The sequence below is a fragment of the Macrobrachium nipponense genome, chromosome 16 (genome assembly GCF_015104395.2).
Source record: "Macrobrachium nipponense isolate FS-2020 chromosome 16, ASM1510439v2, whole genome shotgun sequence".
Taxonomy (NCBI): domain Eukaryota; kingdom Metazoa; phylum Arthropoda; class Malacostraca; order Decapoda; family Palaemonidae; genus Macrobrachium; species Macrobrachium nipponense.
Genome location: NC_087209.1, coordinates 80,221,580 through 80,293,668, shown reverse-complemented (window position 1 = coordinate 80,293,668; position 72,089 = coordinate 80,221,580). Strand labels below are relative to the sequence as shown.

General features: G+C 38.7%; 1 long non-coding RNA gene across 1 annotated transcript; it reads left to right on the top strand.

The window, feature by feature from the left end:
- The first annotated feature begins 28,445 nt into the window (after window positions 1–28,445).
- LOC135195480 (uncharacterized) lies at window positions 28,446–68,246 on the top strand. The gene is made up of 3 exons (XR_010310151.1): window positions 28,446–29,198; window positions 58,474–58,524; window positions 68,135–68,246. It is a non-coding gene; the product is annotated as an uncharacterized LOC135195480 (long non-coding RNA).
- The last annotated feature ends 3,843 nt before the right edge of the window (window positions 68,247–72,089 follow it).

Genomic DNA, 72,089 nt, shown 5'->3' with positions numbered 1-72,089 from the left:
ATCAATTTTTACGTATGCCTCCGGCTTACGTTGCGCCCCCTTTCAATTACAATAAGTGTTTGGAGACTTTTAGGGGATAACCTACATGCCTATATGGATGATCTTGTAATCTTTTCTAATACCTTAGAAGTACATTCACATAAAGTAGAGCTAGTGCTACAGAGACAAAGACAAATAATCTCAGAGTAAAATATCTAAATGTGAGTTTTTATAAAACCGAACATGTTTATCTAGGTTTTATGTGTCTGGTCAAGGTCTTAAAAGTAGTCCATGGTAAGGTGTCGGCTATTCATAACTTTCCGGTACTTATTAACGTAAAAGGGGGACACAGCACTTTTGCGCTGTAGTGGGTATTACAATCGTATGTAAATATGTAACTCTTCAATCATGACAGCTCCTTTAACAGATCTTACGAAGAAGAGCGTAGATTTATTATGGTCTGAAAAGCATCAACAGGCGTTCGATATCTTAAAAGCGGAAAATGCAGCTTACCTAACTTAAAAATCCCTGATTTAAATAAGGAATTTTTTTTTTAAGTTTTCGCAACAGACGCCTCAGCCAAGGGGTAAGAGGGTATTACTTCAGTAATATGATAAACAGTTCTTCCCTATAGCTTTTTATTCACGTAAACTAAAGCCCTTTGAAAGTATATGGCAGTAATAAGGCAAGGAAGGGCTAGGTATCTTTAACACTAGTACATTTTAAGTTCATAATCTATGGCTATCCTGATAAAGTCTTTACTGAACATGAGTCCTTTACCGAGTTTTTCAAAGGCTTTAATCACAGTCCAAAAGGAACTCGGTGACAAATGATCATTCAGGTCTTTGGAGCCAAGTTAAGATATCTACCTGGGAAAGCAATTAATCATAGCTGACGCATTATCCCGCAAATCCCGCACCATTACAGCAAAGAACCATTATTGGACTAAAAGATATGAAACATCCGTGCCTATTGTTAAAACCGTATTCTAAACAAGAAAATTCCTTAACCCAAGAGATCGCGAGCATTGAATATCTGGGTCGGAGCGCAGAACTGTTACAAACTGAACAAAGCAAGTGTCAACAGCGATAAGCAAAACAATAAACACCAAACAATAAACACTTCGAAACGGAAACAGGGTCAGTGGCTAGGCAAAAACAATAAACACTTCGAGCGGAAACCCTAAAGCAAAAGTATATTTAAAGTATGTGTATCAGAATAATGTAATCAAATGTAATATTATATGTAGGTCTGTGACGAGGAAAACCCGAAGAACACAGCAGATGACTAACGACCAGGTATTAGTAATAATCTCTTTCATACCAATCGTCATAAACTGGTTTGCATTCCGTCATCCAGGTTTCCTACTATGTCACAGAAAGCCAAATCACTATTTTACTGGCCTACAATGCTTACAGATATAAAAAGCACATAACTAATTGTAACACGTGTCATGACAACCAAGGGATACACTAAGACACCTGTCAGTTTAAGGGCCTATCCTGTGCCAAATCAATCCTTGAAAGAATATACTTAGAATTATTACAGAATTACGAGTCTGACAGAGGGAATAAACACTTCTTAGTGTTAATAGTTCCTTGACACGTTATATAGAATTAATAGCACTAAAAACAAACACCGCAATTGAGTGCGTTAGGAATATTTATGAGTGCTAAATCAGTAAACATGGAATTCAACACATGATAATCTGACTCGGGTGGTGTAAATCAATAATAATCTCCATAACACGTGGTGTGAATTCCTTTCCTTTAAGAAAACCAATAATATATTTTATCACCCAGAGTCAATCGGTTTGGTAGAATAACGGATAATTAAATAGGAAGTGTCAATGTCTTACGAGTTACAACTCGTGATATTGGATCCGACCGGATTATAGCGGTTCTCGCGTTTTACGTTTTAAAATACCTTTTATCATTTATATCTTGTATCTATAGAATTGATGCCGCAAGTAGCCTTATACGGTACGCCGCTAGAACACTTTTCCACATATTCAAGCCAACCATTAATTTATCAAATATATATAAAAAAATATATAAATAAATAAATATAAAAAAATAAAATAAATATGGATACAAGTGGAGTCAATATAATACACTCCGTAAGAAGTCGGAAGGGTTACAAATTATATAAAAAAAAGGAATCACGATAAATCAATAAGCAAACGTAACCATAGATAATTAAATATCCAAATATATATGCGTAAAGATTTGAACTCTAACTTAACGCTTTAGTAATGACAAATAAGCTAAAAGTTCAAACACATATCCACAAAATCTACTGACATATTGTCTGTCCCGGTGATTTATATTCGTAGTCAATGAAAAAAAAAATTTAAATAAAATAATAATAAATAAAATAAATAAAATAAAATAAAAGAGATTTTAAAGTCAGGAAGTCTAGAAGTGGAAAATGTTTTATCTATGAAATAAATCCTATATGAATCTTATACAGGGCTAATAATTATATATATAATTTTGTATGGAAACCTTTTTCATATAGTTTGAATAAGGAATATTTAATTTAACATAATTACAATTATGCAGTTTTCCAACATGAAACTAATATATTGTTCAATTTTGGTACTGTTTTTTTTCAGACATTCTTCTCATGTGGGTCGAGTATTAAAAAACAAAAAATTTTTTTTTTTTATCCTAAAGTCGTATCTCTTACAGCCAAGTAACGTAACTCTTAGCTGGCTGAGAGCATCTCCTGCCAAGTGACGACGTCATCATTGCCGTATCAGCATTTGTTCCTTTTAACCTCAATAATCTGCTTACACAGGCTTCATCTGTGTGTCGTCTCTGCTTGCAACAGCAGATTGACTGGAGAAAGGAATGCTTAGTTCATGAACTTCACATGTGGTTCATAGGTCACATGACAGGCCACATAACATATTCTTATCCGTGTGTGTAATGCAATTAGTTAAGGACTTGTAATCATTTTAAAATTAATGAACAATATAAGCAAATAGAATTTCTATAACAACAAAATGAATTAATTTTTTTTTTTCTGAACCTCATAGACATTTAAAAGTATCAAGATATGTATATATGAAATATTTACTTGCAACATTAGCCTATTACAATTCAAGTAAAACATTCATGGGAAAATGTCACATTTTCTTGAAAAACCCAAAGTTTATATAGAAATTAGTTACATAGTGGGTTTTTCGTTGCATCTCCTACCTATTAATAATGTTTTAAAAGTTAACCTCAGAGGATGCGCACGAGAAAATTGAATATGAAACTTTTGTTAGGGCACATAGAATCATGATTAATATTCTCTTTGACTCTTATGTTGCCTGGCAATCTTACAAATACGCTCCGTTTTCCACTTCTTTGTCTAGTAATTTACTACCAGTAATATCGAATTTTCTTTGGGATTTGTATTGATATCTGTTTATTTGTTATATTATCTGGATATTTTTACAGTCATCATAGACCTGGATAGGTTCACTCATTGTTAATTGCCATGGATAAAAAAGTTGTTGTACAGCGGACTCTTTTGAATTCCAAAATATCAGTGAATTCATGTGGGTTAAGTCTGGTCTAATGGCTCTCTTCCCTCCCCTGTATTTGGATGTCGTCTGAATTTACTTTGCCCTTGTGACAAGTATAATTTCACTTGCAGGCTGATTAATGGAACCTGGTTACAGTATCCTGCAGTACGAGAGTTTCACATCGCAACTTCAAAAAATCGTTCGTCGCAGCGGACGACTACAGTCAAGTAACAACCGCCTACAATGTGAAAGGATTTTTTTCATGGACTTCTTCGACCGACACCGTATCTCGTCGTTAATCTCGTTTTAATGCGGAACGCTCCGGCGGCTGTCGGAATCGACTACAATAAGGGACATACTTCCGACAATTACGACCCGAAGGATAGTCAACTCTACTTGCTGGCGAAGGACTCGTGCTGGGGATGTTTTTTTTATTCATCGCGAACGTAATCGTGTAGCTTAGGATGCAGAGAATAAGTATGAGCGCAAAAATAGAACGTTGGACCCGCCCAGGCAATTTTCCCCTTGTTTAAACCATTGAAAAAAGGCCGTTTCATTTGGCTAAAGGTGGTTGTCTGGAACTGTGTAATGGACGAAAAGTTGTTCGAAAGCTAGTTAAAAGTGTAGTAGTATAACCTCGGTCATGTATCCTATATATATAAACGTATCATGTATCCTATATATAAATTGATCATAAATAACGGAGTCGAAATATATCTTTGCGTGTACGCAATAGGAATCTCTTATATATAATTGATCATAAATAACAGAGTCGAAATATATCTTTGCGTGTACGCAATAGGAATCTCTTATATAGATGATCATAAATAACAGAATCTAAATATATCTTTGCGTGTACGCAATAGGATCTATTTAAAGTGCACATATATTAATCATAATTATATGAATCCATATATGTATAAACAAATCAGGTAGCCTCTAATCAATATGTTACTTTTATCTTACCAATATCTGCAGTTTATTATTTATGAGTTAGTATATGAATTACTAATCAGATATATAACATTTAGCATAAAAATCAACGAATCAATCAGCATAACCATTAATAATTTTATCAATTCATATATGAAATTTTTTATCAGTTAAAATATGATTTTTATCATGTTAATCTTCATTCTATGCAATTATCAGAGTACATTAGTATTTTCTGTAGCATATGTTATCTTAATGAGATGAAGTGAAAAACTGTATCATTATATATCCGTGATCACTATTATTTACCATATCATTGTTTTATATTTTATTACTTGAATCAATTCATGTACACAATGAATTTTTATTACTATATATATATATATATTCACATAGTGTCTGTATCACACTCCTATAAGTCAAATGCAAGTCAAGTTTGAATAATATTCAGTGGTTGGTTTTGGTAGCTGACCGAGCTAATGTAAGTGTTTACATAATAAAAGAAAATATGGGAATGTTTAGTCCCTTATATTGATAAAAGTCTAAAACAAACTAAAGAGGTCAAAGCAAAGATTGCTTGGCAGGAATGTGATCAGACTAGAGACGCTAAAGATGGACGTATACCATAAGTATGTAGGCTAAGATAACATGCCGTCACCTGTAGTCATTCAATTGTTTATAAACATTAGTCCAAGCTCCCTGCTTGAGACAACTACCGCCTACGTGATCTGTAGCGTGTCTCATTCGATTGTGTGTTCGTATGAAACTATGTCATTTGTAAGTATGTTCATATGTTCGAACTACTGTCTGTTCCTTCATAACTTGTAACAGAGATGGTAGACAGCAGAAGAGAGTTAGCTATCGTCATTAGAAGACCTGTACCTCTTTACCTAAGCTTTATCATGTAGAGGAATAGGATTAGCCATCATCATTGGCAGCGATCAAGCTATCGTTATTAGAAGACTTGTACAATCTACCTGATCTTCAACCCTGTAAAACTTCAGAAGAATATATAATTTTTTATACTTAGTGTTTTCTACAAGAACCTCACCGAACCATGAGTTTAACACATCGTCGTAAAGATAATACCGACTTCGTAGTGATCTACAAAACCCAGACACTCCATTGAAGATGGAAGTGCAATACCAACCGACTTAGCGTATAGATTATCGCTAGTCTAACATTACCTCATAGGGCGCCTTATCATACAAGGCACAAGCCCTAATATATGCACATCAAATTTTTGCATGTTCATTGTAATTTTGGGGGTTTCTAATATAGTGTGCCTTGACGAAAAATATGGTGTGATTCATTTGATATTAGTTTTAATGGTGAAATTAGCCATGTTTAGACTTATTTGAGTGAAATAAAGATCAGCCTTTCAAATTTTTTGTCATGAAGTGACGTGACGAAAATCAAGCATGGCGTGGGAAAAACCTAAGGGGAAAGACCGTCAGGCCAAATTTTTGAAGTGCCAGTGAAACTTAAAATTGGAATAACAAGTTGAAAAGTGATAGCACATGTTGAAACAGTGAATGATAAACAAGTAAATTGTGTGTTTTGGAAGGGTAAAGTTCTGGGTTATTTTTATCAGTGATTTTATGTGCTACCAGTATTAATATGACATCTAAATGTGCAACAACCAACATAAGAAGTTTGTATGGTGTTTGAAATTGATTCGCTGGCCTGCATCTCAAAACTTTTTTACAAAGGTCAAGAGGTTTCCAACTGATTTAAGACCCTTTTTGCATGCTGAATTCAAAATACAGTTTAATTTCCTGGGTCGGGTCTTGATTTTAAGATATAGTCTATTTCTATTCCAGCATATTTTTCCAAAATATCACAATTATCCAAGCACTGAATTTTGTTTTTGCAAAACTGGGTCGTGGGTAACCTTTAATAATTATTTTTATTTCTTTTCAGGTCTAGATATGTATAAAAATGGATCAGAAGTGTAAAACCCTCCTAATAGGTTCTGTAACTTCCGCGGATGTGGTTTTCTTCCAGACCGTCAAGCAAAAATCACAGATTTTTGAAGAAGGTATATCAAGCTAACTTTTGAGTCAAACTCTTCCCATGTCTGCTTCAAAACATGTGTAGAGAACTTACAAGATTGGAGAAACAAGGAAAGGAAGAGTATGTCATTTGGTGTCCCAATGGTGTGGAGGGAAGGGAAGATCACGTTACCACTTCTACTTTTCGCATGACAAAAAAAAAGGGCTGTCTCTTGGTATGCATAAAAAATAGCTAGATATACAAATTTAGAATTAAGGCATCAAGTTTTGCATCCAAATCTCACAGTTTTTTTCCGAATGCACTGTTTGCATCCATGCCTACCAAAATATTCTATCATTGCCTATTCAAGCGATTTATTGTTGATCCGCGTAGTAGGCTGTGGCAAATATTGTTTAAATGGTCATTAGAGGTTGGATTTTTGCCAGTTTGCCATCCTTGTTTAGTGCCTGATTATCAGTGAAATGCAGAAAACGTAGTATTTCTTCAAACCTGTCATGTGATATTGCCTTAGCAACGAGTTCGACTCCAACATCAACATCCAAATATACCAGTGTAATTGGTGACTTACTTGTTACGCTGGGCCATTCTAGTAATAGGGAACTGAAACAACTAAGATATTATCTGCAAAGTAATTCATCAGTTACTAACTATTCATCCAAGGACCACAAAATAGCAAACAGGCACTTCGTTCCAGCAAAGAAACTACAAAGTTGCTCTTAGGAGATACATTCTATAAGATTTTTCCTGTCCGTTACATATTTTGCCTCCATATCTGCCTGACCTACTGTATATAGTAGGTAATGAAATAGAGCCTGTAATACTTATGCTGCCATGCGAGGTTGGGCTACGAAATTTTATAATCTTGAAAAGAAGGTCGATTTAATCATGAAAAACATCGCTACTCTTCAACCTAAGACAAATTTAAACAAAAATATCTGTTGCTCATTTAGTCAAAACAATCGTCACAGAAGAGCAGTGACAGGAGAGATGACGTTGTAAATGCATTGAATGATATCCCTATCATTGATTCGAGGTAAACGAAACATGGTCATGTTATTTTAAATTTTTCAGATGAACATATTCGAGACTTGGCAGTAAACAAGATTAACGAGGTTGTTCAGGGAACAGACATCAAGAAGATTGGAAAATACAAACCTAAGATTATGATTTGCAATACATTTGAAGCAGAACATGACGTGGTATCATTCATGATGGAGAGAAATGGCTATTTAAAAGCAATTCCTGTTATTGATACGAAGATATCAATTGCGTTTGAAAAGCCAGCGTCTAAGGAACGTTTCATTGGATATTGAAGTGTGAGCCTGATGTTGGGGAGGCCGTTCATGAAAATGGTGACAAAGTGAAACTGACGTCAGTGGGACATCTATGCAGTAAGAGACAGGTATCATGTCGTCACTTGCTACCACTGTCAAAGATCTGGTCATTTGGAAAAAAAATATATGGGTTTAAAGATACACCTGGAGAGTTAATAGTGGCGTACACAGGAAATCACAAGACAAGAGACTGCGAAGAGGTTGAAATGAGATGTATGAATTATGAGACAAATATTGTAAATGTGATCATGCTGTGGACTCGGAGAATGCAAAGCTGTAGACTATGAGATGAAGTCTTTTGCTGCTGACACCGATCATGGCCATACTCACTCATGGAAACTTAAAATGTGGTTATGCGAATATCCAGTCTGTTGGAAATAAAACATGGCGGATTAGACTCGCAATGGTTCTCAATTTTTTTTTCTGCCATTTCCCCCTGCAGCCAGTTCAACCATTCAGATTTCCCCCTTCATGTGTATGAGGGAAAGAGTAGTTAAAACACACACTGTGACTATTTACTAATTTATTTTTCAAATGTACAAATATACTGATAAACATTTATTTACGTGAACCGAACCTAGTAGATATGGCGCCGCCCATCTGTAACAGGCATTCTCTCTCTCTCTCTCTCTCTCTCTCTCTCTCTCTCTCTCTCTCTCTCTCTGACATGAGAAAACTCCATCTGGGAGTTTTTTTTAGTTAGTAGGTAGTTAATTTATTTCCACCCTGGTAACTTCCAATTTCCTCCCAGGGGGGAATTTTTCCCAGTTTGGGAACCACTAGATTAGACTCTTAATAACTGGAAATTCAATTGACATTTTTTTGCCACTACTGAGACATGGCTGAAAGACGATGAAACTGCCAAGATTGCTAAAATGACCCAACCTGAGCATGATGCCCTTCACGTTCCGAGGGAAGGTGGGGGGGGGGGGGGGGGGGGGGGGGGGGGTGATGGGGTCGGTGTTCTCATTCACAGGGGGTGTACTGATAAAAAAAAAAAAACTTAGTTTATCGATGCTATTATGATATGGAATCAAACAGTGACTGTGGAATTTACAATGTGACCCAGTACATCTGATGAATATGCTTTTTTTTTAATGCAGGTCCTAGGAGCGCTTTGAAGTGGTACGGGACCTGGATAAGCACTCTAGCAAGTTACAAGACTGCGAAAGCAATTATTGTTATTGTTGAAGGACATTCAAAGGCCCTACTCCGCTCCCATATGGACGCTCTGCATGGATCCCCAGAACGCTATGCCATACTAGAGTTAATGATTTTTACTAATATTATCATCCGTAGTATAGCAGACGTTTAAACAAGTATTAGTAAGTCTTTCAGTTTCCTCTTGACTGAAGCAACGTTAGGGGACCCATACACGCTCACTCCACACGTCAGTTAGACTGTCAAACTAGAGGATTGCAAGCCAGTTTGAGAGTGTATGGGGGTAGTTTGTACTGAAAGACTGCACTAGCTGTGGTGAGAAATGACGTACTGGCGTGATTACCGGAAAACTAGCCTTCAGTACTGACAACCTTTTTCATCGTGTGTTTGGCCTAACACTTCGAGAGTGCGGTTGTGTCTGTGCATATATATATATATATATATATATATATATATATATATATATATATATATACATATATATATTATATACATATATATATTAATGGATGTATACACATGATTATGTGAAGCTTAATGATACAAATTTTTGGTCAGCTATTATTATAATGTGTTTTATATGTAGATCTTGGGGCATTTGTTTGAAATAAATATTTGTTTTTGGTTTGAAACTTGTTTACCTTAAAATATTCCTTCCGCGGTGAAGTCCATATTGCTTTGGACATTTCAGGTATAATTTTCCCCAGTGATAGGACAGAAATGATGGTGGTGAACCTTAAACCCTCGTAACTTCGTCCAGTTGCGACGAATCTCAGTATGGCTATCTACCCTTCATGGACTGATATGGATTTTCTCGTACAGGTATCTTGTGTGTGTGTGTTTTTTTTTATGAAGGGTTTTATTATGGAGAGCAATTCCAAAAAAGTCTCATGGTCTATTCTAAGATAATTAATAATTCTGACAAAATGTCCATGCGAGATAGTTTTTGTCTTTTCAGCAACCAGTCTTTTGTCCATTTTTCTCGTTTGCGTTTCTTTTTAGTTAACATCATTACAACACGCCAGGTGCGCTCAGACACAGTGTCTCCATATCTTCAGGCGTAAGAGGAGTGGCCATGGCTGTCCTCTCACCACACAAACGCAAGAAGAACCGAGACTATACCTGCAAGCCGAAGTGAATAGTTTGTGGATAGGACTACAGTTCTTTAGTCTTTCAGTTCACTCCAGCTGACAGTTTGGAGTGAGCGTGTATGGGAGCCCTTAGCCAACGATCTTTAGGGAGCCTGTTGAACAATCTAGGCGCAGCAGTCTCAAAGGCTCTAAGGGCCCCCATTCACGCTCAGTTGCAGCCTCCGGGTGAGAACGTTGTGGGCGTGGTTTAACTGTATCGTTGCGTGTATGGCGGGATTTTATTCCTAAGGTTTGAACCATGGCGTGTTTGAACTCACAGGCGACCGGACAGCTCGAGACCTGTTCGAGCAGGCCTGAATGTATATGAGATGTCTTCGACGCGGCCTGCAGGCTTATCCTCTGGCTATGTATATGGAATATTAAGAGTAAAGACTATTCAAACAGGAATATGAAAAATGAAGCGTATGAGACATTGGTGAAGAAACTTCGAGAGAAGGATGGGAGTGCTACCCGTGACACGGTAACCAAGAAGATAAACAACATGCGCAGTTCTTTCAGGAAAGAAATGAAAAAGGTTGAAAATTCAAAGAAGTCTGGGCAACTACAGATGAGGTCTATCGTCCAAGTCTGTGGTACTACGACCAGCTTTTATTCCTTCGTGACCAAGAAACACCAAGAACATCATCATCAAATATCGAAGAGGTATGTAAACACCTTTAAATATCATATTAAAACGTTTCACGCTCGTGAGGCATTTTTGCAGCCTTTTCTTGGAATCCTCAAACTATTCTATAGAGCTCTAGAAGAATAAAAAAAAACTTGAAAGTGTAAAGACTTGCGCGATTTTCCCTTCGTCATCCATATACTCTTCCTAATCTGTATAAAATAGTCCAATAATAACCTGAAAAATGAATTGTGTCACCTGAGCGTGAAAGGAATAATACTCAGTAAATATAGGTAATAATTCATTATACTGAATATAAATGCACACCTTTATTTCATAATTGCCTGTAATACATATAAATGTATTTTCTTACAGAACCCTCACACATTCCAATGGTACAAAAAATCTCCTACTGTTGGGATATAGATTGACACAAGCAGTAATAAACAGTAAGTGATAAGAGTTGACTACGTATGTGGATATTTAGCCAGCATAATGACTGCCATGAGAACCATGCTGTGAAATCCTTTGTAATTGTAAAAGAAAGATCCTGAATTAGGGGGAGGAACAATTGCTTCATGTTTCCCGTCTACAGCGCCCAGGCAATTAGGGAACTGCCACATTTCTTCGAAGTCTTGACCAATCTGGCACCATTCCTCCTTCGAATGTGGGAACTGTGGAGATAAATGCATAATAATATTTATTAATACTGCTTTATTCAATAATACTAATATCCATGTTATTTTTGTCCCAATTTAAGGATGTGCCAGTCTACATCCCAGCCTGGAGCTTCAAGACCCCTTCCATTACCACCTGCAAAACGGAGGCGCCAACCGGGACCGTCAGTGAGCAACAAGGCTGACGAGGTTCTGGGCATCATAGGGGACAAATTACTAGGAGCACGTGAAGAAGATGAATATGATTTGTTTGGTAAATTAATAGCAAGTAAATTGCGTAAAGTTGACGATGAACAATGAATATTTGCCCAAAAATTAATAAATGGTGTTTTATATGACGCAGAATTTGGACATCTTAGGTATGATATTAGCAGCTATATATATATATATATATATATATATATATATATATATATATATATATATAATATATATATGAATGTCCAAGAATAATCAAGCAAACATTTATTGTTTGGAGATTCATTGTCCATTGACAAAAACAAACAAGAGTGTTACAATGAATGGATGCTACTATTATAGGGCTGTTGTTTTGTCTTGAGTTATTAGAACATTCCATTTAATACTTCTTACTTTGCCATAGCAAAGAGTATATTGCAATTCTTATGGTTGAACATTATATTAATGCTTAATACAAATGTTGGCATCATTTAATAAAAATGAAAATAGGAAGCATATAATACTAAGCTTCTGCACCCTATTTTCTCGTGGGGTGCTTTGGGTAACCCACAAACGTAATGTATGTGAGGATACAAAGCTAATAATGATAAAAATTAATATAGTATAATTATAGGGTGTATAATTATGCGCAGTATTTTGTAATATTGTGATCAGCTTTATATGCGACCTTTATGTATATAAACAATAAATATCATACACTTGCCTTCATATATTCTTTCCCTAATACCTTCCATATAACTTCGCAAGTTTCTGGAATTATGCGTCCCAAAGCATGTGGTGATACTGCTACGCTGAATTTCAGGTCTTCGTAAGACCTTCCTGTTGCTAAATACCGGAGAGTTGCAGCAAGTCTATCCCTTGGTGATATAGCAGATCTCATGCAAGTGTCTTTCCTCTGTATATGTGGTAGACAAGGTCTCGAAGCTTGCGAAATGTAGTCATCCATTCGTAGATAGTTAAAGAAATCATGAGGCTCCCATACTAAATGTGACAACAGGTTTGTGTGTGATAGTATTTCTCTTTTTGCTAGCCATTCCTTCATCCAAACCCTTTTCTTCCTTCTCGGCTGCTTACGTTTCTCGTAAGCTACAATACAAAGAGCTAGAATCTGCAGCTCTCTCTCTGATAACACCTTCCACATTGCTGGCCGAGAGTAGACTAACCTGATTTCTCTCAGGCGGCCTGCGTAATGTATGGGTACAATTTCGGTCGGCCGGCCACTGAAGCTCCGCCCCAAACCAGAGACCTGCAGGTAGTACCGGTGCGTGAATGGGCCCCCTAAAACTCATCTGCAAATTACATCTTACTTCCTCCAATCCTCGATGTCCAATATTTTGTCTCAAAGTTATAACTGAAATAGTTTGACAGTTATGCAATAATCGATTAATATATACAGGCGTTTTATACTGCAGTGCTTGAACCACCAACACAATTTAACCTCAATCCTCGCTTTAATGGGCAGGCAATGAAGGTCGGTGCTGACAACTCACCAATTTTAGCAGTCAAAATCCCGCAACCATGTCTCCGCCAGCGCAAGTATATCTAATTCCTTTTCCGGTAATGAGCTCACGAATCTCCAAGGTCTTATTTCCCAATGGTTGCATATTAATAAAACCACTATTTTCCCAAGATCATCCCAAACAGCCATGATCAGTCCTCAGTTTTAATGTCTCCATTTCTTCTTGTAAGACTTGACATCGTTCATTAACAATATGATCAGTTTCGGCCGTCCTAAATCTTAAACAATTGATACATTTCTCTCAAGTAAAACATCTAACATTTCATCCTCAGATTCTTCGAGTGATACATTACAGATCATAATCTTCGGAGATATCTTCCTAACATTCATCACAGTTACATCGCTAATATTCCCAACTTAATCGCCGTATCATCACGTACAGATGGCATATAAAATTCATTACAATCTTCTTGTCATTAATCCTACTATCAATAACCTGAATACCATCGTACTATTCAGTCAGATTATTAACGTAATTGCGGTTTCTTCTTCGCAGTGCATTGATGTGAATATTACACGCACCCCACTCTATTATCCGGAGATAAGACCTGCATGTATTTCGGGCCCAACTGAAACTCTTGGATCTTTCTTAGCGACCCGGTATGTACTACTCACCTTTGCGGTGTGTTTAATGCAAGCCCGTTGGGAATAACCGCAAAAGCAAACAAACAAATGACTGTAAATATCAAGATAATGACCCCTAAGAAATATTATTCTCAGCTAACGACCCGCTGCTGCTGACATCGGATCCTCAAGATCTGTTGCAAACGTGTAGTCACTGATTTTAAGGTTGAGGTTGATGTTCACGGATATTTGTCCAGAAACCGCAAATTGTATTATGTGACAACAACAGCCGCCACCCAACTGATGTTATTGACCTTAGTTGAGTTGAGTTGAATATAGAATTTAACCCAAAGGCCAAGCACTGGTACCTATGAGGTCATTCAGCGCTGAAATGGAAATTGACGATAAAAGGTTTGAAAGGTGTAACAGGAGGAAACCTTGCAGCTGCACTATGAATCAAAAAGTTAGAAGAGGGTGAGAGAGAGAGAGAGAGAGAGAGAGAGAGAGAGAGAGAGAGAGAGATAGACAAAAACTTCATCAATTCAAAATCATCGTATATCTCCTTAGAAACTCTTTCACTCCTGGGAACAATATGTCGCTGTTATTAGATCAATTTAACCTTAAACCGGCAAGAAAGTTTGCTTTCCAGAGAAAAACATAAGCGATTTATTTACGAATCATTAGCTTTATAGCATCAGCCCAGTCAGGGGTTCTAAATTTAGCCAAAATTAGCAAGAACCATGTTTCGATTTGGAAGACCATGACGCAAGAGCCTTATGCCTGAAGATACCAAAACACCGAAGAAAGTTGTAAGCTGATTTATTCATCACATCGCGGCACATATCATAAACGTTGTGACATCAGATATCACAGTTTAAATTTTACAGATCAAGGCAAAAACTTGACTTTTTTTCAGCCATTGTGTAGCTTGAGCACGCTTCACGCATGCGCTCTTTTAGAAGCTTGCATAAGCCACATGGTGGCCATACAGGAAAGCCTGCACTAACAATTGCTTTTGAAGGAGAAACACTGTTGCGACTTTTACCACAACGAAAGAAAGCACCGTCGTCGCAAGGGACTGCACTGAGTTCATCACGGTCAAACTCCTGACTCCTCATTCGTCAACAAACTAGGAAAATATTTGCACTTCCCTGTTTTTATTCGATCGGTAGGTCTAGTGGCACTGTTGTCATTCCTCACTTTATTTCACTCGTTAATGACTGGTTTAATCTCATGAACTCGTATGGAAAATACGGAGATGTCGAGTCATGTAATGCATATCGAGTTAAAATTGGCGCACAAACTGGAATACTTGATAGGATGAGTGAAATGATGAAAACAATGAAAGTGAAAAGTGAAAATACAAGAAGTCTTTTCCCATTCTAAAAAGGGATAATAACATGTTATCCTGTGAAGCATTAAAAGGGCTGTTTGAGATGTTGCAAAGACTGTTCAGGATAGAATACATAACAAAACGGTTCAGTCAGGATTGTACTGCACATTTGTTTTGAGTTTTTTTGTTTTTTTTGCTGCATCAGACAAATTGCAGGGAGTCATGATCACCCAAACCCCGTCCAGTTTAAGTATAGACTCAGGAAATATCTGCTTGCCAAGAATGTATCCCTGATGAGTGAAAAAGAGTAATTCTAGTAGGATTGTACAGAATACTGAATGTGATTTAAGTGGTAGTATTTCAGGTACGCCTAATCCATGCAGATCATGTGATTGTTTCCCCTCACAATTCGTTCATTACATCCAGCGCAACAGGACTATCAAATGACTCCAATCTTACACACGAACTATGTTTAAGATCTATCATATTCAGTGATACTGAATTTCATGATGATGCAACAGCTTTATGTGATATGTGCCCTAACTTTGATAACCCAATGTCAGATGTACGTAGGTGATAAGACTGAAGAGGAATCTTTAAGATACATTAGGGGATATATGGCAAGAAATTTCATTAACAAATAACCATATCTAGGGACAAAAGATGACAACTACTGAAAGCTACACATGGCCTAGGGAATTTGTACTGTCCTTTTGAACACGTCTATTCCCAAATACTTATTATGAGAAAATTACTCTTATGTTTACATGGTGTTTTTACGTTGCATGGAACCAGTGATTACTCAGCAACGGGACCAAAGGCTTTACGTGACTTCCGAACCACACCGAGAGTGAACTTCTATCACCAGAAGTATAGATCTCTCACTCCTCAATGGAATGTCCGAGAAGCGATCTCGCGGCCACCGTGAGGCACGCCAACACCATACCGACCACGCCTCTGAGAAAATTATGCGAAAACATAAATGGCGAGACATTACAGGATGACAAAGACTGTCAAGTGAGTTTGGTTTCGCAGCTAAAGAAATTGGATAAACTATCCTTGTCTAATGAAGTTGTGCATCATTTGCTAAAATTAGTATTTTCTTTAAAATTCGTCATTTAAATAAAAAAAAAAAACTTGCCATAGAAAAAAAGTGAGCAGCACTAAGCAGATGTTAATTGAGAAGATTAAAAACAATCTCATGAAAGAATTTTATTCTCTATATCACACAAAAATGATTCAAATGAAGACTATCCTGAATTGTTTATTATTTGCTGGATCATTTTATTCTCTAAAGAAATATATATTATATATATATATATATATATAGATATATATATATATATATATATATATATATATCATATATATCTATATATATATTTTTTTTTTTTTTTTTTTTTTTTTTTTTTCTTTTTTTTTCTTAGGAAGTCAAATAAATCCGATACCTTTTTGTACATTTTTCCAAAAATATAACCGTTTGATGCATGTATAATTATTACCTTTAAGGATACACCATTTCGATCAAATAATTAGTTTGAAAGATATTTGAGAAAAACGATGACTCGTGGTCCCTGAAAGGCATAGTAGGTCTTATCGCCTTGCTATCCAGTCTGCGTCACCTATTCTAGGGATTAACCATATCACCATGACACAATGGACTTCAACTGTAATTATGTTGACTTATGCTTATTGCTTACTTAAATCGGTCAGTATCACAAAAAAAATAACATTTGTTGATATAAATAATTCAAATTTTACAGATCACTTATTATTTTCAGTCGTATTAATATTAATAATTTTAGGTCTATCTTAATTGTATTATCACGTAAACAGAAATCACTAGATTGAATAATGTGTAATACTAAGTTTACTTTAACATAATGCAACACATGTCATAGATGACAAGGTATTGTCATGGAAAATTAACAGACTGCACTCCCAATATGGCGAGGTGGGCATTGTGATACAGGCTGGCTTATCACTAAATTACAGAATTTGTAGACAATTTCATGCTAAATGTACAAAAACTGAACTCGTAACACTGAATATTACTGCCCTAAAGAGAACAAGTTTATTGTATTTCTGGTGAATGCTTCTACCCTGCAGTGCCTACCTGTGGAGCGTAAATCAAAGTAAATGGCCACAATCAGGCGAATCACATCAAATTAGTGATTATCTACACCAAAGGATGGCGCCATAAGGCTCTCTCCACCCTTTACAATGGCTGCATGCTGCGCACGGCCATTTCACTCATGTTTATAGTTCCATGATTGCAACATTAAACAAACGGGCTGAGTGAGGTAAGAAAGCATGTATGGAATTGATGTATCTAATTCGTTATCATAAGACTGACTTTACTAAAATTCAAGAACACATAAAGTAAAAGATGTTAATGCCCTAGATCTGTTATAGGAACAAAAGGACATCATTCTTGACCCTCCGTTAACAGGTAGAGGAGGTACTCTAATAGGTATGAACTAGAGAAAAGGATTACGCAGATTCTGTCATCTGGAGTGGATGATACAAGTCGAATCATAGGAGAATGAGGCCAATTTAATAATAAATACAATCCCATTTGTAAATATATATGGACCTACGGGTTCTAATTAATGGCGATTTAAACTGACTGGCGCGTCGCGACTCGCGCTGCGAGTGTTGGGAAGGATTGAGGCAAAGTTTCAACATGTACATTGCCTGTATGAGTGAGTACTTCGACTCGATCGCCCTATTTTCTCGTGGGAGTCGGGTCAGTACTGCTGTTGCGATAGGATGTCGCAATCAGTCAAGTATTTATCTCACGATTTCATTCGTGATTTTTTGGACCTTTACAGAGAGCACTTTTGTGCTTGTGGAAAATACGAAGTCCGGATTATTCCAATTAAGTAAAAAGACAAGCAGCTTGTGAGCGATTACTGAATAATTATTTAAAAAAAAAATAGATAAAGTGCAAATAGCTTTTTGTGAAAGCCAAATTGCCATTCTTTCATGGTATCTTTTGACTAATATAAATTAGTTTTCAATTAATTTGTAATCATTTTAAAGGGTAAACTATGTAATCGATGAAAACATTAACATTCTTAAACGACTGTGAATTTCACTAGTAAAACATTTGAGAGGAAATATGTCCATAGTGATCCATTTCACACCTTTTATCGATATTCAAATTCATTCATCTCCAGAGTCAACATAGATTCCTGTTATACGAAGTAAAGTACGTTTAAGAATGATACATTCCTCATCACCTTGAGAGAGAGAGAGAGAGAGAGAGAGAGAGAGAGAGAGAGAGAGAGAGAGAGAGAGAGAGAGATTCTGCAATGCAGGTAAACCTTTGGGTAGGTTAAATAAAATGAAAAGATGGAAAGCATTTTGTATATTCAGAGGTCCTCCTAAACTATATGAATGGATTCCGTTACCCGATTACTGTACCTGAAGCAGCAATCAGAATTAGGAACGCCCCAGTCACCATCAGTCATTCTTAAACAATTTCTATAATCTCCCGGGTTATTTTCCTTTCATTCTTCCATTTAAGTCATATGGTAAAACCTCTCTTTATTAGCCATGGTTTCACCCATACTTTACGATTTTTCTTACATATTTCATGCTCGTATTCGTCTTGCAGGAGTGCTATTATCCTTATTGCACTTATCTTCCTTTTACTTAGTGCCATGATTTAAAAACACTCACTATATCAGGACTGAAAGGAACACGGCCACTGCATATTAACTTTGCCCTCTCAAAATATGTGTAGGGCAAGTCCTTCCGCGTGTATGGGCAATACCCAAGCGGATGTGGAGCGCGCGCTAATCCCGGCAGGACAAACCCCATGGCAGTCGCTTACGTGTATGGCCGGCCGCCTCCAAAAAATCTTAGGGATCGTCAAACTGGTAGCGAAAAGGGAGGACTTGACAAACATTGAAAATTGGAGGCCCATTTCCAAGCTGAATATTGACTCCAAAATTTGTGCAAAATCAATGGAAAATAGATTTCATGGACCGGTAGATAAGTCCATTTAAAAATCATTGTGAAGCGAACAATGTCCAGTCTGATCATCCGATGGCGAAACAGCAGCAATTCGCTCACACAAAGCGTCCTTTGCAGTGAGACAAAAAAAATGGATCTAAATTGTGGGGAAAATGGGAATATAGGCGTTTGTTCCTTAAATGATTTAATCTCTGCAAGCAAAGTGACATCTGCAGAACCTGTCATTACTATTTATGGCACGATTATAGTTATTACCGGTATTTTCCTTTTTTCATTATTACTGTGATTCATCAGTATAGTTTTGCTACATTCAGTTTTCGTATTTAACCCTCTGGACCTGACTACTGTAACCACCTAAGGTCCCTAGCTGGAATTTAATTTTATGCAATCTGCTTTGTTACAATCTTTAATGTTTTTATAACTATTCTCAATATAATTACTGTTATTACCATTATTTTTATTAGCATCTTGTATACTAATTCTGCAAGTGTGGATATTGCTGATTAATCTTTTTTTATCATGTTATCTTATGTATTTAGATTGTGTATGTTATTGTCTACTCTTCGTATATTCCATGTATATGGTATTGAGCTGAAAATATAAATTTATTATTATTATTATTATTATTATTATTATTATTATTATTATTATCTCCCCTGAGCAGTTATGCATAGGCCGTGGGAAATCCATCACGCAGTGAGGCAATCTAATATGAAATGTATCTTATTTTGTAAATAATCATAAAATCGAAGGTTCGATCGGGTGAACATGGAATTTGTATTTTTAATCTTCAGTAAATGTGGGATACCAAATGAGTTTGTGGAAATTGTAAAAGCTTTACATAACGGCTGTAAGAGTATGGTAATTATAGGAGGCAAACTTGATGTTCTCAGATCAATCAGACAAGGTTGTCCCCTGTCGATGTTAATGTCCTGTAGTATCTTTCAGGAACCTTTCTATAGGCCGATATTAAAGGGTTAACAATACCAAGCAATAAGGAATTAAAATTGCAAGGGTTTACCGACGACTCGAGTATATAACATCAGAAGTTTCTTTACTTTATTTTTACAAGGAATTCAAGCTTTTGAGGAAGCAATTGGTTCGAAATTAAACAAAAATGGATATTACAAGGGAACCACTCTACACTGAGCCACAAAGGCTTATCAAATTAATCAGGCAGCCTTTAGCCTTAACTATAATTTTTTGGCCGTTTTGGTCGTTTCGGTAAATAGTGATACCGCATGGATCGTGTGCATGCAAAAACACAAGGGTAACTTCTAAACCATATATCGCATGCATACAAATACTCAAGGGTAACTTCGAGAACTATGTATCATAAGCATACAAAAAACAAAAAAAGAACAGCTTCGAGAACATGCGTCATGCATATAAAAACAAAAGGACTTCGAGAACCCAGTATCACATGTGTACATAAAGAAACATAAGCGTAACTTGGAGAGCAATGTTATCACACGTTCCCTGTACCACAAGGACGACTTCAGTACCCATGTATCACATGGTATAATCATGCAATATAGGGTATTTCAATACCCATGGCACATATATCTTCACTATATCACTAGAGACATTTTGGGAGCCATGTGTCATATCGACGCTAAGTCAAGTCCTGAATTCATAGACCCGCTTATCACATCCTTACTACTGTACACACGCCAGTTTTAGTGACTATATACCAATCAATCCTTTATAGGTTACATAGCAAGGGAAACTTCGTGTTCAAATGTCATACCACAATAAGGTCGAGTCGGGAATTTATAGGCCCATGTAATGTCACTCACTACATTACACTGCTAACTTCAGAAGCTCATTATTGTCCAAGTGAAATTTTGAAGACCCGTGTATCAACTGACGATTCTCCATTAGGGAAATTTCAAGCCTCGTGCATCGCATCACTGCAACATAACTGATACTTCAAGAGGGTTTATTGCATTCACACTATACATAATGCTGGGGATATTTCAAGATCCAAAATAAATACCGTCACGACGCCGTAACGTCATAATGGGAATGTCATAATTGACGAAGAATCACTTTCAAGTTAGATTTGATTGATTGTATCTATTAAAACTGGCGTCACAACATCTAGTTTATTGACATCGTAATAAATTTAAATACTAAACTGAAAATGATTTAATGAATCATATAAAATTGTCTAAATATTTATATGTATATAGTAATCGTATTTGATCAAATATATTAATTACATTAAATTTATATGCATAATCTGAATTTTGTTGAGGCCAACCTCCCACATAGATATATAACTGCTCTATATTACAATCCTCTCCGAGAATTGTAGCAAGAAAAAAATTACCTTCTCTGCCACTCCCCCCGGGAAAGGAACCGTCTCAAATTTCCAAGTCTGGGACATTCGACCAGCAAATGTCTCAGTCAAGGGCAGAGTACAGTCATCTCAAAACGGGCGATTTTCACGGGACATCAAGAACCCATGAGTGAGTCTTTTATGTCCAATCCTCAATTTTCACAACATCGTTTCCTGTCTCCTTAGTATAGAGGGATATGACCGAGGAGACACTGATGACGTTACTGCACATTTTTTGATTCGTTGAAATATCTTCCCATTGGGACTGCCAACACTTTAGAATTCTCTGACCTACTTGAGGATATAAATCCAGGTATGGCAGTTTCAAGTTGCAAGGACAATTTCAAGAACATTGCATCACATCCTCCCCTCATAATCATACAAGCAAATCTTGCGGGGCATTGCGCCACAGAATGTCCGCAACGTTAGGAACATTTTCCCCGTAGGAGGGTATTGCCGTCAGTGCACCTCATGCGGTGCACTGTAAGCATTACTTAAGGTTCTTTGCAGCGTGCCTTCAGCCCCTAGCTGCAACCCCTTTCATTCCTTTTACTCTACCTCCTTCCATATTTTTTCTTCCATCTTACTTTCCACCCTCTCCTAATTGCTGATTCATAGTGCAACTGCTTTGAGGTTTTCCTCCTGTTTCACCTTCCAATCCTTTTACTGTCAATTTCTGTTTCAGCGCTGAATGACCTCGCAGGTCCCAGTGATTTGGCCTCTAACCAACACTTTATATTCAGTCAGTCACTCAGTTAGGAACATTCTGCAGCTCATAATTATATACCCGAAAATGTTATGGAACTTTTCAACTTGCATCACCATATCAACTGTAATTGAAGGGTCAAAGTGGCATCACAAGGAAAATCTTGCGAATCGTCAGAGTACAAATCTTGAAATAGGCGTCAGGATACGCATCCAAATGTACATGTTACTGATCATTTATCAATTTCTATGTATCGGCTAGATAATTAAAAAGATAATGTGCCTCTGCTTATCAGCAGTGCAAGGACCATTGTTAAGTAGCATTTACTAAAATTTCCAAATAATGTAATAGAGACTTTGATTAAAAAACACAACCCTTCATTAACGCCAGGAAAATTTGAGGTCATGTATCACAGCTTCTAAAATAAGTATCCCGTATAGAAGGTTACGTGAGATTCACTGCATGAACTCCTACAGATCATGTATCTCTACTATAATACAATGAAAATAGTTTTGCATCATATTTTTGTCTTTGGCAGAGGCCCAATCAACGTGCAACCTAAACGCCTATGTAAAATAAAGTAGTGGATCATTGCAACCTTTGTTCATAGACAGATTTTATTAAATTTGTTCGACATACTCTCTAAACCAGCAACAATAATTTGACGCCAGAATCGGAAAAAATCAATCTCATCAACGGAAACCTCGAAAACCTTTTGAATATGAGTACAACAATCAAACCATGATTCCCTTCACCTCCAGAAACCCGTAATTCATTAACTGAGCCCGCTTGATACTGGCCCTTCTCGGCCGCGCGCGCGCACACACACACACTTACACACACACACACACACTACTAGAATATTTCATTGGCACCTTCATTCAAGTAATATTATACTAATACTGACGTTAATTCCACACTCTATGAAGTCGAATATAACCTGTATCTAAACATATTGTTAGACTATAAAATAAAAAGACATGGATATAATCGAATTTGCTGTTACATTATCCAGCTTCCTAAACAAAGTTATTTTTAAAAGAATAAACTAATCAACGGATAGGAAAATGCTCACGATTAAAATCCACAAAAGTCGGGGTCCATGGAACGCCTTTAATCAAGTTCTTTTGAAACATGGAAAATCACAATATAAAATCACTAATAACTAATTAATACAAGCACAACACGGTACGCGAACTCAATACCAAAGATTGGTGGAGCTGACGACTGTAACGAGTGACGACGACAGCCAACGTTGGCTCTCGTATAATTACCTACTACCACTCAAACCCATCGAAACTTCCAACCCAACTACTTTCTGCATAAGAAGGCAGTTGGTTGTTAAGAACAACTGATACGAATAGGTCTCATTTATTTGAAGATAACTAAAACACTACTTGAAAATGACAGAATTTGTCAAACTGTTGCTGTAGTATAAATAAAAATAACTAAAACATGACATTAAATTTTAAAAAGTGCTTTATTAGATAAAATTCTCATTATGTATTATGAATTGCAGTATACACGTATGATACTTCATATGCAATGATTAAGCAAAAAAAATAAATTCCAGTGCCCATTCTCTCAAAAAAATCTTAGGCTTAGCCCTGCTTTTCATTAAAAAACGAATTCGAGGTAGTATGTACTATAGGATGAAAATGAGGGGATCGCGCAAGCGTTCTTACTTTTACTCCATAACTGAGGTTTTAATTTTGGTCTTAAAGTAGGATTTGTATGAAAACTGGCTGAAGCTGAGGTACGGCAATTACAAGTTCTGAAGTACCAAATCTGCCAATAAAGCATATAAATTCAAGCATGATTCCATGCGTAGCTGCTTCCAGGTGCTGATGCGCGTACATGGCTGTATGGAGTCAAATAAACGACACAAAACAAATCGGGTGCTACTTTGGCTTGTTATCTGCGCGTCACCTACTTGCTCCGAGGTGTTAGTACTATAAATAAACATCGTACGGTAAATGCAAGACCCACTCGTGCAGGTCAGCCAGACATTTTCTTTCTTTCTTTCATCCCGACGCCACCTGAGCCCAGATGCATCGCTCTTCTGCTATGCTTTCTTTGTTGGCTTTCATTTTTTCAATCGTGCTACTCCTCCTTCCAAATCTTGTATTTCACTTCATCCAAAAAGTTCTTTTAGTTACCTAGGGCATCTAGCATGCATGTTAAATAAAAAATACATTATTCCATTTTTGTTTGTATTTCACCTTAATCTGGATATAACATCATACAAGAAATAATAGTTTATGCACTCCTTCTGGCATTTCCCTTATTTGTTCCACCTTCCCTCTTTCGTTTTGTTACTTGAATTTGATTGCTAAGATGTCTAATCCTAAAGTAGACTGATATTTTTACAAAACATTTTATTATCCCATCAGGGATGTTAATCTGAGAACGTTTTAGTCCAGTAACAAGATCGAATCTTTATGCATTCATTTCTTTCCTTCCTGCCGAAAGAGATCTACCGTGCATTGCGGTGGTGGTTTCACGTGAAGTGGTTAACTCAACTGTGACAAAAATAAATATAGACGGAATAATAACAGAAGTATCCAAAATGAACCCTTCTCGCCTCCACCCCCAAAAAAACACGCATATTCCCTTCGAAAAGGTATCCAAAATGTGCCCAGTATTTTAATTCATAAAAATTACGACATTTCTGCTACTAACGGTATGTTTGTACTACATTTGCATATATTATCTTGAGGCCTGTGTATCATTCGTCTGGCACTGGAGACCATTTCTTCTCACTCCCGCAGTTCTGTTGCGCACTTAGAACGCAACTTTTCTGTGCAACATTTTATTTAATGGTTCCTCTCGGCTACTGAGTAGTGAAAAGTTTCTTTATAATCTACCACAAAAACTATAATAATGAACGTCAACACAGAACTGAAATAGTCTAATAAACTGCAGGTTGAATAGTTTTCCTTACCTTTAGTGTATCAAATGAAAGTATTTGAACACTTCCAATACGTTATCATAAATGGAACTGACGTGATAAAAACTGCAATTTAAAATGGCAAAATGAAAAGATGTTTTTACATTATGCAGTAAATTTGATTATTACCCGATTTCCAAAGTTTGCGTTGTTTCGACAAAAACGAAAAACAGCGAGTAAGTGGTTTGCCACACTGAAATGATAAAATATCTTGAAAGAAGCTTCAGCCGAGTGAATCACAGAATCATGAGGAACTACACTTTTGGCAGTACTTGCTCTTGTTGTTACGGGGTCACAAGCATTCATTCAATAAAAGTCAAATATTTATTATTCCTTTCAGCATTCTGCATTGCGCAACTCTTTTAACGCCAAAAGAAAAAAAATCTAGACGATCACAGCGCAAAATTGATTTACCGAAATGGAGTGTAATGCACCGATGGATCGCCTCCTTTCCAATATGCTAATTCCATCAAAATATAGGTATAATAAGTAAAGTATACATAAAAAAGCAAACTATCAACATGTCTATAACTCGACCTTTCTATAGTCAGTTAGTAGCGACATTAAGTATCTGCATAAAAGCTATTACAATTACTGACATGTCAATTTCCAAACTAAATAACCCATAAACAAGAGCGTATAGGTATCGGAGCGATTGCCCACCTGGTGAGTGAATCGTACCTTGGGCCACACCTCCAAGGGCCACAGAGAATTAAAAGGCCGGATGGGTCCCTTTAAATCCAAGTGTTATAAGATTAGTAGGGCGGTCACCGGGGTATTTTCCTACCTGGAATCCCAGGTGGGCAAAACAAATCAGTTTCTTCCAGGAACTTGACGTGTGAGGTTACGCCGATAATCTACAATTTTTTTTGTGCAAATATTAAAGAAATTTCAGTGTTAACTGCAGGTTTTAAACATCTGTGACAATGCCATACAAGTGTTGTGTTCCAAATTGCCAAGGAAATTATACAGCATCAGAAAAAGTGACTTTTCAAATTTCTCGAGACAATAGAAAGGCGAGAGCAGTGGCTACGTGCAATCAAAGGGAAAGATTTCACTCCAACCAAGAATACACGGGCAAGTTCAAAACAAAACAAAAAAATTATATGTATTTATATTTGTGTGTGTTTGTAGAATAGAACCTACATCTGAATTCAGTTACACCTCACGTTAACATCATAACACTAAATGCATGTAGTACATTCCTAGATCTTTCGCCTGTCATGAGTGAATGTTCGTAAGCTACAGGTTTGTGAAACACACTTCATTCCATCCTGTTGACAATATGCAGGAAATGTTCGTTACTAATGGAAATTCTGAGGAAAAACTACTGTGCAAATGCAGCTGCGACATTTAAGGGAAAATGTTGTTCCTTATTTCCTTCCTAACTGCCCTAATTACATATCTCCTTCGATTGTGATCCGAAGGGAATCGCCCGAATCTAAAAGGCAGCGAACAGAGGAGAATTCAGTGAAGAACAGGAGGAAAACGTTAGATTTAATGATCTGCAAGAACTCTCAAGCAAACTTAAACTTCATAAGTAGTAAGTACTGGAAAAGTATTCACGAAGAGCACTGCCTATCAATAACCCTTATTTCGTAATCGCCTTATCTTAAAATGGTCATTTCGGTCAGAGTGAATAATGACAAATCCATTCAAGCATATAATGAATTGAATTGAATTATTGAATATAGAACTTGCCCAAAGGCCAAGCTCTGGGACCTGTGAGGTAATTCATTCATTGCTGAAACAGAAATTGACAGTAAAAGGTTTGAAAGGTGTAACAGGAGGAAAACCTCCCAGTTGCGCTTTGAATCAATTGTTAGGAGAGGATGGAAAGTAAGATAGAAGAAAGAGAATATGAAAGGAGTTACAGTAAAAGGAACGAAAGGGGTCGCAGTTAGGACCGAAGGCACTTTGCAAAGAGCCTTGAGTAATGCCTACAGTTCACCGCATGATGTTCCCTGACGGCATTAACCCCCTATATACGGCAGTATGTTGATGGCGTCCCTGTGCCAAAGCTAGGTGATTATGTTGATTGTGTGCAGGACACAAATACTCAGGAAATAATTCTGAGTGAAATACACAAATTCAACTCTCAAAATAACACTACTGTGGGCTCAGTTAAAATAGCTTTTGTTTTGCCATCGTTGTCGCTTATAAAAGACCAGACATTCGAGTATTTACTGACCTGAATTTTTTTCCTGACCAGTTGCACTTATGACCCTCAATAACATTAGGTATTATTTCCTTTTGGATTCTTTTCATTTCTTCATAGTTATACCTGCATCCAGTGATTAACAGCATATTTCACTAAATGAACTTACGCGATTTTGCATTTGAGTACACAATTCAATATAAAAGTCAAAACATTTTCTCTTCAAGTATTTAAATTCTTCTACAGTAATTTTCTTATTCTCTCTCACTATAAAATTAAAATAAAAATACCACTGACTTTATCTAAATCTACTTAGAAATTTTTCATACAAGACATAAATCCGAAAGCTTTCATATTGAAACTCTTAAATTAATTTTGGAAACAATGGGAAGGATATAGCTTACAAAACTAATATACAACTTGTATATGGAAAGATGACTAATTCAAATGGACATTACTAAATATTGACAGACTCAAAGAGATGGACTACGAGGCCTGATTTTTTTATAATTCACTAACAATTTCCTACAAAACCCCAGAAAAGTGGCATAAATTCAGATAGATTAACTTTGAAAAATAAATATTCAGAGAAAATAATTTATAAATTTTCATTTTACGAAATATAAGAATGCATTTAGAGGAGACATAGTGTAACTAATGTACCAAGATGTACCTACAAATATTTCTTAAATATACCAAATATCTGAAAGTCGTAGATGTACACCTATAAAAAAGGCAAATTGTAGCAAAATGGTACGATTAATGTAGTACCATCCCTAGCAATCCTGGCTGGCCACGACCATACGCGTACCTATAAATGTTGAATCCTTTGCTGGTGGTCAGCCGAAGGAATTTATAAGCAGCAAACATCAGCCCTTCGCTTGAAAAAAGAAGGTCCATCTCTTCTGCTTCCATTTTACTTTCGTTAAGCGATCTTGGGTATTATTTATGTAAAGAAAAAAAAATCAGTACATCCTGGCCAATACGATAATAAAGTATTTAAAGTTAAATATATGAAATACGCAAGAAATAGAAAAGGTATCCATTTTCAGGAAAAATTGAGGCAATAGTATGTCTAATTTTTGTCCATTTCTAGCATTTCGTATCATTTTGGTCACCGCCATGAAAACGTATGCCTCACTTCAGAAAGTTTCCAAATGATACTTTTGTTTCCATTTCGGGAACAGTTTTTGGCTTGTTCCATAGTCATGACTTGCATTATTGCCATTTCATTTTAAAGGAGAAAGTAAAGACTAAAGAGTTGTTTTCGTAACTACCCTTATCCATGAGAACAAACACTGCGGAGGGCTCGGGGGTCCCAGCCTGCTGAGTGACTGGGGGACCCATTTCCTCCGGGTGACGGGTAGACAGGGAACATAGTAGAACGCTCGTCAAAAAGTGAATTTGGCTTAATGTTAAAATGTTTTGAATATTTTTTAGTTGTTTTATCGATTGAATCGTGACTGCTGCTGTAGGGGGACGGGACCCATATGGTGCGTTTTGTGTTATTTTTGGGTAGGCTTTTCTCCATATTCTGGCTCGGAAACCTAAACTTGGGCAATTTCGATGGCTCTTTGTTCTATGTAATAAATATCCCTATGAAATAAGATTAAAGAAAATTAAAACATTTATGAAATATTTGGTAACAGCGTGATGATTATAAAAATGAGTGTTATTTAGCAACTCTGCTTAGTGTTTGAAAACTTTGAGCTCGTCAGTCGTCACTCATCTGTAACGCGTGAACTAAAGGACCTGAACCGCCCTTTGTGCACTCCCTGCCGCTACCCTCCCTCATTTGATTTACGGATTGTGCTTACGATTTATAAAGATCCCTGACCCGGATTAACTGAAGTAAAATTTGACGAACGTCATGACATTTTTGACACCGGATTATTAAGATTCCCCCTGTTTGTGACTCTTTTATAAGTATCAGGGCTTTGTTGTGAGAAGTTGTGCCGGTCAACTTTTATTTAGGTAGTCTTCATAAGAATCCCGGATGTTTTGTGCGGCTTACGGATACACCCAAAGATTTAACAAGACTACAAATTCGTTTGTTACCTTTCATTGGTGAGTACTATTGACCTGGAAATATGACTGCTATAGTCTTTTAAAACATTTAATTGCCATAGGCTATCTATGAAATAGCTATCAACACTTGTTTGCTGCATTCAAGAACAAAAATGGCAGCAGGTGGAAGGGAAACCTGGTTTGCAAATTATTCATTTTCCGCATTGAAAAGTAAAGCAGATGCCGCTCTCGAAAACCATAAATCTGTGTTTTGTTTCCTGAATCATAATGGACGAAATTGCCATCAAATAGCTGGTAGAGCGGTAGGTATGGTAAAAAGTTGATGGTTGGAAGTAGCCTGTGGGACATTTTCTTATTTCAGAGCTTGGTGCTCAAGAGCTGGCTAATTTGCTCAGCAGTGTTTCCATATGCTACACTGTGGGAATAACTGATGTTTCTGTGACTTGACAGATGAGCAACGAATATGTTAATGGTAAAAGCAAGGGCGGATTTAGGGTGGGTCCCCCACCCTCTCATTTAGGGGAAACAACCGAGTGGACTAGCTGATCCAGTCTTGCCCGCTTGTTGATCCACCCTCCGAAAAAGTACTTTAACACGTCCTGACACCGGAGATGGGCACTAGTCATGAGTCAATGGAGGTGGGAGCAACACCTCCGAGACCTCTGCTCTACTTTTGAAGTAAGCAAAAGGGTAGATCTAATATAACTAATCCACGGCAAGCTAGACTATGGCAGTTGACGTTGTCCTATGTTATTTTACTTGCTTTACAAGAGTTCAAGGGAATATTTTTATCGTTCCACTGTAACTAAACTGTAATTTACCTTTGAACTCTGTACATAGCTAGGTACATCGCACCCGTTGGTACCGTTGTGTAGTCTTCAAAGGTAAATTACTGTTTAGTTATAGTTGGCTGAATAAATATTACTTTCAAATATTGTACAGCAAGTAAAATAACATAGGATAGTGTCAATTGCCATAGTCTAGCTCGCCGCAGAATGCTTATATAGAAATACCACCAATGGGCAAGCAACATGGGACATACATCAGGGGGGAAGATTTATTTTCTAATTGGGTACCAGGAGATTTTTTCTTTCTTTTACTGAGGGGAGCCCCTAGGCCATGGCCTGCTTGGCCCCACTCCCCCTAAATCTGCCATGGGGTAAAAGGTAGGCTGCTATTTACATTATAATTATATGCAAAATACTGTTCCTCTCTCTGTCTCTCTCTCTCTCTCTCTCTCTCTCTCTCCTGAAGTGTATATAGCACTTCCGGGATGTGCGCATAATCAAACAAGACTAGGGGAAACAACAGAGTGGACTACCGACTACCTGGGCCAGTCTTGGGTAGATCTAAGCCCTTATACCGCGGCGCACTATACTATGCCAGTTGACGTTTTTTTTATACAGTTTTAGCTCCTGAAAAAGAATTTAAAGTAATATTTTTCTGGCCGGCTGTAATTAACCTGTAATTTACCTTTGAACTCTATTATGCGGTAAGGGCGACCGATGGGAATGCGGGGTTCTGGGTGGGGTAAAACACTTGGGAGAATTATGCTGTTCAACTCTATCCTACGGTAAGGGGGACCGATGGGAATACACGGTTTTGGGTGGGGTGAAACACTTGAGGGAAGGGTTTGCTGTTATTTCCTCTTATTTATTTATGACATTTGAAACACGAAATTCGAGCTGAAATAAATCGATAAATAAACTGATAATGGATATGTTATATAGCCGAAATCCTTTTATTACTACTGCTGTTACGACGCCGAACCCTACCACGCATGCCCCAATCTTACTGCGCATGCGCCGTGATATAAGGCAGCTTTTGTTTCAGACACAAACTTCCTTAGGAAATAAATGTGGGTTTTGTTGGGGGTTACATGTATTTAACCAATCATGTTACATTATTAACCCTACATTGTGATAGGAGGTTTTGGGAGGATTCATGCATTTTTACATATATATATTCCTTTTCCTCATTTGTTTTGTAATTGTGTATATTATTTCAAGCTTTTATTTCAGTTCCGTTTATCATAGTATTCTTTAATATGTGCAGTGACTTGTTCTCACTTCATAATGTTGCCCTTCATATCTTACAATATTACGTTACAATTGAGGGCACGCCCCTGAAAGTCTCCTGAGGGGTGGGACTAGAAGGAGGTTTTAGGACTTTTTGAGGCCTTTTTGTCAACGACGTGAAAATTGATGGTACTACATTTTTACATTTTAGGCATTCCAAATTACACATGCATTTTTTTTCTTTCTTTTTTTCTTTCACTTTTACATGCCTTTCTGATCCGTAACAATTTCTTGGATAACATTTTACTTATTATATTTACTTTTATATTATATCATCTTTCTCAAGGGGGTTAAGGACGGCCCCCAACCCCCGATTTTGTTAATACATTCTACTAGGTTAGGTATGAATCCTAACCTATATGTTACACTTTTAAGACTGTTTTTATGTAAGGGTGGGGTCTGCCCCCCAGTCATGTAATATGTTCTACTAGGTTAGGTTAGGTTGGGTTGGTTAGGTTATATCCTAACCTTATGTTTTACACTTCTAAGATTGCCTTCCTTAAGGGGGTGGTACGGGGTGGCGGAGGCAACCCAGTCAGGCAACATGTTTCTACTTAGGTTAGGTGGTCTTTAGTTTAGTATCCTAACCTATATGTTACACTTCTAAGACTGTTTTTATGTAAGGGGGGGTACGGGGGTGCTGCCCCCCCCCCCCCCCGTCAGGTAACATATTCTACTAGGTTAGGTTAGTATCCTAACCTAAGGGGGGTTATGGCCCGGTCATGCAACAAGTTCTGTTAGGTTAGGTTAGTATCCTAACCAATGTGTTACACTTCTAAGATTGCCTTCCCTAAGGGGTTTACCCCCCCCCCCCCCTCCTCGGTCAGGTAACACGTTCTACTAGGTTAGGTTGGTTAGGTTAGTATCCTAACCTATAAGTTACTCTTGCTTTAACTTTCTTTAAGGGAGGGTATGGTGGTATAGCTCCACCAGTCAGGCTATGCAATTTTTACAATTGTTCTCAACATTTCTTGTTAGGTTCAATTACCCCCTGAACTGGCCATTCTGATCCTTGAAAATATATAATATTCCATTAATTATTCACTAAAATGGCCTCTTGACTTGTACTCGGTAATTTATACTAAAGTACCAGATGTGTAAAACCGTGTATATATGTAATGTATACATGCGTTCGTGTTTTTTTTTTTTTTCACAAACTAAAACATTTACCCCCCCCATTCTCCCTACCCTGTTTCATGCTAAACCCAACCCCCCCCCCCCCCCCACACAACTTCCTCCTGAAAATACTTGCCAGCCAGTGTATTTTATTTCAGTTATCAACTGACCACGATGGCCAAATCATTCCCTGGCACCTCCTGCTCCTCCAGGCCCATTACCAACTCGACTCGACTCTACCCAGTACTTGTGTTAACGGTTTCCTTAGTTATAAGGACTTTTCAGTCCATTACTCGGGGCAGTTTAAAAGGTTGGTAATGTATGTTAGCAAGATGTTTTCCTTGTATTTTCCTCTTTGGCATGATGAAAATTCTTGCCAAACAAAGATAAACAAACCTAAATGCAAGAGAATGTCAGAGGCAAAACTCGAAGGTTTACACTCTTTTTACAAAGACAATGTCAATAAATCATGATTATTATGAATTTCATATTTCTTTATTGGGTATTAATAAACCAAATATATGTTATTTATCATAAATGAAGATCCCTTTGCTCAAAGATCGTAGCCTGGGGGACAGTGTGGCGTGTGCATCAGGCAAGACGGGGGCGTTACGACTACGCAACCCTCCCTCTCTCTCTTCACTAACTACGCTAATATCGGGTACATTATTATATTCTGTAATCATATTAGTGAATTTTCTTTGTATGTCAGCTAGATGTTTTGCTTGTCATTTCCTCATTGACATGATGAAATTCTTGCTAAAACAAAGATAAACGACGTAAAAGCAAGCGAATGTCGGAGGTGGAACTCGAACGTGTAGACTACTTGGGGTTTGTGCTCGCACTGAATCGTGGTTGAATTGGCAGCTGACTGACTTCCCTTCTGCGACTCATGGAATCCCTACAGATGCCATTGCTCACAATTTCTTTGACAATAATTATCAAAATTTATGATAACAGAAGAAATATTGCATTTTCTTGTACGGATCAATGCTTTTGGCTTATTGAGTTACGTTTACTAATTAACCTGTAACACAGAAAGTAAGAGGAATTTTGACGAAATACTTCGTTTATATATTCTCAATTGCTATATGAAGCTCCATGATTTTTTTCATCCGCATTTTTTGCTCTACCCCCATATATAAGGGTTCCAGCCGGCCTCCTTAAGGCCCCCCCCTACACTGAACAATTGTCGTTACTGACCCACATACACACTATTCAGACAGTATGAATGATCTCTGCACCGATTTCAGTCTGAACTTAGATTTTGCCTCTAGAAGTCATGGCATCATCTCTAGAAGAGACAAGCACGATGGCATTATATCGGCAGACAAACCCATACATTGAACGATCTGTTTGACAGACTTAAGTCGCAAGCCAGCAACCTGGTTGTCATAGATTCCTGCTGAGATCGAGACATGAAGCTTCGCCCACTTTTGCATTCAGACAAACTCATACACAGTGTTTTTGCGGTTGATATTGATAGCCGTTCAGTGTATGGGGGCCTTCAAATGATGATGACGTTTGCCCTTGAGTCCAAGGAAACTCGCGATTTTTTGGGAGGAAAGGAGTGCGCTAGATAATTAAAAAAAAAAAAAAGTTAATCAGTGTAAGGTTATGAATTACATAAATTTATTATGTATTCATGAAAATATTTGTTGTTGGAAGAGTAACTAGATTCCTGACTCAAATATCAATGGTTTTGCTGTGAACAGCAGCTATGGTGTTGTTCGCACTCCTATTTTTCAGTGTTGCCAATTAGTGTTTACCTTCCAAACTGGGTATAAGACTTACACAAAACCGTGGAAATAAGTAAAATTACCGTATCTATTTTTAGCATTTATACATATCAGAGCTATTTCATCATTATTGCATTAGTTTGTAAATGTATCGACGTATGTGTGAAGCTCCACTAAATTGGCAACGATGAAATTTTGCCATTCCTAGCATTCAAGCATTAAAAGTTACATTTATTTCAGTCATAAGTACAATTATTAAAAATAAATAAAATAAAAAAGTAATGTGGACTTTAATCAATGAAAATTGCTATTAAAAATATAAAAAAAATTTGTCAAGTCACTAATCTGTTGTCTGCTTGCCGGTGCTTTTGGCAGCCATATGTACGTACAGGGTGTCCATAAAGTCCCAATACCATTACAATTTTTTATTGCTCAGAAACCATATAACATAGAGGAATGCAGTTTTTGTAGAATGTTGTACATTAAAGTTTACATTCAGAGCTCTTCATTCTACAAAAAACTGCATTACTCTGTTACGTGGTTTCTAAGTAATAAATACTTGTATTGGTATACTGAGCCTTTTTGGACACCCTGTACATTAAGACAAAAATTGTTCCCGCCATGGCTTAGTTGTCAACACACTCGATGTATTTCAAGTGTAATTTGGAGTGAATTAAGAACAATGTGTATTAATTACAATCAATTAAGCCCTGTGGAGCTTCATTTGTGATGGCAGCCAGTAAGATAAAACCATCAAATACGAGGTAAAAATGAATTTCAGTTCAAACCATGATTCGGGAATAAGACCTCTCATACTTTCACTAATATAGGCAACAAAATGTTGTTTTAGTGTGCTGATTACAACTGCTATCATGAGTAATATCAATAAGTGTTGCAGGTAATTTTTCAGAAGACTCCAGCCAGCCGTTTTTGCATGGAAAACCATTTTTTCTGGTAGTTTTCTTGTTTTGTTGTGTTCTGATGTTATCTTCCGCTATTGTATAGTTTTCCTGTTACCCCTGCCTTAAAATCCCAACAAAGGGGCTCCCTCCCAGTGTGGGAACCATGGTTGTGAGCGGGGAAAACAGTGAACAGGCAATGCACGGGAGGAAATAACAGAAAAAGAGTGATTTGCGGAAGATAATAACAGGCAGAACCCAACTAAACAAGGAAACCAGAAAAAATGGTTTTCCATGCACAAATGGTAATGATACAGTACTATTACAACATAAAAATACCAAAATAACGTGATCTATGGGTGTTTAATGGTTATAATTTTGCTGTATTAGCTATGGACGTGGGTGGGGTGGCGGTATTTGTTCTAAGCAGTAACTACAGACTGTAAGTTATTAGAGATGCATATTTATGAGGGATTGGCTAAGGAGGTCTATTATAAAAGGAACCAAACTAACAACATACCATAACTTAACCTAGCTGGTCTTGTTACCTGTTGGGGGGCTTTGCCCCTGTACCCCCATAGTTGGCCATGTTACTTGAGGGGGGCTTTGCCCCTGTACCCCCATAGTTGGCCATGTTACTTGAGGGGGCTTTGCCCCCGCACCTGACTGGGGCTTCGCCCGTGCCACCATAGTTGGCCATGCTCCCTGACCGGCTGGTTTTCCTCCATACCCACGGTGTGTGTGCGTGTGTTTTTTTTTTTTTTAATCTGTTTCTGGATGCAAGGTAGCAACAGCACCTGGGTGAACGTCGGTTGAGGAGGTGGACGCCCCACCAGGGCCGGGCTGGGAGGTATGATCCAAGGGAGCATCGATGGAGTTTACCAGCAGCGACGAAGGTGTGAAGGAACTGTTGATGATCCACTACTGACATAAGTTAATTTATCTTAGTTTAACCAGACAGACCACTGAGCCGATTAACGGCTCTCCTAGGGCTGGCCCGAAGTATTAGATATTTTTGTACATGAACTTTCCTGTCAGATATATACTTAGCTTTACGTCTCTGACGTCACGACAGAATTCAAAACTCGCGGCACACGCGACAGGTAGGTCAGGTGATCTACCTTACCCGCCGCTGGGTGGCGGCTGTAAGAACCAATCTCCCTTTCCAGCCAGAATTTTTCTGTCGCCGGTGACGACTACACCTGTGGTTGTTACCTCCTGACAGCTTTATTCGATTCTCGTTGCCTTGGATTTATTTGGACTGACTTTCGGTGAAGTACCTGATCTTGTTGCCTTGGCATACGCACTTGTGGATTGTTTTTTGATATTGGTTTGGATTTTTCTTTGATTTCAAGATGTATGATGTAGAGGTTAAGAAATCTTCTATGTTTAGGGTGTGTTCTATGGATGAATGCAAGGTGAGGCTACCGAAAGCTACGGTAGATCCTCACAGTATGCTTGAAATGTAGAGGAAAAGAATGTTCTTTTGTTAACCCGTGTAATGAGTGTGAGAAGTTGGATGAGGGTGAATGGAAGGCTCTTTCTTCCTACTTGAGGAAGTTGGAGAAAGACAGGGTGAGAAAAGCTTCGTCTAGAAGTTCTAGTAAGTCTCGTATTAGCGAGGTAGAAGTAGACAATCCTGTTGTAGCATTAGATCCTTCTCCAGTTTCAGCTCCTGCGCCCTGCATCGAACCTAAAGATACGACTTCGGAAGTGGCAACCATGAGAGCCACGATCCTTAGCATGGAGAAGAAGATTCGTTCGTTGCAAGGTAAGAGTGATAGTGAAGGTGAATTGTGCAGTGACCCCAGTGCAGTGGAGGGTGCGTCTGATCGGCTCCTTAATGCTTCCAGGCCTAGACCTCTTCCAGACTCCCAGTCCCAGTGGAGGAGGAAAGTCAACAGCGGCAGGAAGGTTAGGGAGAACTCCCACCGATCAGGCGTCCCCTCGGTAGATCCTGATGTTCGTTACCCAGGCTGCCCTTGTTCGCGCGAAGGAAAGGAGGTATTGCGCCAATGCTTCTCTTCTTCTTCCTCACCTTCGCCTAGAAGAGGATGGAGCGCCTCGGATTCATCGCGACCGCTGAAGAGAGCCTGGAAGGCTCCTTGCGCCTTTCCTTCCAGCCCGGAATGTTTTCCAGAAGAGCCGGAAGTGGATATCAAGAAAAGGAGTTCTCGCCTCAGAGTAGGCTTCGATCCTCTTCACCTGTGGAGGATTTTGCAAGATCTCCAGCTCGGATTCTTGCGGGGCTGCAAGCTCAGATTTCGGCGCTGGCGGGCTCCTTGGCTGGAGGTAAGCGTCGTAAGAAGGACGTCTCGCTCCCCGTCAAGAAGTCTAGGATACCTTCGCCTGCGTTACCTTCTCAGTCGGAGGCGGCTCTCTCTCCTGTAACAGCGGATGGAAGGAGGCACTCTTCCCTCGACAGACGCTTGTCGTCTTCCAGGCGACAATCGCCCAAGAAGCTTTCTCCTGGCGACTTCATGTCTCCAGTAGAAAGGGATCTAGCGCCTAGTAGGCGCTCGTCTAAAGATAAGCGTACAGCTTCGTCTTCTCGCTCCTTTCCGAAGATCCTTCAATCTCCGGATAAGAGAGCCTCCTCTTTCATGGATTCTTCAAGAGACAGGATCTCTCCTTATGTTAGGCGCCTAGAGCCTGGTAGGCGCTACTCCCCAAGTAGACGCTCTCCCGCTTCCAAGCGCGGTGCGGAAGATAGGCGCTTTTCTCCTGATAGGCGTGGCTCTCCTATTAGCCGCTCTGTTCAGGACAGGCGTAAAGAGCCTGAAAGATATGTCTCGGCTGAGAGACTATCTTTTGCAGAGACCCACGCGTCTCGATCTAAGGTTGTGGAGCATGGTAGACGCCGGTCTCCGAGTAGGCGATCTTCTCCAGGGATTCGCTCTCCTGTAGGTAGGCGCCAAGAGCCTAGTAGGCGTTCTCCTCATTGTAGGCGCAGTTCGCCACAGGCAAGCCGCCTCTCCTTTGGCAACAGGCGCATGGATCCTGTTAGGCGCCTTGAGCATAGTAGGCTCTCCTCTCCTAGCAGGCGCTCCCCTTTGGACTCCCGGGAATCTAGGAGTAGACTTAAGGATCAAAGAGGACGCACTCATCAGAGTAGGAAGGACGCATTCGAGAGGAGCTCTCCCGAAGCTTTGGCTTCCCCTGAAAGGCGCCAGACGGCTGCCAGACACTCCCTTGATAGACGCACTTCTTTAGAGAAGTCCAACTGCTCTCGTAAGGAAGCCGAGGGTTCTTCGGTGGATGAAGTGGAACCTTCAGAAGAGGATTTAGTTAAGGATTCTTCGGTATCGTCCTATAAGATCCTTACAGATCTCCTTCTTCAAGAGTTTGGAGACGCTCTTACTCCCGTCGCTCCTCCGTCTCCTCTCTCGTTATTCTCGACTTCTAAGCAAGGACGAAGGTTTCCTCTTGGTGTGAGGCTGAAGCCAATCATCTCAATGAAAAAGGCTTTGGGTTTTTGGTTTTGGTGATTGGCTGCTTTCTAAGGAGGAGAAAGGGAAGACTGTGTTTTCTTTCCCTCCTTCCAAGCTTACGGGCAGACTAGGTTTTTGGTATGAGTCTGGAGAACCCCTAGGCCTGGGTCTTCCGTCATCTGCAGACGCGGACTTCTCTTCACTGGTGGATGCAGCACGACGCTCGGCTCTCTTGTCTGCTAAGACTACCTGGGCTATGAACGAGCTCGACCACCTGTTGAAGGGAATGTTCAGAGTCTTGGAAGTCTTCAACTTCCTTGACTGGTCTTTGGGGTCTTGGCTAAAAAAGACTCAGAACCCGGATTCCATTTCGCCAGAGGATCTCAACAGTGTTCTGACGTGCATAGATAAGGCAGTTAGAGATGGATCGAGCGAAGTAGCCTCCCTGTTTGGAGCAGGGGTTCTTAGGAAGAGATCAGTCTTCTGCTCTTTTCTTACTAAGTCCGTCTCGCATGCTCAAAGAGCCTCGCTTCTATATTCGCAGCTCTCGCCTCTTCTCTTCCCGAAGAAGATAATCCAGGACATCTCAGGATCTATCTCTGCGAAGGCGACTCAAGACATGCTCGCTCAGTCGGCACGGAAACCATAGGACCTCCTTCCAGACGAAGACTAAGAAGGAGACTCCAGCTAGACAGGAGCCCTTTCGAGGGGCCCTCCTTCTAGAGCCTCTACCTCTAGAGGTAATAGACCCTTCAAGAGAGGTAGATCCTTCTCACGCTCTTCCAGAGCTAAGAAGTAGGGAAGTAGTCCTCCAGACATCAGTAGGTGCCAGGCTTCTAAGATTCTCGGAAGCCTGGGCAAAGAGAGGAGCGGACAACTGGTCCCTCTCGATTATCCGGAAAGGATACCTGATTCCCTTTACGGAAAGACCACCTTTGACGACGACTCCGAGGGAGTTGGTGGCCAGGTACAGGGATCCCATCATGAGCCTCGCTCTAACACAGGCAGTGGAACAAATGTTAGAGAAAGAGGCTATAGAGCTAGTGAGCGACCCATGCTCAGCGGGCTTTTACAACCGCCTATTTCTAGTTCCAAAAGCCTCAGGAGGATGGAGACCGGTTCTGGATGTAAGCGCCCTGAATTTCTTTGTAGAAAAGAGGAAGTTCGCCATGGAGAAGACATCCTCAGTGTTGGCGGCTCTTCGTCCAGGGGATTGGATGGTGTCCCTAGATCTTCAGGACGCTTACTTCCATGTGCCTATCCATCCTTCTTCAAGGAAATACCTCAGGTTCATGATGGGAGGAAGGATATTCCAGTTCAGGGCCTTGTGTTTCGGCCTTTCAACAGCTCCTCAGGTCTTCACAGGACTAATGAAAAATGTAGCAAGATGGCTACATTTGGAGGGGTCATAAGTGTCGCCTATAAATTGGACGACTGGCTAATCAGAGCCAAGTCACAGAAAAGATGTTTGGAGGACCTACAAAAGACCCTTTTCATGGCGAGTTCTCTGGGACTTTTGGTGAACTTTCAAAAGTCTCAGTTGATCCCCAGTCAAGATCGTATCTATCTGGGGATTCGGATGGTTTCTCTGGATTTTCGGGCTTTTCCGTCTCCAGAAAGGATAGCCCGAGGGTCAGAGAAAGTCAAAGCCTTCCTAGAGAAAGACGTATGCACAGCGAGGGAGTGGATGAGTTTTGTTGGGGACACTCTCCTCGTTGGAGCAATTCCTTTCTCTAGGAAGGTTGCACCTCAGACCTCTCCAGTTCTTTCTACATCGAAACTGGAGGTGTCGTTCGCAAAACCTAGAGTTCTCCTTCGAGATCTCAAGAGAAATCAAGAAGGACCCCTCTTGGTGGGCGAACCCTCTCAGGTTTGCAGAAGGGATGTCCCTTCACATTCCGAACCCCAACCAAGTGTTGTATTCCGACGCGTCGGAAACAGGTTGGGGAGCAACGCTAGGCTCAAGAGAAGTGTCAGGCACCTGGAAGAAAGAACAGGTGACCTGGCACATCAACAAGAAAGAGCTGATGGCTGTTTGGCTAGCTTTGAAAACATTCGAGCCCTACGTCCTAGCTTCGGCAGTACAGATCAACTCGGACAACACCACGGCCCTGGCATACATAGGAAGCAAGGGGGGACTCACTCCTTCTCCCTGTACGAGACAGCAAAAGAACTTCTGCTGTGGGCAGAGAAAGGAAGATTTATCTCCTTACCAGGTTCGTACAGGGAGAAAAGAACGTCAGAGCAGACCTCCTAAGCAAGAAAGATCAAGTCCTGCCTGCAGAGTGGACTCTTCACGAGGATGTTTGCCAGGACCTGTGGAATCTTTGGGGCTGAGGCCTCATATAGACCTCTTCGCCACAGCCAAGATGCGAGGATAGCCAACTACTGCTCTCCGATATCGGACCCGAGGGCAGTGTCGATAGATGCTTTTCTCCTAGATTGGAAGGGCCTAGACATGTATGCTTTTCCTCCATTCAAGATACTGGGAGAGAGACTCAAGAAATTTGCAGAATCGGAGGCAGCAAGGATGATGCTGGTAGCCCCGTTCTGCCCGCACAAGTATGGTTCACAGAGGTACTGAATGGTTAGTAGATTTTTCCGAGAACATTACCACAGAGGATCGATCTGCTCAGACAACCCCACTTCGACAGGTATCACAAAAACCTCCCCGCTCTAGATCTGACTGGCTTCAGACTGTCAAAAGTTTGGTCAGAACGAGAGGGTTTTCTGGAAGAGTTGCAACGGCTATCGCAGCAGCAAGAAGGCCCTCTACCCTTAGAGTCTACCAATCGAAGTGGGACGTCTTTCGACGGTGGTGTAGGAACCATCACTTTTCCTCTCCAGTACCTCTGTAACCCAAATAGCAGACTTCTTACTTTTCCTTAGGGAGAAAAGTGGACTGGGGGGGGGGCGGTATCTACCATTAAAGGTTATTGTAGCATGCTGTCTGCAGTGTTTAGGCACAGAAACTTTAAACATTTCAGAAGACAAGGACCTTCATGATCTAATAAGATCTTTTGAGACATCCAAAAAGGTTTCGCCAGAGATTCCGAGTTGGAATCTGGATGTAGTGCTACGTTTCCTGAGGTCCCCTAAGTTCGAACCGCCTCAGTCTGCCTCTTTTAGAGACCTCACGAGGAAGACACTTTTTCTCATGGCATTGGCTTCCGCAAAGAGGATTAGTGAACTCCATGCATTAGAAGGAAATGTGGGATTCAGAGGAGATGCAGCTATCTGTGCATTCCTACCTTCGTTCTTGGCTAAGAACGAGAACCCCTCAAATCCTTGGCCTAGGAGTTTTGAAGTCCAAGGTTTGTCTGCCTTAGTTGGCGAGGAAGCAGAGAGGTCACTTTGCCCAGTACGAAGTTTAAAGTTTTATCTGCAGAGAAAGAAAAAACTTAAGGGCAATGATGTCAACCTTTGGTGCTCTGTAAGAGATCCAAGGAGGACTCTTTCGAAGAATGCGAAGAATGCGCTTTCTTTCTTTATCAGAAGCCTGGTGAAAGAAGCACATGCGATATGTGATGAAAGTCAATTCAAACTTCTTAGGTCAAAGCTCATGAGGTAAGAGCGATTGCCACGTCATTAACTTTCAACAAAAACATATCCCTGAGTAATATATGAAGGCAACATTCTGGCGTTGCAACTCAGTCTTCGCAAACCACTATCTGAGAGACGTCAAAATTACATATGAAAAGTGCTTCGCGTTAGGCCCGTACGTATCGGCGGATTCGGTGCTGGGGCAGGGAGCTGAGACATATCCTTTGTAGTATATATTTTCCCCCTTGTTTAGGTTGTAAGTTTTTTGGTTGTTTGAAAGAGCATGCGGGTAGGCATGTCTTTCATGTCGTATGTCTAACAATGATTAGATTGGTTAGGTGATCGGTTTATGTTTGAGCTCCATGCAATGATAGTGGTTAGGTTCTGTCATATAAGTGGGCGAATCCCCTTTGACAAGATCCTGCTCGGATTCTATCAAGTAAGCGGATAACCAAATCCCTTTGATAGACCAAAGAGTCTGTCAGCTGTAGGTCACGCCCTCGCTGAAGCTCTTCAGGCAACGCAGACTCATAGACAGTAACTACGAAGTCTTCTGCCTAAACAGGTAAGAACCAAGGTTGTATTTTACATCCTACAACAAGTGTTGTTTTCCCCTTTTTCCATATTTATATTGCTGTCTCTTTCCCTCCACCAAGGGTGTCAATCAGCTAAGTATATATCTGACAGGAAAGTTCATGTACAAAAATGTTATTGTTAGTATACAATAAGGTTTTGTACATACTTACCTGGCAGATATATACGATTGATGGCCCGCCCAGCCTCCCCTCAGGAGACAGGTGGAAGAGAAAAATTCTGGCTGGAAAGGGAGATTGGTTCTTACAGCCGCCACCCAGCGGCGGGTAAGGTAGATCACCTGACCTACCTGTCGCGTGTGCCGCGAGTTTTGAATTCTGTCGTGACGTCAGAGACGTAAAGCTAAGTATATATCTGCCAGGTAAGTATGTACAAAACCTTATTGTATACTAACAATAACATTTTTACGTGGCTAGGAACCAATCGGTCACCTAGCAACGGGACCTACAGCTTATTGTGGGATCCAAACCACATTAAGTAGAGAAATGAATTTCTATCACCAGAAATAAATTCCTCTGATTCCGCGTCGGCAGATCCGAGAATCTAACTACGGACCACCGGATTGACAGCCAAGCGCGAAAACCACTCGTCCAATGAGGAACTACTAAAAACAGCTTGAGAGGTACTGCCGGTAATATCCCTCCACAAGCGCTTGATATTCTATGTGTGAATTTGTGGATTGTTGAATCAACAAAAGCTTTGCTATGATTTATGGTCAGGTGCTGATATCCGAATTCACCAAGTCTCTTGTATACGCCCACTCGTCTAACTACAAAGCTCCCCGGCCTTATATACTTAAGAATAAGTGGGGTAAGGGTAGCGACATCTCTACAGGGATTTTCGATAAAAGGCACTAAAAAACTACTCTGAAACTTTCTATCCCACCAAAGACCCATACTCCACGAACCTCCCTGCCTCGTCCATGTTTGGATTTTCCAAATTTTGATTCGTCAGTCTTGATGAAAACGCCTTGACCTCCAATTGGCGGCTAATTTTCAACAAAATGTTCAGTCACCTCCAAGCAGAAACTCCTCCAATTGACAGTCATTTCAGCCTTGAGATTCAAACTTTGGAAAATCTGATTGTTAGTAAACCGCTTCCTCAACCACTTTCCAAGGTTGGAAATGGGGTTTAGGCCACCGGAATTTGCCGTTACATTGCCAATGATGTCTATCTGTGCCTAAAACGCACTGTTTCCACACTTTGGACACTTTACGCCTTAGGAAGGCCGTCATGATCTCTCAAAAATTGCAGAGCTTCTGCAGAGTTCGTAAAAAAACGTCTAATAGCCTTGTACTCGGTTACATTGCAAGCTCCACAAGTGCAGCCATGACTAAACTGATTTTGGATTTGAATGATCACATTTTCCAACAATTAAAGATTTCAATTTGAATTTGAACCGCCTTTTTCAATGACATCCATGGAAAAAGGAAAGCAAACTACCGAATAAAATCAATCTTAATTCTGATTCTGAGATAAGAAACTCCTGAGGGGAACGCATGTGTAAAAATATTGTCGTCCTGAAACAAAGCTGAAGGCCATAAAAAATCAGTTGCCAATAGTAATGCTTTTACTGCAGGTACAGCATTCTCATTGGATAATCTTGCTTAGTGGGTGGAGTCATTGCGCATGTAAGCGAAAATTGTCACAGTGCGCATTATGAGGAGTGGAAACAAACATATGAACGTAACAATAGCTACCCAGCGTGACACTGTGAACATCAACAATAAACTTAGAAAAAATTCCTGGCTAATTGTAATTTTGAATATTTTTTTTTCTCTGTTAAGAATTTGCAAAGGTGTTATGCATTGAGAAATTTTTTGTTTTTGTTTTTTTCCCAAGAAAAATATAAATTTTAATGTTGGAGGTGGCTGGGGTCTTCCGAAAAATAACCACATTACATATACAGTGGTACTCGACATACAAAAGGCTCAACTTACGAAAAACTCGAAATACAAAAGCAAATACGAAAAATTTTACAGCTCTACATACGAAAATTGCTCAAGTTACGAAAGGTTGTTGCTGTAAAGTCCCGAGATTCGCCCGGACCACCGAGAACAATTTTAAAACTCCCGCGCCGCCAACTGAGTAAACTCGCCACCATCCTCCCGCTCTCCCATTGGTTCCTGATGCTAGTCACCCCATAAGATCCTGCTCTCCTATTGGTCAGCATCTACCCCTTGTGCTTTAAGTATTCTATTGGTAAAAGGATGCTGTAAATTGAAAAACTTATTCATGCTATACATTTAATAAAAAAAAAAAAAAAATTAGGTAAAGATAGAATAAAGAATAGAAAATGAATGGTTTATTATTTATGTTTGGTAGTTTCAGTAGTTTGAAGAGAGACTATGAAAATTTATGGCTTACTGTGTACTAGGAAAAGTGATTGCTTGGCGATCGTTCGATACTCGTAAGTGCTGGATGTAAACAGAAGTTTGGAAGCTGTTCATTATAGCTGTCAGTACTCTGTATCTCCATTAGGTTAAAGATAGAATAAAGAATAGAAATGAATGGTTATTATACTGTTTGGTAGTTTCATTAGTGAAGAGAGATACTAATGAAAATTTATGGCATACTGTGTTCTAGGGAAAAGTGATTGCTTGGCGTTCGTTCGGTACTCGTAAGAGCTGAATGTAAACAATCGATTGGAAGGTTTTTTTTGTTTGTTTGTGTATTATAGTTAATGATTAATTAATAATTATTTGAAATGAGTACATAATGATTATTTATACATTTTATTGGCATATTCTAAGCTTTTAGCTTCTTAGGTTTAGATGTCAGAATCATAGACTAGGCTACAGTAGCAACCGCTAACATAGGCTAGGCTTATTGCTAAGGGACATATGCTAAAGTCCTAATATATGCAGTAAAAATGGGGTTGAACATTACATGCAGTTGAATATTACTCAAGTATGTACAGTTTTGTTCATGAAACTTACCTGTCAGATATATATATATATATATATAGCTGTATTCTCTGAAGTCAGACAGAATTTCAAAACTCCCGGCACACGCAGTGGTCGGCCAGGTGGGTAGTACCCATTCCCGCCGCTGGGAGGCGGGTATCAGGAACCAGTCCCATTTTCTATTCAGATTTTCTCTGTCGCCGGTCCGTCTTAGGATTTTGAAACTTCATTGCCGCTTGAGTATCCTAATTGTTTTTTGGTTTATTAACTTGGATTTGTGGCTAGGCATACGCTATCATAAATTGATTTAAATTTGATTTTTCTTTGTATAAGATGTCTGAATCTTTGTTGAAAGATCAATGTAATTAGTGTGATGTTTGACTGATTCCGAAGGAAGATGTATGATTCGTATGTACGCAAATTAGAGCGTGATAGAATCAGGAGGTCTTCCTCCAAGACTGCATCAGTAAACAGAAGTCAGGGTAATGAACCTACTAACCTCCTGTAGACTTTATTTTGCCTAACCCTGTGGTATGGCCTACGGGCCAAGAGGAAGGGTCTGCGAGAGGTAATGCCCTTTCTGTTATGGTGGATTCCATCCATAATTTTGGAATCTAAAGTGCTCACTTTTCAATCAGTGTTGTGAGTGTAGTGATGTGTTGTTAGTGCCCTTAGTGTTGTGGAGGGGCTGTCAGATCGGTCCTATAACGCCTCTAGGTCTAGACCTCTGTCGGACTCCCAGGACTCAGGGAGTGGGCAAGTCGAAAACCGAAGGAGGGTTACGGGTTCTCCCCACCGATCTGGCGTCCCTTCGGCAGGACCTGAAGACGCTTCCCAGGCTGCCAAAGATCGTGCACGTGCACGAATCCTGAAGGATTGCTTCTCGTCCTCCGAGGCGTCCTCCCCGTACAGGGGTTGGAGCTCTCGGAAGGACTCGCGCCCTTTAAACAGAAGCTTATAGAGGAGGACTCTTCTCGTCCTCTCTCTCTCGTCATGCGATTGCTATCGTCGCCTTAACATTGTGACGTCTTTCCACCGCAGAAGGAAATAGGACGTCATCGTAGCAGGACGCTTTTAAGCGCCCAGATCGCTATCATTGTTACTGTGAGAAGGAAGGAGGCGTCCCCTTGCCCCTCGTCTTCTCACAGGATCAGCCCTTCTCGGGTGGCCTTGTTTTCACCAAGAGAAGGGCATAACACATTTACCACAGGAAGGATTCGAGGCTGTCTGTCAAGTCAGGCAGTCTCCTTCTCCTTCTCCTCGCTCGTCGCGGTCATTTTGCTCTTGAATATTTGTTCATTCTTCCATTCATATTTAACATTTTTGGTTAGTTCTGTCCAAGGTTTGGCTATAGTAGCAAAACCTTTGATAAACAGTCTATAATAACCTACCATACCTAGGAACCTTCTTAATACTTTCAAATTTGTGTGTTGGATAATCAATTACAGGCAGTCCCCAGCTTACGACAGGGGTTCCGTTCTTGAGATGCGTTGTAAGCTGGAAAATCATCAAAAATCCTAAGCAAACCTTACTTTTTATGCTTTGGGTGTATTTAAAAATATCTAAACTGCATTTTTATTGCTATTTTCATAAAAAAAACCCTTCAAATATTGATAATTTTGCATTTTGGAGCCATATTTCTTCTGCCAGATCAGCGTCATAAGCGATGTAACCCTGGAACAGATGTCGTAAACCTGGAAATAATTTATATGCAGTGGTACCTCGACATACGAAAGGCTCAACTTACGAAAAACTCGAGATACGAAAGCAAATATACAAAAAAAACATTTTTAAAACTTGTGTGCCGCCAGCTGAGTAAACTCGCCACCATCCTCCCGCTCTCCCATTGGTTCCTGATGCTAGTCACCCCATAAGAGCCTGCTCTCCTATTGGTCAGCATCTACCCCTTATGCTTTATGTATTTATTGGTAAAAGGATGCTGTAAATTGAAAAACTTATTCATGCAATACATTTCATAAAAAAAAAATTAGGTAAAGATAGAATAAAGAATAGAAATGAATGCTTATTAAACTGTTTGGTAGTTTCAGTAGTTGAAGAGAGATAATTATTAAAATTTATGGCTTACTGTGAACTAGGAAAAGTGATTGCTTGGCGGTTGTTCGATACTCGTAAGTGCTGGATGTAAACAGAAGTTTGGAAGCTTTTAATGGTTACTTACTATGAGATTCGGGGCCTCTGTAACACGGTTTTTTTGCAATAACTTTTTATCTATGCATTTCGTAAATATAACGCTTATTCAGAATACATATTATATCAACACATAAATTTTGAGTGTATTCTGCACTACGTAGGTTGAATAAATTTGGTACTTATTAATGTAAAAGTGAACCTTTTTTGAAGACGGGCCAACTTACTCAGAGAAAAAGGTTTCGAACGCACTCGTTACGTAACTTATGACATCATTTCTTCCCTCTTTCTCGATGGATGATTGGCTATACGTAACGAAGGCTAAACGTCTGGCAACAATGACATACAAATTTAAATACAAGCAAAGCAGTACACCTTTATGAATTCTGGAACCTCTCCACTGATAATTGTCGTAATGAACAAATCAACAAAATATGTTAATAAATACAAAAACACTTTGATTATTAGTCTAACTCCCAAAATGTTTCCAAAGAAATTACAGTCTACTTTATAGGTCACAATCAGATTGACAAGATGTAGGGAATAGTTGGTAATTACCAAAAACATAGTAGGCAAGCTTGATTTGATAACTGCTATATCCAATGTCAAGCAATTTTTATTTATTGGCTATCTACCTACTTACTGAAAAAAAAATAGCCGGTACCGTATTTTGGCTTTAAACCTTCACCAGTAATTATCGTCAGAATGGTAACTTCATGAGGCTCCACCCACTTTGGCCTAGTTATAATTCAGGATAACACTGAAGGCTACCATGGGCATTGTTGGATTAGAAAATTTAACTTCTGGCTATAAAAACTAATTTCTTGAGTAGTTGTAAGAAGTGCTAAATGATCCTCAAGGATCCTAGCAGTTGGCCTAAACGTTTAATTCATGTATATTACTGCTATACTGTTGCAGCACTACTGCTACAGTAGTATTACTACACTAGCACTGATACCCCACCCACATCTATGTATCGTTCCGCCATTCATAAAGTCTTTGGGTTTCAGAGCCGATGGCATTTCTGTCTGGTGGGTGGGCGGGGCAACATTTAGTCAAAAAGCGTTTGTTTACCTTGCTTACGTAATGAATGTTTTTCGACTCTTGGCTCGTAATCATTGGCCATGGCGTCGGCTAGATCATTTTTACTCTATAAAAATTAAAACTATCGGGTTTAGGTTATTGATAATGCTGACAAAATTTGTGTGTGGTTGTAAAATATACATATGTCAACTTTCAGCTACATCCGATGCTTTGAAAAGGAGCAAATTCCAAAAAACCGTGTTACAGAGACCCTGAATCTCATAGTAATAATTATTTGAAATGAGTACATGCAATACATTTAATAAAAAAAAAAATGTGAATTAGATATCATAAAATATAAAATAAATTGGACTGCTATCATCGAAGCCAACAAATTCGTATTTTTTAGAATTCTTCTGTTTTAATATTACGTTACGTATGTTTCATTTTAGCTGTCATTAACTCGGTATCTCCATTAGGTAAAGATAGAATAAAGAATAGAAATGAATGGTTATTATACTGTTTGTTAGTTTCATTAGTTGAAGAGAGAGACTAATGAAAATTTATGGCTTACTGTGTCCTAGGAAAAGTAAGAGCTGAATGTAAACAAACGATTGGAAGGGTTTTTTTTTGGTTTGTTTGTGTATTATAGTTAATGATTAATTAATAGTTATTTGAAATGAGTATATACTGATTATTTATACATTTAATTGGCATATTCTAAGCTTTTAGCTTCTTAGGTTTAGATGTCAGAATCATAGACTAGGCTACAGTAGCTACCGCTAACATAGGCTAGGTTTATTGCTAAGGAACATATGCTAAAGTCCTAATATATGCAGTAAAAATGGGGTTGAACATTACATGCAGTTGAATATTACTCAAGTATGTACAGTATTTTGCCTTTTTGGAGTCCTATTTCTTCCGTCGGATCAGCGTCGTAACCCTAGAACATGTGTTGTAGGCCTGGAAATATAATTTACTGGGGTGTTTTTGTTGGGCTTGGAACGGATTAATTTCGTATCAAGGTACCAATGTATATACAGTAGTACCTCGAGATATGAAAGGCTCTACTTATGAAAAACTCGAGATACGAAAGCCAATGTGAAAAATTTTACTGCTCTACATACGAAAAGTTTTCAAGATACAAAAGGTTGTTGCTGTAAAGTCCCGAGATTTGCCCGGACCACCGAGAACAATTTTAAAACTCCCGCGCCGCCAACTGAGTAAACTCGCCACCATCCTCCCGCTCTCCCATTGGTTCCTGATGCTAGTCACCCCATAAGGTCCTGCTCTCCTATTGGTCAGCATCTACCCCTTGTGCTTTAAGTATTCTATTGGTAAAAGGATGCTGTAAATTGAAAAACTTATTCATGCAATACATTTAATAAAAAAAAAAACATTAGGTAAAGATAGAAAAAAGAATAGAAATTGAATGGTTATTATACTGTTTCATACAATCAACTTACCTGTCAGATATATACATAGCTAAGACTCCGTCGTCCCCGACAGAAATTCAAATTTCGCGGCACACGCTGCAGGTAGGTCAGGTGATCTACCGTCCTGCCCTGGGTGGCAGGATTAGGAACCATTCCCGTTTTCTATTCATATTTTCTCTGTCGCTTGAATGTAAACAACGTTTGCAGTTCCTCCTGACTTGATTTTGGATTTCATCGCCATCGATCTTCTGGGCTATCCTTTGCAGGGAAGTACTGGATATTTGGTTCGGCACACGCATATTAATTTGTTTTAATAACTTTGGCTTCGAAAATTTCGAAGAATTGTTTACGTGTAACTACCGAACTTTTCGGTAGACACTCACATAGTTTGCAAGAAGGAAAATTTTTAATATTTATTCATAATAACGTGTAGTAAATGTTAGAATTGATTGAGCTAACTTCCTTCTTGAGGAAGTCAGGAATAGAATTAGTTACGCTTCCTTTAGAGCATTAACAATGCTAGTAGTGTTGTATCCTCATCTCCTTCTTACTTCACAGAATCTTCAAATTCATATTGCAATTTGAAGACAAAGGAATGTAGCTCAAAATACGAGCTATGGAAAGGTAAGAAGTGATTTTAGTGTTCACGGTGCAGTGGAGGGTGCGTTCTGATCGGCTCTGTTTCGCTCCCAGGCCTAGACCTCTTCCAAGCTCACATACCCAGAGGAGAAGGAAAGTCGAAAGCCTTACGGAGCTTATGGAGAATCCCCACCGATCAGGCGTCCCCTGGCAGGATCTGTAGAACGTCCCAGACTGCCAAGTTCGCCATTGGAAAGGCGTCTTAAATAGTAGAAGGTGCGTCCGATCGGCTCTGTCTCGCTCTCGGCCTAGACCTCTTCCAAGCTCACATACCCAGAGGAGAAGGAAAGCGAAAGCCTTAATGAGTTTTGTTAGATCCCCACCGATCGGGCGTTTCCTCGGCAGGATCTGTAGAACGTCCAGACTGCCAGGGATAAACCATTGGAAAGGCATTCCTTTAAAAAGTGCTCTCTTCTTCCGTTTCTTCATCTTACATCCGAAAAGACGAAGAATGTACATGTTTGGAGTTCGGACGATCTGGCGCGTTCTCTGAAAACTAAGAGAACACTGAGCGAGAGGCTGAGAGCCAGCCAGCAAGCTAGCGCGAGCCACGTTTCCAAAACAGCCAGCAGCGAGCCGCGTTCCAACAGACTAGCGCGAGACGCGTTCCAAAACAGACTAGCGCGCGAGCCTCGTTCTTACAGATAAACGCGAGCCGCGTTCCAGCAACTGAGCGCGAGCCGCGTTCCAGAACTTTTTTCTTGGCGCAAGGCGCCTTCAAAGAGAAAACAGACGGCTAGACTGAGGAGCCTTATAGTAGAGTGGCAATCAGAAGGATGCTTCCATTGAACGTTTACTGGCAAGAGGCTCGTAAAAGAAGACTAGAGGCGCTCGGAACTACCAGGGCGCACGGGACCTTCCACGCAAGCGGAACGTTCCAGGAGCGAGTCTCCTTTCTAGCGTGCGGAACATTCCAGGCGCGCGGAACTATCCAGGCGCTAGGTGCAAGGATCCAGGCACCAGGCGTCAGAATATTCCAAAATCTTCATTGAGAGAGAGGTCAGTCGCGAGACTCCTCTTTGAGTTTTTTAACTTGAGCAACTTTCCCCACCTGGCAAAATGTGCAAGATGTCGCACAGGCGGCCGTTGTTTGTGTCAGAAGGATTCTGATACTAAGAGAAGCCCCTTTTCATTATTCAGAAGACTCTTGTGTTAGGCAGTTCCTCTCAATGCGGACACACTCCTTCATCCATGCTCTTCCCTCGTTTTGAGGAGGCAAGAGGTTTGGGAGTTTTTTTTAATAAGAATCTCATCGACGTTTGGGTATGATGGCGGATAGGAAATATCTACTTCCTTCCGTAAAACCCTAGTGATGAAACAGGAATTCTGTCTCTTCCGCGATTTTATGAGGAAATCACGAATATGTAAAGAGTTCCTGGATTAACTTCCTTCCTTAAGGATATATATATATATACTCTTTCTATCGTTCTATTAACGAAAAGAACGGAGATAGTAGAAGGTAGTAGAGTTTTCTGCATGTTATGAGAATACGATACGGTCAAATCATAAACACATACGTAGTTACTTCTTTGCTGTGCAACTCAATTACCAGTATCCTTCTACGACTTTCCTAGGAAGGACTACGCTTAAAGGGATTGTTAAGACAACACCTACTTAGCTTCTAGGTTTATCGAAGTCTTGTTTCGCTTAAATATGCTTTAATAAGAACTTCCTGAAGTTCGATAATAATTTTATAAGATTCCTTTATTAAATGGAGTAGCTGGCAACTCTGGAAGAGTAAGGCCAGACGGCTAACGGAGACTGCTTTCGCTGAGAGCCTGAGGCCCTGAGACCAACGCAGTACCATGTAGGTGTCAGTCATGAGCGGTCGGGCTTATCTCTCTCTCCTGCGGGATGGAATAACTATCCGTATCTCTCCCCTACAATCGCGGTCTTAACCTCGGATTGAGGGGATAGTTAAGCTAACATAAATAAAATAATTGTATGCCTTTTTGCTAAGAAGCTTTCAATAAGTGAGATAGTACAACCTTTCAATGCTGTTTACCGTAGGTAACATTATTAAAGAATTCTATCGCAGCAGAACATTATATTATATAATGCTCTCAGGCTTACGAAAGCATAGCTTATTAGAGTACCTGCTCATAAGAAGATAGATGAGTCGGATGGGAAACATTCTCTTTGTGGCAGAACTTGTTTTCCTGAATGGACTATAACTACGTATATAGTTTTTTCCTACTAAGAACGGAATTAACATGTGAAAGGATGTCGGGTACCATAAAGGCACAGGTGTTCTGGCACATAACCTAAAAAGAATTAGAAGGAAGCGCCAGCCTGGCGCAATGCGCCAAAAGCGCCAGCCTGGCACATAGCGCTAGAAGCGCCAACCTGGCGCAATGCGCCAGAAGCGCCAGCCTGGCGCAGTGAGCCAAGAGCACCATCCAAGATTTTCTCGTTTTAGCGAGTTATTAACCTAAGAGTCCAGTAGCCTCTCGGACACCAGGCTCGGTAACGGCAAGATTCGTTTCTGATTTCGTTACCCATTTAATCACTTAGGCCAATTCCACGACACTCTCATATCGCAAAGAGCATCGAGAATCTCTTTTTTTCGCTCCTGTTCGCGTTAACAAAGAGAACCTTCTCGATCGACGATAATAACTGTTAACATGTTTAACATTTATTGGAAAGAGTTGTGAGAACCTGAGGAAAGTCTTCTTCATAGATCTCTTAGTAAGGTAGAAGACTGCTTCCTTTTCCTCGAACCAAGAGAGGTAGCAATATACGCCATCTTTATTTTTTTTTTTTTAGAAAGGGGAATAAACTTTAGTCTTTTTCCCCTAAATATAAATTATTTGCAGAATTTAAGATAAAGGGCATCAAAGAAAGAGAAGATAATACCTTTCTTTTATGCCTCATTTTGGCCTTAGAGAGGTTGGATTCACAGAGGTCACGTTCTTCTCACAGCATGTTTTAGAAATCTTTTCCAAGACAGTCTGAATATTCTATCAGCATCTATTATAAATGGACCTTAACAACTTCTCCACTCTGAGTCTGTCTGCGTGCAGACTGACCAGAAGTGGACATGAATGAGAGGATTTTTCAAGGTAAATGACAATAGTCATTGACAAGATATAGAATTGCTGCAGATCGTGCTAGAGGGAATGAGAAAGCTGTCCTCTTCCGATACCTCTGTGAACCACACAGCGGTTTTTTCTTCCCTTTCAGAGGGAAGAATCACCTTTGTATATATCTGCTATCAAAGAACGCAGTAAAAGGCTATACTCTGTCTCTATAAAGGGATTGGAGATAGCAGAGGATTAAGATCTTCGGGATCTTATATGATACCTCAATACGACAAGTGTAGGATATCATGTACTTCTAATTGGATCCTTTTTGTGGCCACAGATTCTATGTTCCGACAAGATGGAACTGCTCCTCATCAAACTTCTTTGAGAAATTTTTATGAGGGAATTCTTTGTCTTGGTCCCAAACGATCAAGAAGACAAGTGAATTTTTTGAGCATTGGAATCTCGCATCAGATTCTATGGAGATTAGGCAATGGGTTCTTGCCAGCATAGTATGTCTGGCAAAAGAACTAAAACCCCCTATTCCTGATTCAATGTTTTCAGATAGAGGTTTCGTTGTCCAGGCAGGGTACTTACGTTTTCATCTACAGTAGAATGGTTAAAACATTTGCCTACAGAGTCTTTGGAATGCGATGACGGCTTGAAATGCTTCCCAGAAGGTGTTCAGAGGGATACAATAAAGAGCTAGAAATCAGGAGTACTCCCAATTTTCAGCTCGGAGTCTCCTTCGACTTCCAAGCTTCTTCCCTTCCTTCAGACAAGGAGGTAGGGAAGATTCTCTGCAACGAGAAGCCCCTTCAACAGGTAAGAAGAGATCTCGTGAGCAAGGGAAGTACTCAAGAAGGATCCTCCTCGGAGGAAGACTCTTATCTCTCATACTGTTAGATATCCTATCGTATACTGGATGTAGCTGACTACAATCACCTCCCCTTGCCGGAGAGGCCAAAGCTCAAAGTGGAAGAATTTCTTCCACACTTCTCCAGTCTTGTGATTTACTATTGTGGATGTTCAGGACTTTCGGACAATGTAGCGCCAACCAGGAGCCTTATGCTAAAACAGGCATAAAAAACGCCAGAGGCAGACAGCCCCAAGAACACGGTCATTGTCATTGTCTGATGAGGAGAAAGACCGGGCCTACAACCTGACACAGATGCGCTAGATGCGAACATATAGGACAGATAAGAGTGTCCGATGTGGACATTGCCAGACATCCTCGAGACTCTACCAAGCTCGAAGCTCCGGCAAAGTGGGGAGGAGCCAAACCAGGCGCGAGGCGCCAGGCAGGCGCGAGGTACCAGCCAGCCGCGAAGCTCCAGGCAGGCGCAAGGCGCCAGCCAGGTGCGAGGTGCCAGGCAGGCACAAAGCGCCAACCTGGCGCGAGACGCCAGCCAGGCGCGAGACGCCAGCCAGGCGCGAGGAGCCAGCCAGGCGCGAGTCAAGCGAAAGGTACCAGACAAGCGCTAGGCTCCAACCAAGAGCGAAGCACCAGCCAGGTGCGAGGTTCCTGCCAGGCTTCAGGCTTCAGACGGGAGAGATCCATTTCAAGAAAGCCCTGGTCTTCTTTGAAACATGGGAGATCTCCTAAGCACTTCATAAGTGACTTGATTCCTTCAAACAGCTGAGAATTAAAAGCGCAGGAAGTGCGCGTTTTTGCAAATTCTTGTTCTTTACATAACAATATGTCATATAAGACATATTAGCTGTGTTGTACGGTAGAGGCAACTGTGTTGACTTCTCATTACACAAAGGATGTCAAGTTAACCTACGAGAGATCCTTCTCTTTTGGTTTATACGTTTCTGCGGATACGACTGGGATAAGGAGCCGACACTGATCCTTAACTTTGAGTTAAAGTTATTTAACTTAGTGAAATTATTGGGGTTTTTGAAAGGAGTGTGGGGATAACTCTTTTCAATTTGAGCGCGAACCGTGAAATTATTGGGGTTTTTGAAAGGAGTGTGGGGATAACTCTTTTCAATTTGAGCGCGAACCCTCGTGTTAGGATCAGGTGATCGGGATCGGTGTTGCGCTCCTTCATAAGGTGTATTGTCATAGAAGTGGTCCAGTACCCATTGACAAAGTCCTTTCAGGCTCTGCCGAGTAAGCGGTTCATACCCCATCGGCAGACCCACAAGAACTCTTAGCCATAGATCACATATCTCGCTAAAGTCTTGAGGTGATGCAGACTACCGGGCAACAGCCACGAAGTCTACCACCTATCAGATAGGAACCAAGGTTTATTTATACCTACAACATATGTTGTTTACCTGTCTATTCCATGTTAGCTGTCTCTTACCCTCCACCAAAGGGTGTCAATCAGCTATGTATATATCTGACAGGTAAGTTGATTGTATGAAAATGATATTGTTATAATACAATAAAGTTTCCTACATACTTACCTGGCGGATATATACGATTAATGGCCCACCCAGCCTCCCCGCAGGAGACAGGTGGAAGAGAGAAAATATGCATAGAAAACGGGAATGGTTCCTAATCCTGCCACCCAGGGCAGGACGGTAGATCACCTGACCTACCTGCAGCGTGTGCCGCGAAATTTGAATTTCTGTCGGGGACGACGGAGTCTTAGCTATGTATATATCTGCCAGGTAAGTATGTATGAAACTTTATTGTATTATAACAATATCATTTTGGTAGTTTCAGTAGTTGAAGAGAGAGAATGAAAATTTATGGCTTACTGTGTAAAGTGATTGCTTGTCTATCGTTGGATACTCGTAAGTGCTGGATGTAAACAGACGTTTGGAAGCTTTTTTTGTTTGTTTGTTTATTATAGTTAATGGTTACTTAATAATATTATTTGAAATGAGTACATGCAATACATTTGATAAAAAAAAAATTGTGAATTAGATATCATAAAATATAAAATAAATCAGACTGCCAACAAATATGTATTTTTTAGAATTCTTTTTCTGTTTTATTATTACGTTACTTATACGTATGTTTCATTATAGCTGTCAGCAACTCGGTATCTCCATTAGGTAAAGATAGAATAAAGAATATAAATGAATGGTTATTATACTGTTTGGTAGTTTCATTAGTTGAAGAGAGATACTAATGACAATTATGGCTTATTGTGTGCTAGGAAAAATGATTGCTTGGCGCCCATTAGATACTCGTAAGACGGGTAAGAGCTGAATGTAAACAATCGATTGGAAGGTTTGTTTTTTGTTTGTTTGTGTATTATAGTTAATGATTAATAATAATTATTGAAATGAGTACATACTGATTATTTATACATTTTATTGGCATATTTCTTTAAGCTTTGCTTCTTTGGTTTAGATGTCAGAATCATAGACTAGGCTGCAGTAGCAACCGCTAACATAGGCTAGGCTTATTGCTAAGGGACATATGCTAAAGTCCTAATATATGCAGTAAAAATGGGGTTGAACATTACATGCAGTTGAATACTATTACTCAAGTATGCACAGTATTTTGCCTTTTTGGAGTCATATTTCTTCTGTCGGATCGGGGTTGTAACCCTAGAACATGTGTTTTAGGCCTGGAAATATAATTTACTGGGGTGTTTTTGGATGGCTTGGAACGGATTAGCCATTTTACATGTAAAATGTGTTCCAAGATACGAAAAACTCATAATACGAAGGCCGCCTCGGAACGGATTAATTTCGTATCTCGAGGTACCACTGTATATATATAAATTATTTCCAAACCCGTCGTAAGCCAGGGACTGCCTGTATTGCCTTTATTTTACCTGCCAGCATACGCAGCCCATCTTCACTAATTGCATGACCCAAGTATGCTATGCAACATTTTCTATTTCTCTTAGAATTTATATCATTAATCTACCAAATGTTAAAGGGGCTGATGCGAGTCCAAATGGCATTACTTCAAACTATAAAGGTTCTTTTATGTGTGCTGAAGGCAGTGAATTGTTTGGATTCTTCATCTAGAGGTACTTGCCAGTATCCACTAAGCAGCAGATCTAAGGATGAAAATATTTTGGTCCCTCCTAATTGAGCTAACATATCTTGAATTGCCGGCATCGACATTCTGTCTGGAACTGTGTTGGAGTTTAATTTCCTGTATTCTATTACAAGTCTCCAACTACCATCTTTCCTTGGAACAATTAACAATGGAGAATTATATGGAGATTTAGAAGGAATTACTACTCCATCTCTACATTTCCTCTTTCAAATTGTCAATTATGGGTCTCTGGCTTATTGGTAATTTATAATGAGGAATAAAAAATGGCTGGGCCCCATCATCTTACAAAATTTTATGTCGTAGAACATTTGTACTTCCTAGTTTATCTCCTTCTACAGCTATTACATTTCTGTATTTTTCTAATACCTGAAGTAACATGTTCATATTTTCTGGAAATTGTTTTATTTCTTGGTTTATTTGAGTTTTGGCCTTTTATAGAGAAAAATGCTTTTTCTTCTACTGTAAGTAAAGGATTGTTAATAGGTATTCCTATGCAAAAGACATAGTGTTAGTTTGTTATCTGAATGGGTTTGGACAAACTGCACAATTATCACCATTCATGTGGACTTGTGAATTATCCATCCCGACAAAATCTGGTAATTAGTCATTCAGTTATAGAACATCTTTAGCCTTTATGTACTCTTTTCTCTTGAATATTTTTTTTAAGCAATTATATGTAAAGTTACTGCTCTATTGAGTATAAATTGTATACTTTATCATCATCAGCTGTGCTAATGCAACATATCTCTTCATCTTCTAGGTCTGCAAAATAACAAAGTTCTGCGGGGTTTCTTCTGATACTACTATTATGGTATTTATATCTAATTTACTTATTTTATCTAATAGCACTACTTCATTTAGTATTTTCCCTGCTTTGTTATAACTCATAACCACATTGCTACAGTATTTTCATTGTATTCAGTCTCTCGGTGATCACCATTATTTATATCTCAGTAATTGCTTGTAATCTGAATATATATCTTTATATGCAAATTTCATTCATTCTGTATTCTGTAATGGTGGGAATTCTTCTTTTCTATCTGTGTTTATTTTTTCTTTCTTGTTCTGGCTACTTATCTACTTTTCCCATATGTCTCTTTTGCTTGAATAAACTTGTCTCAAACAAATTGATCAGATTTGGCCAAGACTTTTCTTTGTCAAGCATAAAACATACGCTCGTCCTATTATCCTATTTCAGGCTAATCATTCCTTCATGACTAGATTTATTCCACAACTCCTCAAATTAAATGAGAACACTACTTGTGCGGGAAAAAATCTATCTTCTAGAACTAAAAAAACTTGAAGCAAATTTGTGACAAAATATCTGTCTAGGTTCACATTTCCTAGACTTCTAATTTGCTTACCTGCTATTCCTTTATAACTATTTTGACCCTGAATTAAGTGTTTCTGCAATGCTTAAATATCTGGTTAAAGTTGATTTATCTATTATATTTATGGGGTACTATCTAAATCTATAAGTACAGTACATGTCTTTCCATTTATTGGAATCTTTACAATAGGTAGATCCTTTCTGTTTATTTTTTCTTCTCTCATGGAGAATACTACTTCCTTGCTATTTAAATAGGAAAATGCGGATTAACCTTCACTTCCCTTAGTAGCTCTGTACTTCATCTTGAAGGGGTTTACTCTTCTTTGAAGGGGTTAATTGTCACTGGCTTGAAGACTTATTTGGATTAGGGCAATTGTTATTTATTTCTACAACTTCTTTATTGATTTCCTTATTATTGAACCAACAGATTCTAGGTTTTCTGCACTTGTTAGTGGAATGATTGGTATACTTGCAGTTTTCACATGCTGCCTTTGGTCTCGCTTCTTGAGCTGAATAGTTCCCTTGGTTTGAGTTATTTATGTTTGAAGATTGAGCAAGCTTATATGTTATGGGTGACCCATTCCTTGAATGATTCTGTCTTTCTGGTTCAGATTCCATTTTCTTTTAGTATTTTGGGCATATTTCCCTTGAAAGAAGTGGGTCTATTCCCTACTCTTCTGGAATTATCTTCGTTTTTGTTATTCATTCTATATGAAGGATTGTTATTTCTGCCTTGCCTTTCACTTTGTTTTTCTATTACCCCTACAAATTCCTTGGAAAATTCTATCTCTCTCTTCTGGATTTCTTGCCTCATTGTTTTTAATGTTTGAATCAGTTTTAATTTTTTGGAAAGCCTTCTTTATCTTCTCCAAGTGCATGATATATTGTTCCAAATGACTAGTTCAAAACATATCTTAGACTAAGTCCTTTACATCATCACCAAACTGTGTCTTATCTCATATCGTGATGTTTGTTTTCTGTAAGTCTTCTATTATTTTGACTATTGCATTTTCAGCATTTGCGTAAAGATTTGCTATGGGTTCATATTGTCGGTGAAGTAATTTAGTAATAAGTATATAAGGTGTCAGATTTACTTACCGATTCCCAGAGCGATAAGCAAATTGTTCTGAATTCAGCTTATGTAGTTAATTTGCTGAGACTAGCTGAATTCAAAGTTTGTTCATATGCGAACAAACCTTCGTTCTTAACAGTAGGATAATTTCTAGCGCCCTGCTGGATCTGGTTAAATCGCAGATGAAAGCAAGGAATCTTGTGAGATCTGGCAACGCGTGCGTAGATAGGGTGAAGAGTGGTCAAGGACCACACACCTACGCCACTGCATCAGTCTTAACATAAAAACACCATACAAACAAACAATTAACCGCCTTGACGAGAGTTGTGGTTGACCTCTCTCGGCCTTTACCTGGTTCATTGCCCATTTTGCTTGTTTTAGTGTGTGTGTGTGTGTGTGTGATATGTTATTATGGCTTTCTTCTCCTCCATCTCGGCCTCATCAAAGTGTGTGCCCTGGAACTCCAGGTTTTCTGTGTTCTTGTTTTTTGGCTTCGGCTGCGACAGACCCCCACTTCACTTGTAGTAGATGTCGCTCTAACGAATCCCTGCACGGAATGCTATGCGTGGCCTAGAGAGAAGTGGAAGTTATTTTATAGTAAGAGGGAGCATCGTAGGGTTTCTACTCTTCCTTCGTGGGAGGTTTTTTTCTTTTCTTCCCGATGCTTAGTCTCCTGCTGCTGTCACACCCCATACTAGGTTGTGCCTTAGTCCCCTTCCTTTTTTTCCATCAATTCGTCGTTGGAAGTATCGGGAAGCTGATTTTATGTAATGTCGCCCCATCTTCGGGAGTTAATTTGATTCCTGAGAGGGAGGGGGCTTTTTCAGCATTGTCTTAGAGTCTGAGGCGTCCAAAATGGCGCCGCTTTGGAGGACGCTTTGGCTGCGGGGTCCACCGTCCTTGGAGGGCTTGCTGACGCACTTCTTGGATGCTCGCTACCCCCTCATGCTGTCCTGGCCTTCCCCCCTCCTCCTGGCTTTGTCTTCGTGGGTAGCCGAGGTCAACCATTTTGTATTGCTTCACCAGTGAGGGAAGCCTAGGCATCAGCCCCGCTAGTGACCGCATGGGGTCAGTCATTTTGTATCCCTCCGCCAGTGGCGTCTGCTTCCCTTTCAGATTGAGGTTTCTGGAGACTGGGTTTATTTCCAGAATCTGATAGGAAGGCGTTAAATTCTTAGGGGCTATGGAATGTGTTGTTTGGTTTGGGAAATTTGTTACCAGCACCTATGAACTTGGCAGCACGTCTTTCATGCTCTTCATCTTTGGTTGAGGTCGGCTTGTTGTAGATATTCTCTAATATGGTAGTTATTAATAGAGCATTTAAACCTAAATACAGTTGTGAACATCCCAACAGAGTTTAGTAGTATTGTTGATATGGGATTTATATGACGCTTAGCAACACCTACAGCAGAGGACCAAGGGACAGTAAAGAGGGATGGCTGTTCATATCTCTGGCTGGATTATTTGGAGAAGGTTGTCTCTCATGTTCTGACTGCATCCTGCAGCTACTATATATTCTATCATTAGGTGAGACAACCCAGATCTCCCTGTAGTTATTGATAGTGAGGACATCGATGTATACATGCAGGCTGCATATGGTGCACATCATGTTCCAGCCGATTTGTTAGTAAAAGAAAGGATGGGTTAGTAAATTGCAAGGATTTGGCAGATGAAGAGGAGAGTGACATATAATAACTGCCCACTGTATTACAGGATGTGACCACACACCTGGTCCGTATGGTCAAAAAAAAAAAAAAAATAAATAAAAAAAAATGCTGATGAAGAAGCTAAAGACGGACCCTGAAGCCAGAGGGCTCCTTTCATCTGTAGGTATGCAACCATCTTTAGTTATGAGACTCGTTACGACACAGAATAGTTTTTTTCTTACTAAATCATATGGATGCCTATTGGGTTCGACCTGTGCTGAGGCAAGAGCCCAGAAATGGCGCAAGCAGAAAAGGAAATAGTAGTATACCCTCCACCTCCCCCAAGATTCAGATTCACTGTACCACCATTTGCATAGAGCGAACTATCTCGCCTACTGCCTTAAAAACTTTGAGCTCAAGAGAACATCCATCTCCCATCGGGAAGGGATGGAAACTTGAGAATGGAAAATGTAGAGTGGTGAGGTACACCCGTGGACCCTTACCAGTGCGTGATAATTATTCCAGTGATACTTCCAGCTCAAATAGTGATAGTGACACTGATACAGAATGTGAGAGCTCCACAGATAGCTCATCAGACTCAGACACCGAGTAAGTTTGTCCCAGAGGACACATGGTGATAAAAGATTATCATAAAAGTATAAGGCAAGTTATCAAATATTGTTTCAGTAGTTCACTATAATAATGCCTATAGTATAATGCTTTGAATAAGAAAATCACAGTTGAATCATGTGTTCAAGTTATAAATATTTATTAGCTACCTTATAATTACTACTAACTGGCACATATTCATATTCTAGAGTAATCAGAGCTAAAACATTACCAAAATAGATTTTATGGCTGCCATATTGGATTTTTATGTATCAAGGAATGTTAATGTAAAATTTAATTGCAGAAATGAATTCCTTGACCCCAAAAAAACCCTTAGATGAATGTTTCATAACAAAAATGTGATTAGCTACAAATTTTCAAAATGTCATTGTTCGCATTAGCCACCATTTTGAAAAAGCGCTTCCAAAAATTTTCTCCACACTAGTCAGAGGTATATGGGGGCCAGATTTTTTATTTAGGCCCTAAAGATGACAAAACCACCAAGAGACCTAGTTCTGGACTCCACAGTCACGGGACCTAGGGATATGACCCAACTATAAACAAAGAAAGAAATAGAAAGCTTAGGAAAATTGAAGTAATGCCAGGTATGTTTGAGCCTGCTGCATATGATAAATTTTTAACTTTGTCCTTTCGTCTGTCATAATGCATTATAGAAGATTCAGATATTTTTGAAGTATATAGAGAAATGGTTAATGTTTAGGCAGAAAGCCCAACCCAAAATTTCCTCCTTAGTCAAGGGCATTTATTGATAGAGGTACAGTCACCATCTGAGAGCAGCAAATTGAAATAAATGTAAACTATCAGTGGTAACAAGATTAAATGTGAGCCTTACCTCAGTGGCCGCGAGTTCAATTCTCGACCATTCCATTGAGGTGTGAGAGATGTGTATTTCTGGTGATAGTAGTTTACTCTTGATGTGGTTCGGAAGTCATATAAAGCTGTTGGTCCCATTGCTGAATAACCACTGGTTCCATGCAATGGAAAAACACCATACAAACATAAAACCTATCATCAGAGCAACAGTGTCATCTCCAAAGCCCTAAAGAAATTATCTGAGGAGAAATGCTTAAGAGTTAAAAGATCAAAATGTTACAGAGGTCAAGAGAATAGTGAATAAAGAACATGGAATACTCTGTCCACAGCCTTTTGCTAGTACTAATGTTGATTCCTTGAAACTCCCAGAGGTACTTTCAGTGGCTAGGTATCAATTTAAAAGTTAGGCCATATATCCCTTCACCTTGGGAACCTTTTTCAGTTTATGCACCCCTTTCAAATCAACTGTCAGGTCTCTCACCCCGCGATTGCTGAAATACAAAAAAATGCAAAAAATACAAAGTTGATGTGATGTGTGTTTATAACAAAACCACATTTTTTTTATCTTCATTCATATAGCTTACATTTTTTTCATGAAAAAAATCCAGAGTACATATTAATAAAAATGAAATTACATTACTTTGCCTAGAAAATATAATGCTTATATAAAAATATATTTTGCTTGAATTATTCGTAGAAACCAGTCTCGCATCCCCTAGGGACCCCTGGTTAAGAACCACTGACCTAGGCGATGTTTTCACTGCCAAATGTATGGCCATGTGAGAATACATCTTGCCGTAGGAAAGCAAAGGGTGAGGTGGAAATTTGTGTTAACTGTGGACAGGAGTCACATGGACCATGTAGCAATGCTTCTAAATGTGTAAACTGTGGTGGAGAATATCCAGCATCAGATAAAAAATGAGAGAGATCTTTTTGAAAAAGAAATAATGGCTGTCAATACCAAAGAATATATTAGTTTCTTTGAAGCAAAAAGAAGGTAGCAAGCAGCTTCAACCCAGGAATTCTCACCTAGCTTTGCTGCAGTCACTAAAAGAAAAGAAATGTAAAACAATTCATCAAATAATAATTCAAATCATTGAATTCAATTGAATAAGAGATCATGAAATGATGATTGTATTATACTTCCTCATAGTAAATGCCTAAACTCTATAGTAAACAGCTTTAAGACAATCATCCCGGATCCATTGTCTTCTCAACATCAACCCCGGAGCTGCCAATGGTAGCCTTACCATATATAATAAAGTGGGGTAAAAAAGTGATTTTCCACAAAGTTTAAAATATTTATTGTATTTAATTATGTTTTGAACATTGGATTTGTGGTATAGCAACTGTATCTAATGACTCACAATATGCAAAAGTAAGGATAGAAATAAATCTTCAGGTTTTCCAAAAATAAAAAAAATGCATTTTTTCCCCCTACTCGTGGGGTAAAAAAAGTGCCATGATGGGTAAAAAAGGTTTAGTTCTCATTTAAGGCTAATCCATAACCTAAGCATTATAGAAATAGGCTATTAAACATGAAATAAGGTAAGGTAATGTTCACATAAATTTCTGAAAAGAAAAGTGCACTCCTTAGCATAAAAAAAATAGATATGAGGCATGTATCACAAAAAAATAAGATTACAGAAAAAAAGTATGGACCTTTGACCAATGACAAAACATAGCTTGTTACAATCTGAAAGAGCAAATGCAAATAATCTCTGATCTTTCACTCTCTACATTTCTTGTATCTTTGAACTGCCTCATTTTCTTCTTCAAATCGATACCACTGTTTCCCTTATACGTATATCTAAATCAAGAGTTGGTGATATAGGTCCAACAAACTTTGACTATTGCAGTGTCACTTGTTTGTTGTCACTTAAAACAGTTTTATGCGACATGAATTTTACTTACACTGTAATTGGGGGATTTTCCTCCTCCTCCAAAATGTCGAGCACTTCCCCCCAGTAGTGGGTCTTTTCCCAATAAACTGCATAAAACTCATCTTGCTGAATATCTGCATAATGAGGAAGCCTTGCTGTTAGGTTTTTATGAATCAGTGACCTCTTCATACTAAGGATAGGTTATCCGCATTAGATTCGTGAAGTTCTGATTCAACAAGCTTGGACTCCTCAAATTCTGTTTCTGAACTTGAAATCTGCATAGGGCTCATTTAGCTCTGAGTCAGAGTTCTCAATAATTTTTCTTTTGGTAGGCTTCTTCTTAGACTGCTGCTTAGCTTTTTCCGGTTTAATAAATTCTGTGTGTAATAATTTTGGCATACATGCTAATTAGACTTTTCTTTGCAGGAGGACCTGACAGAATTGGACGTCCTCTAGATTTCATTGCTTTTTCGAAAGTAATCTAACTCTTTAGGTTCAAGTGTTACCACCTATTGCATTCCTTCAGGAGCATAAGGTTGCAATTGCTGGATAAGAGATTTAACAGCAGCTCCAGTATTAGGATGTAGCATCAAGTTAGTTGGTGACTTTTGTAAATTTGAAGGTGGAAGTTTGGCAAGCAGGTATTGGGTGGAAAAGATTGCTTTCTGTCCCATGTGAGGTACTATACTCTGTTTTTTTCCATCTGTCCATCCGCCTGTGGTGTTTTCACATGGTAACACTGCGTCCCGGGCTTTAAATAGTTACGCTGTGTGTAAGTTTTTGGTAAATAAAAGGATATCTGGTTTTACATTTGGAACTGAAAAGTGTTTTAATAATTTACAGTATGTGAATTACACCGTTAATATTCGAAATAAGGTTATTATTATTGTTGAATGTAAGCTGAATGTAACCATGTAAAGCCTGGGATGCAGTGTTACCATACGCAAACACCACACTCTGGTGGACAGATGGAAAAAAACAGAGTACTATAGGAGCAGGCTCATGGTTGTAGGTGTTTTCTGGATCAACATTTTCGAGTTGTGCTTCAGCAGGTTGCATGAGAGGTTCTCCATTGCTGTCTTTTGGCTTTCCTTTTGCTTTGTCCAGATGTTAAATCTTTTATTTGCTGCGATTTACTGGAAACACACCTGTTGCTGCAAAACCCGCATTGATATTACTTTCACTAAGGCCTTGTTGCTAAATTTTTCCAAGTATATTACAGAAATATCCTTTGTGGAGTGGATCCCTTGCTCCTGTTGTAAGTACTCGTTTAATTAGTACTCTTTCATAATAGCTTTTGAGAGGATTGAAAACAGCTACATCCATCTTTGCAGTGGGCAGGTAATTTAAGAAGAGTCTTACTTCATTGATTGCAAGTTAAATTGTCTACAATGATGTGTGGGTAAGATAAACATCAGTCAAGAGGAGCAAGGGACGGATGTGCTCTGTTACCTCACAGAAGTGCTGAAAAACTTGTGGAAAATATCTGTTGTAATCCATCCAGATTCACTCACCCCCATATGTCATGTTGGGTAAGGAAAGGAGCCATCACCTTTCCAGTTGCTCATTACACATGTTCCTTTTCCTTTGAAAATAACTAAGGGTACATTGCAGTACCATTAGTACAACAACATGTTAGAATGGTTTGATTTTCCCGATTAGCACCACAAGAAATTTGTATTGCTGATTTGCCAAATGCAGTGAACTGTTTTCCATCTGGAAGCATCAACTGGAAAGCCACTTTCATCTAAATTCCATATATACTATATTGAGGCTTGTCTTCAATTCCTAGCCATTTTACCTCTCTTTCCAGTGTATCATAAAATCCATAAATAACGTAAGGATCAGAAGTAACATTCTTTCTGGCAATTTGCAAGAGTCGCTTTCCAAAGAGTTAAATTGTGCAGTTTCATAAAACTCCCAACCCAGTCTTTCCCAGGTTTATTATCTGAAATGTATTAATTTCATTTTCAAGTTTATTAATTGAAAATGGATAACTAGTTCACTTTAGTTGGGGCTAGTCCCATCTCGTTGACATACGCCGTAGGTACATTGCAACTTCTCTTATAACTCACGATTCAACCATGTACTTCTTCCATGTTTCTGGAGAGGCTGTGAGACCATTGTTGGGGACAAGGAAATATTTTTTAGCTGTAGTTTTAATGTGTGCTCCTTGTTCAACTTCTGAAATAGCAGCAGCAATGCTTGCATCAGTTGCTGCTTCTTGCATCAGTGTAGAGTTTGGGAGTAGGCTTGTAAACATGAGGCATGGCTAATTTCTTTCCTCCTTCCTTACTGATTTACACTAAAACCTGCAAGAGAATTCTCTTGAATGTAAAACAAAGCAATGGCAAAATATAGAAAAATGGGATTGATATATATACAAAAAATGGGTTAATGAGAGAGAATGCTACATAATAGTGGGTGGGGTAAAAAAATGTCCTTGTGGGATAATTAAGGTGAGGCATTGTTTTTTCCCCCATTGCATATAGACAAAAAGGGGTAAAAAAAATCCCTCTCACTGTGTGATTGCCATAATAATCTGATGGTTACTTAAATTAATTGAAGAATTTGTCATCTTGTTAATAAGATTCCAGAGTTTCAAAGGAATCCTAGCTATATGAAGCATGGCATTCACTTGAAAAAAAATATCCAAAATATTTTTTTGTAATGAGGCCTTTTTGTTTTGACTTCAAATATTCACTATTCAATTCAGTGTTATACCTGTAGCCTCTGCTTTTGTACACAGCCCTCCAATGATATTAGAGTGTAAGATGATATTAATTTGGGGAAAGTGCTGTGTCTTCAGATAATCTATATATATAATATATATATATATATATATATATATATATATATATATATATATATAATATATGTGTGTTTGTGTGTGTGTATTTATATGTATATACATATACATATACAATATGCATATACATATACATTTTATATTTATAATCATTTATTTGTGTGTAATCCAATTAAGGTTATATTGCACTGCATTGCATGTAACTTTCATGAGTTTGAAATTTTCATTTTATTTTCAGGTGTCAACCAAAGGTAAGGGATATTATACCATAGTGCTGTTGGAATCCTCTAGATGATATAAATTTAAAATACCTGAATCTTCAAGACTAAGAAAATATCAGGGTATTTGCAAGCTTGTTGGCACTGAAAATTTGTTATTCTTTTGTAAGGGATTCTTAGTAATTTATTGGGATTTGGTAATTTCTGCAGTTCCAAGAGACTGTATTTTCCAAGCTTTTCTTGCCGGAAAATTTTGCTTCAATATGTAGTATATATACTATTCATTAGTACCCATATTAATATATTGTGTTTAGACATTCATGTTCATGCTGTTCATCTTATTTTTTTTTGTTTACATTGTTTATAACTTGAAATTTGGTTTTTGCAGTATTTACCTTGCGTGTGATTTATGCTGTTCTGCCATTATTTCTGCGCTTGATTTTAATTACATTTTGCATAATTTTTGTAGCTTCATTGTTTCTACATTTGCTGGTGGCTACCTATGCTTACAACTTAATTTGATTTCATTTTGTATTTTATTCAAAACGGCATTTGTTTCCAATAGCCACTTGGTATAATATTAAGGCTATCCAGAATGATATTTCAAGTTCAGTAAGTGTAATACATTAAGTATTAAATTGACCTTGTACAAGTTAGAATGGGAATTTGCCAGTCTCCAAGATCTTTTAAATTTGTAATAGTTTTCTTGTAATTCATAAATCTTTCTAGGATTGCAAATACATTCCCTTGTCTAACATCATTTAATATCTCAATTTTGAACAAGGTACAGAAATGACAGTGATGAAATTATTTTATTCATAAGTGAGTAAATAACAATTAGAGTACATTGTCATGTGAATTGTTATTTTTGTACCAGATGTAATTTTTCAAAGTTAAGTGGTCCTTCTGGATAGCCTCATAATCAACGATATCATCGCAAAGGGCCCCAAAGGTATGGAAATTTTGATTGTTCTCTAATTCACCAGTAACTTTAGTATTTCTCCCAATAACTTTAATATTTCTTCCAGGGTTTGTCATGTATGATTGTTTAGAAATACATTTTAGAATTGAGTTTTTGAAGTGCTCGCTACATTATCAGTCAGGAGGGCAATGCAATAGGGAAGGTGATGACTTTAGCTTGCTTAGGCTTGATAAAAATAAAAGGGCTCACAAGGTGACTGAGGAAAGTGAGACTCATTCTTGACTGTAGTAAGGTTTGAAGAAATGGTGTCCCCCACCCCCTACATAAATAGCAGCTCTAAGTGTAGAGGTCTTTTTCTGAGGCAATCTGTCGAGCAAACAAAAATCTTCTAGGGTTATGTATTCCGTTTAACATTAGGTATTAGCATGCCATTCTAGTTATGTGGGTTGTGGTTCTATGGTAATTGCCCAATAGCCAGTCTCCCAATCACTCTTATTTCACTGGGTTTATGATGTCTGTTGAGGGAGTCTAGTTTGACTATGATGGACATAAGCCAAATCTGCCTTGCTTTGCAGATTTATCTCAGGTGGGTGTTAGATTGCTTTTCGACCCAGTTTTCCGGAAAGTGTAACTGTTTTTGTGACATTCTCCATCTTGACTACAGCCTTTTCAGTTTTACTTGAAGTTCAAGATGGTTTGGTGTGTGTGTGTGTGTATCATTTCGTAATGCCTGTTTCCTTAGTCCAGATATTTTTGAAAGTACATATTTTTTTAGATTAACTAGATTGCAGATTTAATATTGTGCCTGCCAAATTTAGCCACCCATTTCGGTAACTACGGACGATAGTCATATTTAACGTATATCTTTCCCCTTTCCTTTTCTGCCCGTTTAAGGGGACCGTCTGCTTTGTTTGTTTGTATTTTTTTTTTGTTTATTACAAAAAATACATAATTTCCATATATGTTTTAGATATATATAATACCTTCATCATACAAAAATTTCAAGTCATTTGAGCAAAAACTTTTTTTTTAGTTTATTAAAAAAAATAGGTAGACGATTTCTTCATTAATATGACATCAGTTGTTTTGAAAATCATACCATAAAAACTACTTTATATACAGAATAATCCTGTGTGAACAGAATTTTGATTTTTTTATTGATTTTTTTTTGTCTAGGCTAAAAAAAATCGTAAAAAAAAAAAAGAAAAAATTGGCTCACAAGGAATTATGGGATTTTTATTCCTCTTTCCAATGATATCTTTCTCTCTAAAATTGGATGATAAATAACCAAGTAATGGCTACCAACATGCGAATAAGTATGTTTTTGAGTTATGAGCTCCCAAAGATTTGCTATTGTAAATTTTCGCTTTTTCTTATAAAGTCAAAACAACATTATTATAATTACTTTTATTTGTACTTTTATTGTTGATTTCTACATCAAGGATCCTGGTCCTCCCCCTAAAAGTGGTATTAATACCCTAAGCGTAACACGAGACATGAAACAATGATGTTGACGGCGTGACATGAGACAATGAGGGAGCTGATAACAATGAATTTTTGTGTGTTTTTCTTTCAGCACACTCCTGGCCTTTGCTAATTTTGCTAGCCTTAGTTGCTGAGTAGCCTTCTTGATCTTAGGTAACTTCGGCATTGCTTAATAAGTTCACTAAGAAGTTATAAAAACAACGTAAATAGCTAGTAACCAAACGCAAGTTGCGTGCAAGTCCTTTGACGTCTGTCGAGTAAAACTGAGTCATTCTGACCCTGTGTTCCCAAATCTTCAGAAAGAAAATATGCTAGAATTGTTGTGAAATTATGTAAATAGACCAAAAGGATGCTAGATTTGTCATTGATTTATGCTAGAATTATGCCAGATTTTAGACTAGTGGTCAACTAAACATTAAAAGGCTAGTGATTACTTAAAACGACAATAAATGTTATTGGCATTTTAATATGATCAATATATATAGTAGAGTAAAACAATGTTACACAAACATTCCTCAAAATAATAATAAAAAATAATATATAGTAGAGTAATACGATGTACACAAACATTCCTCAAAATAATAATGAATATATCATAATTCTCCTTAAATTCAGGTTCATCATTTCTCAAAATTGAAATAAGATTACTGTTCTTTTTTTGAAGGACTGAAATGTTTCTCCAAACAAAATTAAACAATTAGATATCTCTTATGCCCACTCCTTGTGAATCTGCCACTGTGGATATATAGGTATTCTTGTACCCACTGCTTTAAGCATCTCATTTGTTGGTTCAAATTTAACACACCCAGTTTTTCTTTATTCCCTCCCCACTTACTATCTCATTCGCCAGGGTGCTGTTTTGCGAGTCCTGTGATTGAGGCTGATTCAGCAGTGTATGGTATGGCTGATGTCAATTAGGCTACAATCATCCTGCATTTATTGAATTAATGCATTTGAATATTTTGTTCATATTCTGATTAAGCTGCAAAGTTGGAAATTGTGAAATATGAGTTTGTCAAGAGGATTATGCTAGAATTATGCTAAACACTGCAGAATTATGCTAGAAAATAAATTATGCTAAAAAAGAGCTAAACATTTAATTTGAGGCAAAATTCTTATGTAGAAGCTAAAATTATGTAGATTTGGGAACAGAGAGTCTCTCCTAAAAACAACCGCTCTAAGCAGCTCGGCTCTCACACTACCTTTCATTGCTACCAGATGTATGAGAATTCCGGGAAAAAAATCTGAAAAAATTGCTGTATGTATGCAAAAATAAACACGCAAAAACGATCCTGTCAAACTCGAGTCATACAGACGACGCAGTTACGATGAACGTCATCATTTAAAAACCGCGATATCTTCATTATTTGTAAAAATAATTGGCTGAAACTTCTGGAAGGCATGCATGGCATGTTTCTGCATAGATACAAATAACTATTTTTTATTTTTTCAAGTTTGACATCATCATCCGCCATATCGGACGGTCCCCTTAAAAAGAACGTGTTTATTATTATTACCGATAATATATATATATATATATAATATATATATATATATATATATATTAT